Here is a 72089-nt window from a genome sequence, read left to right on the forward strand (position 1 = left end):
GCGAAAGGATGTGCCTCTGTAGTTTGGATGGAGCAGAAAAGCATTTCAAGCATGTGACACACTGATAATTCTTGCTTTGTGGCGTCTTCTCCATAACGCCGAAGGCCTCCTGTGTTCCATGATGCCTGGCTAGCATTGTGTCCACTAACAATATAGTATTATTTCCACTCGTAGGATGTTATCCTTCTAGTTCCTCTGTTGTACAGCCCAGCTGCCAATATGGGAGGACAACATCTGTAGTGAACAAATCATTTAGTCATTTACAAATATTGTAAAATATTATAGTATTTGTAAACTAAATTGCCAACATGGGCTACCTTTATATGCAATAAATTATATCGAACAGAAAACTATTTTAAACATTCGCTAGCCATGTGAGACGAGATTCCCTAAAATCATCCCACTTCGATACAGGTACGACCGGAAGTGACTTTTAGTTGCAGGATAGGAGAACATTTTAGCTAACACAAGCCTTTTCCTAACCTTAACCTAAATCTCATAATCTGACACGTTAATTATCCTAACCTGCTGAGTAAATTATACTAACCTACGGAAAAGTAATTTCCGGTCGTAGCTGTACTCCCTCTAGTAGGAACCTGCTCTTAGGGAATCCCAACATGGGAGGCTGGTTGCTTTTGAAACAGCTAACGTTAGCTTAGCTAGCTACTAAAACATGTATGAAACACAATTCATTGATTCGACTCATTTCTGCCAACTCACCATTTGGCAACCTTTATAAATTGCTAAATCACGTCTAACGAACTAATAATTAAGTAATAAATACCGTTATTATTTTTAATAAACAAAGAATTAGCTTGCTATATGAGCTAACACTTCCACCTTCCTCAAAACAAGCCTTTAACTACCGTCCATGATAAGTGCACGGGCGGAAACGTATTCGCCATTATTTGTTCCCGGTCGTTTTAGCTACTGCAGAATGCAATTCTTTGAACATTTAAATGTGATCAGATTATCTGATTAATCCGATTGTATGCAATAATTGGGGTAGGCTATGGGTTCGATTTGATTTTAGACATTTTTATTTTACAAATGACAAAAGTAACACGCTATTTTATTCGATGAAATTAAAAACTATTTTATATAATACAATATAAACAAAAGAAAAACAACCTAACAGGAAGGCTTTAAACACTCTCGACCACATCGCTCATAAAGGACAGTTTTAACTCAGAAAGACAGACAGTGGCTGTCCCCAAGTTTTTTTTCTGTTGAGGCAGCACAATAAAATATTCAGTAGCCTAATCTGATTTACTCCTGAAAATTCACAGTGACAATGGGTCAGAGCTGCCAACTCTCACGCATTGGCCGTGAGACATACACATTTGACCCTCTTCTCACGCTCTCACTGCACACCTCTTATATTTAAAGTACTTATTTCAAGTAAAAGTACTGGTTTTATTTTTCTAATTAGTCCATTGTATAGTCAGCGCGTACATTTTTCAACTGTGCTCCAAATCGTTTTGAAATTTCGTCCGCAATTTAACTTCACGATCATTGTCCAGTTTTGCTACAGCCAGGGTTGCCAGGTAAAGTTAATATCCAATGACCACTCAAAACCCGCACAAAAGGCATACTAATTAGGCAAAAAAGAAAAACGTAACACAAATTATACAATAAACCCTTTTTCCGTAACGTTATCAAGCCAAATAAGAAGGAATATCGTAGTAACTTGCAATGACGTTAGAAGCTAAATTCGGTATTCCTCAAATTATTATTACTATTATTATTTTATAATTTTTTATATATATATATATATAAAAACAAAAATCAAATACAGATCAACCATTTACATTCTTACATCATACAAAACAGAACGCAGGTATTAACGAGAAAATACTAAAAAAAAAAAAAAAAGATAAATAAATAACAAATCTACTGCAATTGTAATCACTCTGAAAAAATCTTCATGTAATGATTTAGGAAAATGTTATTCTTGTTATTGTTCACCAGGGTTAATGTTTTAATAAGTTGGTTAATTTCAATCAAAAGAATGTGTAATTTTGGTAAAGAATTTTTGAATTTTTGTTTGTGTATAAAGTATTTGGCAACAAGAAAAAAAATAACAATCATTGCAATATTAACATATTATATCTTTCATGTCAAAAACATAGGCAGTGTTCATAATGGTAAATAAGTATTTTGCAATGTTTTCACAAAATTCTGACGCAAATTTATATTCAAAGAACAAGTGAGTCAGATTCTCACCTTAATTTTCACAGAAAACGCAGATATCATCAATAGCCACAAATTTGGATATCATAGAATTACATGGATATATCTTATGTAAAATTTTGAAGTGCACTTCCTTAACTTTGTTTGGTATACAGTATTTGTAAGGCCTTAACCATGCATTTTTCCAGACAATGCCAGGAATAAGCATGTTCCAGAAAAACTTTCCTCTCGGTGTAAGTTGGTTTTGTGAATGAAGAATTTGTCTTATATATTTATTACAACAAGATTTCTCAAGTAAGACCACGCCTTCCAATCTGAGTTCTGGATAAACTTTGTGATCATTCCCAAAATTAAGATGAGTTTTCATAAGTGTAGTTAGACCACTTTGGTCACAGAAATAAACTCTCTGAAAGGTATTGGAAACTCTTTCAATGTTAAAAATGGTTCATATGTGAGAATATTACCCTTGTTGTCGAAAATATCAAAAACAAAGTCAATATTCCTCTCATGCCAGCTGGGGTAGAACAAGGACTTATTCCTTACAGTTATGTCTGAATTATTCCACAAAAGTGCTTTATGTGAGGAAAAATTGTGCAGGAAACATATTTTCCAGGCCATTAAAGCTTCTTGGTAAAACCTAGCCAATTTAGCAGGTAATCTTTCAGGAATATAATTACATTTCAGCAAAAATTGAAGACCTCCCAATTTATTAAACACATTATTTGGAATGAAGTACCATATTGAACAAATATTTTTTCAACAAGTGTATCTTAAAAGTGTTATTTATGTCCACAAAATCCAACACTTTTAGGCCGCCTTCAGCTCTTTTGTTAGAAAGGACAGATTTTTTTTTAGTTTGTGAGACTTATTTTTCCAGATGAAGTCAAGAAAGGTCTTATTAATCTCTTTACAAGTAGCTGGATTTACATATAACGATAATGAGGGATACACAAAACGAGACAGTCCCTCTGCCTTGGTTTTCCTCAAATTAATAATTACTGTGAGCTAGGACATGACAAAATAAAGGAATTTCAATATGTCACAAGAGCAAAGACAATTTGCCCTAATTACACTCGCCAGGTAATTTTCCATCAATGGATGTTTATTTAACTCGTTTGACTACTAGGATTGAGCAATAAGGCACAAGGGTGTATGGTAATTGGCCAATAAACCACAGCTAAGGACTGTTCTTATTCTTGACGTAATGCAGAGTGCCTGGATATAGCCGTTAGCAGTGGTATATTGGCCATATACCACAAACTCCAGAGTGCTATTATTGCTATTATGCTATTATTGCTATTATAAGCTGGTTACCAACATATACTGAACGCAAAATGTAAAGTGTTGGTCCTGTGTATGGACAGGGCTTGGGTATCACTAAATTGATCACAACATTTTTGAAGCTGTATCATTTGCTAGTGCTCTGCTGTGTAGTACTGTCATACAGTATCAGACTAAGATCATAAAATGGTGTCAGAAGTGCCTCAACCTCTTCAAATACCCTGAAAGATCCCAGAAATTGTCCATGTGCAGAAAAAGCTTATTTCTCTCAAATTGTGTGTACAAATGTATTTACATCCCTGTTAGTGAGCATTTTTCTCCTCTGCCAAGATAATCCATATCCACCTGACAGGTGTGGCATATCAAGAAGCTGATTAAACAGTATGATCATTACACAGGTGCACCTTGTGCTGAGGACAATGAAAGGCCACTCTAAAATGTGCAGTTTTGTCACACAACACAATGCCACAGATATCTCAAGTTTTGAAGGAGCGTGCAATTTCTCGACCTTGAGCCGCCTCCAATGTCATTTTAGAGAACTTGGCAGTACGTCCAACCGGCCTCACCACCGCAGACCATGTGTAACCACACCAGCCCAAGAACTTCAGATTGGGCTTCTTCACCTGCGGGATCGTCTGAGACCAGACAGCTGATGAAATTGAGGAGTATTTCTGTTTGTAGTAAAGCCCTTTTGTGGGGAAATACTCATTCTGATTGGTTGGGCCTGGCTCCCGAGTGGGTGGGCCTATGCCCTCCCAGACCCACCTATGGCTGCGCCCCTGCCCAGTCATGTGAAATCCATATATTAGGGCCTAATGAATTAATTTAAATTGACTGATTTCCTTATATGAACTGTAACTCAGTAAAATCGTTGAAATTGTTGCATGTTGTGTTTATATTTTTGTTCAGTATAATCACCACAGTAAAAAAATGTTTTTTTTGTTATACTCATGGTATATGGTCTGATATACCAAGGCTTTCAGCCAATCAGCATTCAGGGTTTAAACCAGATTTATAATAGTAAATACATCCATTTTGCGCATGTGCATAACAATAGATAAATCCGACAAGAGAGTTTGAGTGATGAAAGTTGGACAGAGGATCTCGAAATCTCTGAGCGAGAAACACATGGACGAACTTAAAAAAAAAGAATTTTAGGCTATTTTCTTGCAATTGTGTCATATGTTAAGACTACAACCCGTTATAAATGGCCCATATGCGTGATTGACTTGTCATTTCAACAGGTACAGACTAAAAACTGGGTTTATGATTGTAATTCAATTTTGCCATGTTTTTTTTTAGATAAAGGCAGGTAGTTTATAGCCCCTTATAGGCCTACATCTCATTTCAGATAGTCTACAGTAGCCTAGTCTACAGTAGCCTAGACAAGATGTAAGCAAGATGTAAACTGAACGATTTAGCAGCTTGCTTAGTTGAAATTAACAGACGAATGTATTCAACATGAATAGCGAGGCGATTGTGAGATAAGTGCTTGTGTTTCCCAATAGCCTGCTGGAATAGGCAACTAAGGATGGGGTCATAATTTCAATCACTGAATTAAAGATCAATCATATGCATATTAACTGAACATGCTTGTCAAAAGCCAGTGTTAATTTAAACACAACTTCGTCTCGGGGATAACAACACCCATGCCAATATATCCTCCAAACACCGGCTTCTCGGGCATTATCACTAAAATATACAAATATAAAGCCTAATCTGACTACTTTAACCTTCAATCTAATGCGCTCTAATAACTGATCTGCAATTGCGATAGAACTTTGATAACTTCTACTTCAACTAACTAAACACTTCCATTAATAATTACATAATAACACAAGGCTACAACAACAATAAACTAGACTATTTATTAAATTGCTTTGCAAGCTCCAGGTAGGCTACACAAGTGGCACATTGATTTGCAATGACTCCGGTAATACCGTCATTTCGACATATTTATTTATTTATTTATGAAATGGTAGCCTACAATAGCATATACATTAATAGTCTACTTGATGTCCAACAGAGGCAACTGTATCATTCTTCACATGTATTGAGTACGTTTACCCATAAAAAGAACCACGCAGTCAACATTAGAATGTAGTTTAAACCCACCCCCGAGTGGTGCAGCGGTCTAAGGCACTGCATCGCAATGCTAAAGGTGTCACTACAGATCCTGGTTCGATTTCAGGCAGTATTCTAACCGGCTGTGATTGGGAGTCAATTGGCCCAGCCTCGTTCGTCTTTGGCAGGGGTAGGCCGTCATTGTAAATAAGAATTTGTTCTTAACTGACATGCCTAGTAAAATAAATAAACCCATCAGCGATTTTATGTAGTGCGCCCAAAGTCGTTTTCCTGTGCTTTGTCTCCATTCTTTCTTGATGTGCAGCGTGTTAATGTGTTTTATGGAGAAATAGTAGGAAATAGGTATTTCCATAAAACAATCTATATAGCCTACCTACAACTGCTACAAAGTTGCCATGACGTGCGCGTGTGCTACACGCTCTCCTCTGCTCACGTGACTCAGCCAATAACTGTAGCGCTTTCTCAACACACACCTCACCTGCCCTCCCCACCTCTGACACTCACTCAGGTAACAGCCGAACTCACTGCCTTACAGACAACAGCACGTCACAGTGAAATATATATAATTAAGAGATATTCCATGGTGGCTGCGGTGTAAATTAGAAATAGCCCAAAACCCCATAACCAATACATTTTCACCTGCGATATCGTTTTCAAAGTAGCCAAATATTTGTGAAAATACGGACATGGCAACCCTGGCCATAGCACTGTGAACCACGGCACATTGAAGCATATGATTGGTCTAATTATGAACGGGATCAAGGGGATTGGATGCATGTTTTAATGAAACGCCCCTCAAGAGTGGCGCTGAATGGACAGAGAACAATCTAAACTTCATTTATAAACTGTAAAAGAGCGGCACGGGAAGGCAGTTTTATGTGTAATATTTGCAACAAAACAGAGCTGCCAACTCTCACGCATTGGCCGTGAGACACACCATTTGACCCTCTTCTCATGCTCTCATGGCACACCTCTTATATTCAATTTCAAGTTCAATTTGAGGGGCTTTATTGTCATGGGAAACATATGTTTACAATGCCAAAGCAAGTGGAATGGATAACTATCTCATCCTGGAATATACAAGGTCTGAGGTCATCTGCCTTTGGCCTAAAGACCAGTAACCCAGACTTCATCAAAGAAATTGGAAATTCAGACATTGTCATCCTACAAGAAACATGGTATAAAGGAGACGGAACCACTGGTTGCCTTCTAGCTTACAGAAAACTGGTAGTCCCATCCACCAAACTACCAGGTGTGAAACAGGGAAGAGACTCAGGGGGGTATACTAATTTGGTATAGAGCAGACCTGACCCACTATTAAATGAGTCAAAACAGTAACATTTTACATCTGGCTAGAAATTAATAAGGAAATTATCTCAACAGAGAAAAATGTCCTCTGGTATGCTACCTATATCCCCCAATAGAATCCCCATATTTTAACGATGACAGGTTCTCCATACTAGAGGGGGAGATCAACAATTTCCAGGCCCAAGGACATGTACTAGTCTGTGGCGACCTACAGTACATGCCAGAACTGGACAATAACCTGACACCCTCAGCACACAAGGGGACAAACACCTATCTGGAGGCGACAACATTCCCTCCCCCATATGCCCCCTAAACACAACTACGACAACATAACCAACAAATACAGGTCACAACTCCTGCAGCTCTGTCGGACACTGGATATGTACATAGTCAATGGTAGGCTTCGAGGGGACTCCTATGGTAGGTACACATATAGCTCATCTCTTGGCAGTAGTACAGTTGTGGCCAAAGGTTTTGAGAATGACACAAATATTAATTTTCCCAAAGTCTGTTGCCTCAGTTTGTATGATGGCAATTTGCATGTACTCCAGAATGTTATGAAGAGTGATCAGATGAATTGCAATTAATTGCAAGTCCCTCTTTGCCATGCAAATGAACTGAATCCCCCCTCCCAAACTTTCCACTGCATTTCAGCCCTGCCACAAAAGGACCAGCTGACATCATGTCAGTGATTCTCTCGTTAACACAGGTGTGAGTGTTTACCAGGACAAGGCTGGAGATCACTCTGTCATGCTGATTGAGTTCGAATAACAGACTGGAAGCTTCAAAAGGAGGGTGGTGCTTGGAATCATTGTTCTTCCTCTGTCAACCATGGTTACCTGCAAGGAAACACGTGCCGTCATCATTGCTTTGCACAAAAAGTGCTTCACAGGAAAGGATATTGCTGCCAGTAAGATTGCACCTAAATCAACCATTTATCGGATCATCAAGAACTTCAAGGAGAGCGGTTCAACTGTTGTGAAGAAGGCTTCAGGGCACCCAAGAAAGTCCAGCAAGCGCCAGGACCGTCTCCTAAAGTTGATGCAGCTGTGGGATCGGGGCACCACCAGTACAGAGCTTGGAATGGCAGCAGGCAGGGGTGAGTGCATCTGCACGCACAGTGAGGCAAAGACTTTTGGAGGATGGCCTGGTGTCAAGAAGGGCAGCAAAGAAGCCACTTCTCTCCAGGAAAAACATCAGGGACAGACTGATATTCTGCAAAAGGTACAGGGATTGGACTGCTGAGGACTGGGGTAAAGTCATTTTCTCTGATGAATCTCCTTTCCCGATTGTTTGGGGCATCCGGAAAAAAAGCTTGTCAGTCCTGTGTCATGCCAACAGTAAAGCATCCTGAGATCATTCATGTGTGGGGTTGCTTCTCAGCCAAGGGAGTGGGCTCACAATTTTGCCTGAGAACACAGCCATGAATAAAGAATGGTACCAACACATTCTCAGAGAGCATCTTCTCCCAACCATCCAGGAACAGTTTGGTGATGAACAATGCCTTTTCCAGCATGATGGAGCACCTTGCCATAACGCAAAAGTGATAACTAAGTGGCTTGGGGAACAAAACATCGATATTTTGGGTCCATGGCCAGGAAACTCCCCAGACCTTAATCCCATTGAGAACTTGTGGTCAACCCTCAAGAGGCGGGTGGACAAACAAAAACCCACAAATTCTGACAAACTCCAAGCATTGACTATGCAAGAATGGGCTGCCATCAGTCAGGATGTGGCCCAGAAGTTAATTGACAGCATGCCAGGGTGTATTGCAGAGGTCTTGAAAAAGAAGGGTCAACACTGCAAATATTGACTCTTTGCATCAACTTCATGTAATTGTCAATAAAAGCCTTTTACACTTATGAAATGCTTGTAGTTATACTTCAGTTTTCCATAGTAACATCTGACAAAAATATCTAAAGACACTGAGGCAGCAGACTGAGGCAGCAAAATGTATATTTGTGTTATTCTCAAAACTTTTGGCCATGACTGTTCTGTAGACTACTTTATCACTGACCTCAACCCAGAGTCTCATAAAGCGTTCACAGTCAGTCCACTGACACCCCTAAATGATCACAGCAAAATAACACTCTACTTGAAAAGATCTTTGCTCAATCATGAGGCATCGAAGCCAAAGGAGCTGAATAATATTAAGAAATGCTATAGATGGAAGGAGAGTAATGTGGATATCTACCAAAAAACAATTAGGCAACAACAAATTCAATCCCTTCTAGACAACTTCCTGGACAAAATGTTTCACAGTAATAGTGAAGGTGTAAACATTGCATTAGAAAACCTAAACAGTATATTTGATCGCTCAGCTTCTCTATCAAAAAAATAATAAATTAAAGCAGACAACAAAAACATAGAGACCCAGAAAACCTGAGCCTACGGCTTCACTGTGGCGAATCACTAAAACAATACAGAAATACACTATGGAAAAAGAAGGAACAGCACGTCAGAAATCAGCTCAATGTATTTGAAGAATCCATAGAATCTAACCACTTCTGGGACTCTAAACAAACAACAACACAAAGAGTTATCTATTCACAACAGATATGTATGGATAAACCACTTCTCCAATCTTTTAGGCTCACAAAGAACAATCAGCAAAAACATATACATGATCAAATACAAATCTAAGAATCAACTATTAAAGACAACCAGAACCCACTGAACCAAGGACTGATCACCTGAATCCACAAAGGTGGAGACAAATTTGACCCCAATAACTCCCGGGGGATATGTGTCAACAGCTAACTTGGGAAAAAATTCTGCATTATCATTAACAGTAGACTTGTACATTTCCTCAGCAAAAACAATGTACTGAGCAAATGCCAAATTGGCTTTTTACCAAATTACCATACAACAGACCACATATTCACCCTGCACACCCTAATTGACAAACAAACAAACCAAAACAAAGGCAAAGTCTTTTCATGCTATGTTGATTTAAAAAAAGCTTTCGAACTCAATTTGGCATGAGGGTCAGCTACACAAATAGTTGGAAAGTGGTGTTGGGGGAAAAACATACAACATTATAAATTCTATGTACACAAACAACAAGTGTGCGTTTAAAACACAAATTTCTTTCCACAGTGTCGGGGGTGAGACAGGGATGCAGCTTAAGCCCCACCCTCTTCAACATACTGTATATACAGTGGGGCAAAAAAGTATTTAGTCAGCCACGAATTATGCAAGTTCTCCCACTTAAAAAGATGAGAGAGGCCTGTAATTTTCATCATAGGTACACTTCAACTATGACAGACAAAATGAGAAAAAACATCCAGAAAATCACATTGTAGGATTTTGTATGAATTTATTTGCAAATGATGGTGGAAAATAAGTATTTAGTCACATAAACCCCCCCCAAATCCAGTTTGTTAGGCAACAAAATCGGAAAAATGCAACTGTTTCTGTCATTTGCCTGTCTCCCGATCTAACTTCATTACTGCCTGAATTAAGTTTCAAACCAGCTAAAAAATAGGTGTAAAAAAGTATTAGCATACTTTTAATGTCAAATCCCCCAAAATCTCAAAGTAACGAAAACGTCGAATTTTGAGTGTTCATTTAATGTTCAAAGCACCCTGAATAAATCTATATGTCCACCCTGGTCATAGGCCTAAGCCACGTCAAAATATGTAGAATTGCAGGAAATAAGCTTTCAAACAGTAACATCGTCATGCCCTGGGGGGGGGGGGCAGCTAACCGTCTGTGCCTGATGTGGTCCAGTCTAAGGTCCTGGAATGGGCTCACTCCTCCAGGCTTACCTGTCATCCTGGTACTCGTCGTTCTCTGGCTTTCCTCCGTCAACGCTTCTGGTGGGCTACCATGTTTCCTGATGTCTCGGCCTTCGTCGCCGCATGCATGCTATGTGCGCAAAGCAAGACTCTGCGGCAAGCTCCATCTGGCCTCCTACAGCCACTTCCTGTCCCTCATCGCCCCTGGTCCCATATTTCTCTGGATTTCGTCACTGGGCTTCCTCTGTCAGATGGCAGCACCATCATTCTGACGGTGGTAGACAGATTCTCCAAGGCCGCCCATTTTATCCCTCTTCCTAAGTTACCTTGAGCGAAGGAGACGGCCCAGTTTATGGTGCAGCATGTCTTCCGTATCCATGGACTCCCGGTTGACGTTGTCTCAAACCGGGGTCCTCAGTTCTCGTCCCAATTCTAGAAGGCCTTCTGCACTCTTATTGGGTCGTCAGCCAGCCTGTCCTCTGGGTTTCATCCCCAATCTAATGGCCAGTCGAAGCGAGCCAATCAAGATATGGAGACGGCACTCTGGTGTCTGGTTGCCAGTAACCCCATCACCTGGAGTCAGCAACTGGTCTGGGTGGAATAGGCCAGGAACACTCTTCCTTGCTTGGCTACTGGACTATCCCCTGTTGAATGCCTACACCTTTTGGATTGCTAATAAACATATTGGACCCTAACCATCTGCCTTCTGTGTCTGCATCTGGGTCTCGCCATGTGCCCTTATAAAAATCTTCCTGGGGGAGGAACCTCTGTCCCTCATCTAGGGACTGTGCCATGGGGCAATGGAATTCACATAGCAAATCTCACTCCAAGCTTTCTTCAAAAGTTGGCAGTTGTTTCTTGGGTGAAGCATGCACCATTTTCCTAGCCTGGTCCATGATCTGTTTGTGCTTTTGCCTACTCCATTGTCAGTGTCAAGCTAAATGTTTGTCAAGAGAGCAGAAACAGACTGGCACCCAGGCTACCATTTTCCCAATAGATATTCAAAACAGTAGCAATAAAGTCTAACCACTCAGTTCCTCTGAGAAAACATTTATCCCCACAGTTAAATAGGTCAAAAGGACTGTAAATCATGGTGGAACACCTGCAATGAGCTGGAAGTAAAATCAGTCAGAATGATTGCATAGACAAGAGAAAGCAAAGATTATGTGAGGAGTCAAAAACCCTTCAGAGTCCTCAGGGCGTTTAACAGTAGAGGGGTGGTGAGATAATGTGTGTTTTAATAGATTGTATTTGTGCCATTCTGTATTTGGAATAGCCTCAACCCAATGGCTAATGAGGGATCCAATTACCTCTCTAATTGTCATTCTGGGGAAATTAATTTAGCAGGAATTGCCATTTAAACATCAAGTCACCTTATCCTTTTATGAGGGATCATGTTACACATTTCGCTGATGCTTTCAGCCTGACATACAGTATCTTGAGTATATTCAAACAGTAGGATATTTGACAATTGTCCTATCCAACTTAAACCTTTTTTTTTATATTGCCACAATGATGAACAACATTGTGATGGCAAGTGCCTACTTCCCTTAAATCTGATAAATGTTTCTACAAATTCAAAGTGAGATTTTTGTTCTTCACAGTAAAAAAATGTTTTTATCTCCCTGTTCCACTCCCTCTGCAGCCTGCCCCTGGGACATGACAAGCCCTGGACCCATCGCTCTTCCCGTTAAGCCCGCATCACTGTGGAATGATGCAAATGATGACAAATTCTTTCATCCCTCGTCATGCATGTGCAGCTAATCGGCGTAACACACAGGGATGGACAGATCTTGGCACTTGGCTGAGGGGCAAGCTGCCTGATTGAATCACTCAGGAGTGGCTCCCTCGGACGTGCCCGTATCATGCTGCTGTCAGGCTGCTGAACCATCTCCTCAAGCAGGGCTCGATTGACTCTGATGCTAAACCCTACGCTCCTCTGGTACAGTGTGATGAAAACACATTATTCCCATTTGTCACAGAATAAGCTTGTCGATTACGTTCATATTTCATTCTTGTCTGTGACTGACAGTCTATGCCATGTCAGGGATTGTGCACTTTATGTTTCTGTGACTTGAACACAGTTCAGTTTGGAGTGAGGCCACTTATAATAACCAATGTTGGCTTGGTTGAAGATGCTAATTGACATGGCCTGCTGATGTGAGCTTATTATATTGTGTGTGTGTGTGTGTGTGTGTGTGTGTGTGTGTGTGTGTGTGTGTGTGTGTGTGTGTGTGTGTGTGTGTGTGTGTGGGCGTAGGTATGTGAGAGTGAGTGTTCTCTACATTTAATGTCACATTTGAGCTCATTGAAGAAAACCCACATTTTAGATGTTCCTCTTGCCTAAAAGAATAACCAGGGATGTAGAACATATTAGGTGTTTATTGCCGGTTAATTAACGGACCGTGCTCTCCGGGGTCCTTGGGACATCCATACCCATCGAATTTGAATTTTAAAATGGTTAAGGTAATGGTTAAGGTTAGGGTTAGGTAAGGGTTATGGTACAGGTTAAGGTTAGGGTAGGGGTTAAGGTAAGGGGTTTCGGGTAAGGACGTCCCAAGTATAGCGCAGACCGGTAATTAACTCATAGATGATGGCACATTATCATCACTAGGTGGCAGTAGTAAGTCACAGTGCAGTGGCAGTGCTCCACAGATAAATTACAAAGGTATGGCCTCATTCAGTATACAGGGGAGAGGCAATACAATTTTGCACAAAAAAGTAACCATCACTTTAGATGCTATTACTCTTACTTATCGTACAATTTTGTAATTAATAATACAATCACGAAGGTCGTGATTCAAAATGAATCAAAATTACAATTCAACCAAGACTGTAGACAGCTTCAGAACTTCTGTACAAGAACAAAAGCCAATGCAGGCTGTAGGGACACTTGTTTTTGGCACTTCCAAGCCTAGATATATCAACTTGTGCTTGTCCCTCCAATGAATTCATATCCACGACCGGTCTCATTTCTCCCGACATCGGCTTGGCCCGTGATGGATGTGACATTAACGGGAGACGAAGCTAGGGAGATGCGACGCCCCAGTCCAATAGTGGCATTTGTCACTGGCCTCCTCCCTGGCTATGCAGATTGGGCCTGCGACAGCGTTGTGGCCACTGACTAAGATTAATGACGACGGTGGCCCCGTCTTTGTTTCTCTGTGTGGCTGTCCTGCGCCAAACACAGTCCCCAAACATGACCCGTCTCACATTAACCCTCACAAATCTGTTCACAATATGCACAATATGCACAAGTAAATATTGGACACTGAGGCATCACATGGCTTGTATTGTGGTTTCGTTCAATGCCGAGGGATAAAAATACAAAAAATGTAGGCTGTAATTCTATAACATTTAATGGAAGAAAAATAAATATGTAGTGGTGTGCAAGCGATGCTATATAGCTGCTCTAAAGGCTACCTATATTGATGATGTGAGGTGTGCAATGAGTAAAGCAAATGAAAAAATATGTTTTAAAAACGTGTGTATTATTTTTTCCCCGCACAAACCTTTTTTAAACCACGTTCACTACACCAAGCTGTGTTCATTTCTCTTTCTTTCTCTCTCTCTCTCTCTCTCTCTCTCTCTCTCTCTCTCTCTCTCTCTCTCTCTCTCTCTCTCTCTCTCTCTCTCTCTCTCTCTCTCTCTCTCTCTCTCTCTCTCTCTCTCTCTCTCTCTCTCTCTCTCTCTCTCTCTCTCTCTCTCTCTCTCTCTCTCTCTCTCTCTCTCTCTCTCTCTCTCTCTCTCTCTCTCTCTCTCTCTCTCTCTCTCTCTCTCTCTCTCTCTCTCTCTCTCTCTCTCTCTCTCTCTCTCTCTCTCTCTCTCTCTCTCTCTCTCTCTCTCTCTCTCTCTCTCTCTCTCTCTCTCTCTCTCTCTCTCTCTCTCTCTCTCTCTCTCTCTCTCTCTCTCTCTCTCTCTCTCTCTCTCTCTCTCTCTCTCTCTCTCTCTCTCTCTCTCTCTCTCTCTCTCTCTCTCTCTCTCTCTCTCTCTCTCTCTCTCTGTGTGGAAAGCTTAGAATTTTAGGATCACCCTGTTTCTATCCCAGCAGTTTGCAATGAAGAAATGAAATAACCTTAAGCTTTATGCACTGCTGCACAGAAAATGGTTTCTCTCTGACAGATGAGGTGGCTGTGGCTGGGGCTCAGATGGATGTGGAGGGGGGGGGGGGGGGGGGATTGGGCTGCTTGTATCAGGCTGCTGGGATGCAGCACATTCCCCCAGTCATCCATCATCCGGCTGACACATCCACTTATATCTGCACCGCACACACATACAGATGTAATACTCTGTTTGATCATGGATCTCCCTATTGTTATACAATGCACGCTCAGTGGAAGGGAGTATGTGTTTGAAAATGTCCCCATTCTAATGTGTGTTGATGTGTGTGTGTGATTGTGTGTTTGTGTGTGTGTGTGTGTGTGTGTGTGCGTGCATGCAACCTCTCGCCATTACAATAAAAGGGGAGGTTAGAAAAGGCTTGCGTAGTCATGGTAGCATAATCTATTCTTATTTACAATAAAAGTGACCCCAAAATGACACAAGACATTATTTACCATTTATTTCTATTAGGCATAAAATAATCTGAAACACAACCAAAACAAGCAGCAAATGCATCCAACAAGTGAGTCACAAGCTTGATGTAATCATTGCGTGCTAGGAATTCGGGACCAAATACTAAACTTTTGATACACAATACTTGAATAGACCAATAAGTGTCCCTATACGTTTGGTCCCATAAAATGGTGGGACTATTTACAAAAATTGCTGGAATTTCTAAACAGTTCACCCGATATGAATGAAAATACCCTCAAATTAAAACTTACAGTTTACACTTTAACCTCATAGTCATTGTATCATTTCAAATCCAAAGTGGTGGAGTACAGAGCCAAAACAACAACAAATATGTGTCACTGTCCCAATACTTTTGAAGCTCACTGAAAATCCCAGTGACACTTATTATCCCAAGTTACAACAACACTGACTGGTTTAGTGTCAGAGCACAGAGCTCATTACCATCTATGCATATTGGCAAGTCTCTCATGCATTGAGCCAGTACATCCCAGATGTTGTGGAGTCATCTGTCCTCCATGCCTCCCCATGCCCCCATGCTGTTCCTCCCTGCAGTGAGGGGAAATCAACCTCCGCACTGCTGTCACTCCCCTGCCATGTCCAGCCTGCTCTTGACCCTCCTAGGGGGGTGTAGGTCTGGCCAGGACCTGCTGGAGCATGACAGGGGAAGCTGGCCAGGGGATGGGGGTCTCTTTGGGGGCTCGGATAGAATGTTTGACCCCACTGTAATAGGTGGATAGATCAATAACCCTAAACCAAACCCCAGATTTGATTTGGCTGTGGCTGACTGTCTCCAAGATGACAGTGTCTCCAGTGTGTTTGGATGAGGGTAAACAGTGGAGCCTAGCTGCCGTGGTGGTAGTGGCCCAGGGGAAGGGGCCTAATGTGGCCGGGGTGGTGATGCAGAGAGCTGCCTCCGGATCCCTGGGGGATATGAATGTTGATTAAACATGTGCTCAGCCTTGGATATTGAGTAATTGGACGTGGAGCAAATGTCAAGCGTTTGTTAATTTTGGCGTTATGCAGCTCTGGGTTTATGGGCTGTGATCAGGGAGTGAAGGGAATGGAGAGAGCGAGGGCTAAGGGCTTGATGAGGCGTGACCTCACGGCATGGTGTTGAGGAGGAGTTGTTGCACGCCACGCAGATACAGACACACCCCAGATCTTAGAGCAAGTCAAGGGGTCTGGCGGAGTAGTTACAGATATATACTCACCAATCAGTTTATTAGTATCGGGTTGGACCCCCCTTTGCCTACAGAACAGCCTGAATTCTTCGGATCATTGTACAAGTTGTCGGAAACTTTCCACAGGGATGTTGGTCCATGACGGCATCACGAAGTTGCTGCAGATTGGACGGCGGTACATTCATGCTGCGGTTGGGCCGGGCCACAAACAGGCAAATAACGGCGCGTTACAACTGTGGTGTACAGAACAACATCTCGGAATGCAGAACTCGTCGATCCTTGTCACGGATGGACTATTGCAGCAGACAAGCACACCGGGTTCCACTCTTATCAGCTAAAAACAAATCACCAACACTGGACAATTGAGGAGTGGAAAAACATTGCCTAGAACCTGAAAGCAAGTTCAGCTTACTTGAGTGGCCTGCACAGACCTCAACCCCAGACCACTCAGGCCACTCAAGTAAGCTGAACTTTCTTTCAGGTTCTAGGCAATGTTTTTCCACTCCTCAATTGTCCAGTGTTGGTGATCGAGTGCCCAACTAGACAATATCGCGGGTAAAAATCCGAGGAGGACGGACATTTCTGAGATACTGGATCTGGCGTGCCTGGCACCGAAGATCATACCATGCTCAAAGTCATTTAGGTCACTCGTTATGCCAATTCTAACGTTCAAATGAATAGTAACTGAATGCCTCAATGCCTGTTTGCCTCCTTTATATAGCAAGCCAAGGCCATGTGACTCACAGTCTGTAGGAGTGAACTGTTTTTTGTGAATGGGGTGGTGTACCTAATAAACTGGGTGTGTGAATATACCCAATTGTGTCAACCTGAACTGTGGTACCTCAGATTTTATTTTCACATTCTCTTTTACAGCATGGTTCCAGCAACTACGGTGGTTGCATAACCAGATCGGCGCATTACAGCTCGGCTCGGCTCAGCTCAGCTCAGCTCAGCAGTGTGAAAAGGTTATTACAGTATGCATGTATATAATACAAGGAGAACAAGCCACATATAAGGTCCTCACTTCAAAATATACTGCCAACACCACAGCCCCTGCCCTTCACTCTGCACCTTGAGAGAGAAGTTCTCCAGGTTTCTCCATCTTGTCTCAATGCAGCGTGCTCTAAATGTGAACCCTGGTCCTCCTTTATTCTCCATAGTCCAATCTAATGAGCATCCTCTCAGTCCCTGGATGCAGCGGGCTGTGGCTCCCCTCTCTTTCTCTCTCTCTCTCTCTCTCTCTCTCTCTCTCTCTCTCCCTCTCCCTCTCCCTCTCACTCTCTCTCTCTCCCCCCCCCCTCTCTCTCTCTCTTTTGTGCTGTCTGGACAGGTGTCTAACTGAATGATGAATGTCCCTGTTTCTCCCCATATAATTGGCTACTGGCTGTTTGGCCCGAGCCTGGCTCGATGTCTGCCGGGGCGGCCACCTCCATCTGTCAATCACCAACCTGCTGCAGCCTGGCTGGACCTCTGATAGTTATGCTAATAACCACCCCAACAAGCAGATTGGTTGGAACCTGCGCCGGACCAAGCAACCAAGCTAATCCATTACAGCTCTGACAGTAATAATCTTCCCCCAAACACAGGGTCCTGTGTGCTTAACGTTATTTGACCGTTCCTGTCACGTCAGCGCTGTTGGGCGAACCAGGGCAGATGATGGATGACCCGGACCAGAGCCCCCTCCCATTCATCACCTGCTGTCTGACGTTGATTTTGGGGCTCATCCCGTTTCGGTGATTTTATGTTACGCTGTGATTTTTAGATGATGTTTCATTAAGAAGTGTCCACCCACTATCAAATTTACTGGGAGGGTTGTGTGTTTGTTTGTGAGTACAGGTGTGTGCGTATGCGTGTATATGTACGTAAATATCAGATCAGTGAAGGCTGGTGGGAGGAGCTATAGGAGGACAGGCTCATTGTAATGATTGGAATAGAATTAATGGAACGGTATCAAACACATCAAACATATGGAAACCACATGTTTGTCTCCTTTCCATTTATTCCATTCCAGCCATTACAATGAGCCCATCCTCCTACAGCTCCTCCCACCAGCCTCCACTGCTGCGTATGTACATGTGCTTGCATATGTGTGCGTATTTCACCTGCATTTCATCTTACCTCACTTGTAAAACAGTATCATATAACAACAGGACTTAGGTGTGATAAATTATCAATGGTTTGGATCGAGTGTCCTCGCATTCCCGACAAGCAGTTACAGCGTGTGTATCGGCGGACATGTTTATTTTAGAGAGTAATTGCACCAGGCTCACTGTGATAGATGTGATCAGAATGAAACAGACTCGCCTGACAAGGGCAAATCAACCGCTCCTGCACTGTGGAGCACACCGATTAACTTTATTTTCTTTTATAAATTGGGTGGTTCGAGCCCTGAATGCTGATTGGCTGATTGGTATGACAAAACATGTATTTTTACTGCTCTAAAAAGCCAAGTCAACAAACAGATTACCGACCATTTCGAATCCCATTATGCAATCTGGTTTCAGAGCTGATCATGGGTGCACCTCAGCCACGCTCAAGGTCCTAAACGATATCTTAACCGCCATCGATAAGAGACATTACTGTGCAGCCGTATTCATCGATCTGGCCAAGGCTTTCAACTCTGTCAATCACCACATTCTTATTGGCAAACTCAACAGCCTTGGTTTCTCAAATGATTGCCTCTCCTGGTTCACCAACTACTTCTCTGATAGAGTTCAGTGTGTCAAACCGGAGGGCATGTTGTCCGGACCTCTTGCAGTCTCTATAGGGGTGCCACAGGGTTCAATTCTCGGGCCGACTTTCTTCTCTGTATACATCAATGAAGTCACTCTTGCTGCTGGTGATTCTCTGATCCACCTCTATGCAGATGACACCATTCTGTATATTTCTGGCCCTTCTTTGGACACTGTGTTAACTAACCTCCAGATGAGCTTCAATGCCATACAACTCTCCTTCCGTGGCCTCCAACTGCTCTTAAATGCAAGTAAAACTAAATGCTTGCTCCTCAACCGATCACTGCCCATCATTACTCTGGATGGTTCTGACTTAGAATATGTGGACAACTACAAATACCTAGGCGTCTGGCTAGACTGTAAACTCTCCTTCCAGACTCACATTTAGCATCTCCAATCCAAAATTAAATCTAGAATCGGCTTCCTTTTTCGCAACAAAGCATCCTTCACTCATGCTGCCAAACATACCCTCGTAAAACTGACCAGCTATAAAATAGCCTCCAACACTCTACTCAACAAATTGGATGCAGTCTATCACAGTGTCATCCGTTTTGTCACCAAAGCCCCATATATCACCCACCACTGCGACCTGTACGCTCTCGTTGGCTGGCCATCGCTTCATATTCGTCGCCAAACCCACTGGCTCCAGGTCATCTACAAGTCACTGCTAGGTAAAGCCCCGCCTTATCTCAGCTCACTGGTCACCTTAGCAGCACCCACCCGTAGCACGCACTCCAGGAGGTACAGTGCCTTGCGAAAGTATTTGGCCCCCTTGAACTTTGCAACCTTTTGCCACATTTCAGGCTTCAAACATAAAGATATAAAACTGTATTTTTTTTGTGAAGAATCAACAAGTGGGACACAATAATGAAGTCGAACGACATTTATTGGATAAACTTTTTTAACAAATCAAAAACTCAAAAATTGGGCGTGCAAAATTATTCAGCCCCCTTAAGTTAATACTTTGTAGCGCCACCTTTTGCTGCGATTACAGCTGTAAGTTGCTTGGGGTATGTCTCTATCAGTTTTGCACATCGAGAGACTGAAATTTTTTCCCATTCCTCCTTGCAAAACAGCTCGAGCTCAGTGAGGTTGGGTGGAGAGCATTTGTGAACAGCAGTTTTCAGTTCTTTCCACAGAATCTCGATTGGATTCAGGTCTGGACTTTGACTTGGCCATTCTAACACCTGGATATGTTTATTTTTGAACCATTCCATTGTAGATTTTGCTTTATGTTTTGGATCATTGTCTTGTTGGAAGACAAATCTCCGTCCCAGTCTCAGGTCTTTTGCAGACTCCATCAGGATTTCTTCCAGAATGGTCCTGTATTTGGCTCCATCCATCTTCCCATCAATTTTAACCATCTTCCCTGTCCCTGCTGAAGAAAAGCAGGCCCAAACCATGATGATGCCACCACCATGTTTGACAGTGGGGATGGTGTGTTCAGGGTGATGAGCTGTGTTGCTTTTACGCCAAACATAACGTTTTGCATTGTTGCCAAAAAGTTCAATTTTGGTTTCATCTGACCAGAGCACCTTCTTCCACATGTTTGGTGTGTCTCCCAGGTGGCTTGTGGCAAACTTTAAACAACACTTTTTATGGATATCTTTAAGAAATGTCTTTCTTCTTGCCACCCATAAAGGCCAGATTTGTGCAATATACGACTGATTGTTGTCCTATGGACAGAGTCTCCCACCTCAGCTGTAGATCTCTGCAGTTCATCCAGAGTGATCATGGGCCTCTTGGCTGCATCTCTGATCAGTCTTCTCCTTGTATGAGCTGAAAGTTTAGAGGGACGGCCAGGTCTTGGTAGATTTGCAGTGGTCTGATACTCCTTCCATTTCAATATTATCGCTTGCACAGTGCTCCTTGGGATGTTTAAAGCTTGGGAAATCTTTTTGTATCCAAATCCGGCTTTAAACTTCTTCACAACAGTATCTCGGACCTGCCTGGTGTGTTCCTTGTTCTTCATGATGCTCTCTGCGCTTTTAACGGACCTCTGAGACTATCACAGTGCAGGTGCATTTATACGGAGACTTGATTACACACAGGTGGATTGTATTTATCATCATTTAGGTCAACATTGGATCATTCAGAGATCCTCACTGAACTTCTGGAGAGAGTTTGCTGCACTGAAAGTAAAGGGCCTGAATAATTTTGCACGCCCAATTTTTCAGTTTTTGATTTGTTAAAAAAGTTTGAAATATCCAATAAATGTCGTTCCACTTCATGATTGTGTCCCACTTGTTGTTGATTCTTCACAAAAAATACAGTTTTATATCTTTATGTTTGAAGCCTGAAATGTGGCAAAAGGTCGCAAAGTTCAAGGGGGCCGAATACTTTCGCAAGGCACTGTATATCTCACTGGTCACCCCCAAAGCCAATTCCTCCTTTGGCCGCATTTCCTTCCAGTTCTCTGCTGCCAATGACTGGAACGAACTGCAAAAATCACTGAAGCTGGAGACCCATATCTCCCTCACTAGCTTTAAGCACAAGCTGTCAGAGCAGCTCACAGATCACTGCACCTGTACATAGCCCATCTGTAAACAGCCCATCCAACTACCTCATCCCCATTCTGTATTTATTTATCTTGCTCCTTTGCACCCCAGTATCTCTACTTGCACATTCATCTTCTGCACATCTACCATTCCATTGTCCATGGCCTATTTATTGCCTTACCTCCTTTATCTTACCTCATTTGCACTCACTGTATATAGATTTTAATTTTTGATTATTGACTGTATGTTTGTTTATTCCATGTGTAACTCTGTGTTGTTGTTTGTGTCGAACTGCTGTGCTTTATCTTGGCCAGGTCACAGTTGCAAATGAGAACTTGTTCTCAACTAGCCTACCTGGTTAAATAAAGGTGAAATAAGTTTTTTTTAATTGCTTAATTCTCACTCAGCAGCTGTGGACTCTGGTCCTTGGATATAATTCCACTCCGCAAGCCTACCTGTATGAGGAACATTTTATTATTATTTTAGATCATAAAGAATCTGTAACGGTTTTCTTGTGGTGAAGGAGAGGCGGACCAAAATGCAGCATGGTGGTTATTCATGTTCTTTAATAAAGGAACTATACATGAATAAACTAACAAAACAATAAATGTGCGAAAACCTAAACAGTCCTATCTGGTGCAAACACAGAGACAGGAACAATCACCCATGAAACACTCAAAGAATATGGCTGCCTAAATATGGTTCCCAATCAGAGACAACGATAAACACCTGCCTCTGATTGAGAACCACTCCAGACAGCCATAGACTATGCTAGATACCCCCACTAAGCCACAAACCCAATACCTAACAAACCCCAAGACAAAACACACCACATAAAAAAACATGTCACATCCTGGCCTGACCAAATAAATAAATAAAACCCAAAATACTAAGAGCAGGGCGTGACAGAATCTTTGTTGAACGGCTCTGAAAATCCAAGATAAGAAAAAGAAGAACAAAAACGAAGAACAAGAGCAGGTAGGTAGACTTTCCATGATCTGAAAAGGAATTGGATAATACAATGAATATTCAGTAGTTTAAAAGTCTTGACTTTTAAATTACATCAAATGTTTTTAACATTAACAATCGACATGAAAAGAGCATTGGGGAATTAAGTTTAAACTAAACCGAATCAGAAACATGTCTTTGGAACAAATGCCTGTTTTGTTATGGGGTCCTGTCTGTAAAAACGGCAAAACCACCGTTCTGCATTTCTGTGTTGTCGGCTTCTGCGAAGATTTATGGGATGTGAGTGGTCTGGGCACGTTTGTTCTCTGGGATGACCCTGTCAGATCCCATCGCAGGCGGAGGGCAGAGGCATTTGTCACATGGACACGGCCGTGAGAGATTCTCACCACAGGATTTTATCCTATCCAAAGAGGAGGGAACCGTGATAGGGCCTAATGTTTTTTGAGCACGGCGCACACCCCTGACTCCTCTCAGAGAGACTCTGTCTTGGAGGTGACTAACCCAGGGGTCAGCTCAAACAAACAGCTGCACAGCACTACTCAGCACAGAAACTGTGGACACCTGTAATTCAAGCTTGAGCGAAAATGGAAGAATTTGCAATAGAATTTACCGCGTTAAATGTAGAACTCAAACAGCCCACTCACCAGCATGAGCTTGAGCCAAAATGGAAGAAAATACTGTATAATTTACAACACATATACACAGATTCCTAATGTCAATATCAGGCTGTGGCGATGAACTCCTCTTTGGATTAAGTTCCTGTTTATAAATACACTGTGGCTCAGTCCTCCTCTGGAGCCTTGTCCTCTCTCTCAACCCCGACCGTTCCCCCGTAGAGGCCCCACTTTACCTCTGTCTGCCCACTCCATCCGTCAGGCCCGACCCAGACTTTGTTGTCGTAATGGAGAACCAGATGAGCTCGGCGAAGTTGCTTGGCGCTCACACTCACTCCTCTCTCTCAAATCATGCTGTTTGTATGTGGCTGCTATGAAAGTGAACTGTGTTTACGGTGATCAGGGGTGTATTAATTCTGCCGATTCTGTTGAAATACGTTTCTTAAAGGCAAACAGGAGGAAATGGGGATAAACTTACTTGAATTTGTCCAATAGAAACTCTCATTTGCAATTGTTGGACTAATATTTACATCCTAGATCAGCTAGATGCAAGCAAGAGTGTGCAAGGCGGTATTGAATCTGTCACTGTCTGCCACCTTGATTACTCCAATTTTATCTCTCGACCTGAGCACTAGGCTAGGTTATAGCAACCTCATGACGGTTTTTCAGCGAAGTAAACATTGACTGTAGCTGTGTTCCGTGTTGTGTTCTGCATTTAAAAGACTGCGGGGAAACATGTGAGCTTAAAAAGGTACGTTAAGGTGAAACAATGGAGACGCGATTAACAATATTTAAAAAATTAACGCCGATAAACATGTCGCGTTAACGTGTTATCAACACGCTAACTTTAACAGCCCTACTTCTAACGCATGTGCTGGGAACATCTGGATATTTTGTCGTCAGGTATTTTATCATCTGATCAGACACATAACTTTTGTAACACTTGTTCGGCAAGGAGATGATAGCTAGAACATAAATGAAATAAATAATTTTCAACTCATGTGAACAGGTCAGTAGAAATCTATGGTGAACTAACATCTGAATGTCTAAATGTGCTTTTTAAAACAACAGTCCTTCCCTGTAGTATTCATTTGTCTTTTCGTCATCGTGCCTTAGACAATATGCCTAAACAAATCTAACTTCTATTGCTCTCTGCCTCTCAGTGATTGCCTGATGACTTGACCGCTTGTGACAATTGTAGCCAAACAGAGGGGCCGGCTAATCAAAGTCATGTGCGCTTTCTGAGGTCCTGTTTTGACCTCTGACCTTTAATTTCTCATTAATTTGCACTGACATACAATATCTCATTTGTCAATGCTTTTCCCTATTCAGACTGTTCCACATGTGCGATTAATTAGGTTACATGTTGGTTGCTCATTTAAACCTATTTTCAACCTTTTTGAGACTCAGTTATTAGACTACTAATGTATTTTATGTTCTGTTACATTAACACATGATTTAAGTGTTGTTACTACTCAGGATAAACATGAGTTAATAAAGTGCGGAGTATGAATTGACTTTTTATTAACAATAGAGATGTAAATGTTCATGAGCTTGTGACTCAATGAACATGCAATGAATGATGTGCGAACACCAGAAGTAATTTCTGACTGAAAACGATAGTAAACATTTATGGATAGGTGTTGTCATTTTACGGGCTGATCATGAGCCACTGAGGACAATAAAATAGGTGGTAAATGTGTCTGAATGAAGACGGGCTCAGATGTGGCAGTTGTAGTGTGAGAGGATGTCACATACACTGGACAACAGTGGAAACAAAGTTGTCAGGTGAATAACCTGGGACGACATCTGTCACTTTGATTCTCAGAGCAGCATCCAGTGTTGCTAGTTCACAGTCCAGCGTGCCCATCTGAATTCTCCTCTCTCTCACCCTAATCCGAGTGAAAACTCTCATGTCCAGAGATCCCAGACGCAGAAGGACAGGGCTTGAGGGAGAGGCTGGACAGGATGAGAGAAATTCTCTAATATAATCTTAAAATGGAGAGGAAGGGTGTCTGATGCCTTGGCGTAACCCGCTGATGTCAAGAGACATATAAATTACATAGAAACATAACCACATATGATGCCAGAGACATTACACTGTCGTTAGGTAGTAAATCAATGTGTCATCAGAATATTTTACATGAATAATGTACCAATATTACTGTATGCAACACAGTTGTCCTTTTTCTGGATCCAATGGAAAAGTAAACAGCACATACTGAATAGCAAAGTTAACATGATATTCAAGTAACCATGGTGATTAATAGTCAGTATTCTTGTGTGCCTTAACCCCAAATAAAATGGCTGTTGAAAGACTACAGTAGTGTTAAAAATTCAAAATACAACCTATACGTCTTTCTTCCTGAAGGGAAGGCGTTTCATTGAAGACATGAGGTCACCATTTGATATAGAATGACGTAATAGTATCTCCCTGCATAGTGCCATGAGGCATGTCAAGGTTGATACCGAAGAGATGTTTAGAAGACCTGACACATCAAACATCACCATCCATCCTCTTATAAGAATCCCATCCGAACTGCACTATTTATGCCCTGCTGGCCCCTCTCTCAACTTTGACCCCTGACCTCTGGCATGCATTTGCTGTAAATAAAACTGACGAGAGGACTGCTGCCGCCAAGCTGCACCACCTGATTTTCCTTATCCCCCCAAAATCTCAAATTTAAAACACCAATCGCTCCCAGACAGAGAATTGAACCATGGGCTAAACATCTATCCATGTTGCAGGGAGTCTCAAAGAAACTTTTTTGCCGATTCCGAGAGGGGAGATATACACATATGAGATTGTGTTTGACAAGGCAGCTTCAGGGGTTTTGTCATGGCATGTCTGTAGATATTACTCAGATGAGCTTACCTGGGATCAGATGGTGGATGAAATCAAGGGGGTGTGGAGTAATTCTATGCTCGTATTAAGAGGAGACCCATTACTGCAGCCCAGTAGTCAATGAAATGATTAGGGGAGAATGTTGTCATTACCGTTCAAAATCAACACGGCAATCAATAAATCATCAATAAATACTGCCATCTACTGAAATATCTTACCATTCAAATATACCTATTTTTAGTATATAGTCATGTGACAATCTGGGTAGATGACAGTGTTACCAACTTAAAAACAAAACCTTCAACTTTTTGGTCACAAAAACATGTTTATTTTTATATAGCCCCTAACCCGAACGTAACCTATAAGCACTGCTTTCTATACCCTACATGTGGCTGCAGTTAACTTGTTGACCCCCTGTTGATAAAGTCACATTTCCCACCAGAGGCTAGATTCTCAGAGCATCTTCCAGGCTGTATGACTACCGGTATAGGGCCTGAGCCTGGAGACCTCCCTAGCCTGTTCTGGGCGATGTCAGCCTGTATCTGGGACATGGGTGCCTGGCCTGCTGCCGTGACAGGATGAAGACATGATTGAGAAGATGAGCTGGGTGAGTAGGCTGCGATTTTGTGACCAGAGGGTGAAATAAAAACCACCCGCATCACCCTCTGACGATCCCTCCATTCCTTAATTGAAGAGAGAGAGAGAGAGAGGGGTGAGGTGAGGAGTGTGTGTGTGTATATGTGTGTGTGTGTGTGTGTTGGACAAAAAGGGTGATAAAGGGAAAGAGAGATCTTCAGATTAGAAAATACATTTGGTGATATTGAATAAATGTTTTAGAGAGTTAGAGCAATTTCAGAGGGCACATTCAGACTCGCTTGCCTAATATCTTTACCTGGCCATAAGATCATGGCTATAGTGTGTAGTTGGTTGTGTTTTATTGCAACGGTTTGGTAGAACATAATTGAACAGAGCATGCACCCAGTTTGCAATGTTCATTGTTGATGCAAACTTGTTGGAGAAAATACAGTGCATGCATAGAGAAACAAGCCTTCATTTTATGAGTTACTGTTTTCCTGACTAACCATGCATCTTTCTCGTGTGTTAGTTCATGTAGGCCTATCTATATGGAATAAGTTAACTGGACTATTGTAATGAATTCATTACTCACTTATTACGGTTGTAGAGGCGCAGATTCCGTTTAGTTTAACAGAAGTGTTGGGAGTATTCCGCGCGCCAGTGAATGGAAGTGTTCTGAAAATAAGAGTTCTCTCCCACGTGATGTTACTTTCTGCGGGAGGGATGACCCATATTTCATGTGAATAGGCGCTTGTTTCCGGCAGCCTTCAAAACGCATTTGTCTTAACTACAGTCGGGAAAAGGCTGCATGCGTTTCAGTATGCTCTTTGTTTTTTGTGTGTTAAGTTGCCTACATCTGGAAAATACAATGGGTATCCAGACCTATGCAGTTAATTTATCACAATGATTTGTTAGCTTGTATGCAGTGTAAACTATATTTCAACGTGTTTATGTTGTGACTTTGAAATCATTATCTCCAATTGAAATAATTCGTGTCTTGGAAAATTCAACCGTCCAAACCTTTTGTTTGTTTGCGGAAGCAGATTTCGTTGATTTTTATTTAAATAACACGAGGATAACGGAAGAAATGCTTGAACGTTTCTTGTCAAATGTATACTTTTCTTAGACCAATATCAAGTTAATTTACAGCTATCAAATTACGTATTACATAGGCTAAGGAATAAAGACATCTCAGTATCACGGATTAAACCACTAAGGCCATTGGTCTGAAATGCATCGTGAAAGCTGTATTTCTGTATTTTGAAAGGTATATATCTTGAAAACTTCATTACTGGCATGCAAACAGTTTGGGCACATATCAACCATGGACTAATGAAACAAACAAAATAAATGAATGAATGAATTTGCCTTTAAGATGCTAATTGACATAGCGTATCAATTAAACACAATACATATTATCCATGAGGTTAGAATTAGGCTTACACCTTGTTATTTTGCCTAGACCATCAGTTTTGATGTTTGACACTAACTTTTGAAAATAATTTCCAATAACCGACCCATGCGGTGCACAAATCACGATGCAGATTCTTGCATCTATTTTATTTCGAGAAAACAATTTCCCCGAGTTGTATTTAATTTGTGAACAATTCGCGAGGAAAAAATATTCTCAGTAGTGAAAATTTAGCGTCGCAAAAATATATATATAGCTTATTCAATATTCGTATTGAGTTGACAGAGAGAGAAGATGAAAAAGCGTGATTTTAACAGGTGAAATGCTCTTAAATGAAAGCTTAAATTGAATCTCACAAATCCAATGGTATCTTTTGATGAGTTATGTCAAATGTTCACGGACGGTGGTATAATAGGTATAATTGCTATTTGGTGTTAGCTAAAAACAGGACACGTCAATAATAGTAACTGTTTCAAAAGGCATAACATTGATTAGGCCTATAATAAGTATCAAAATAACAAACAATTAAATGCGGCTTAAATAACATATCAATAATATTAATAATAATAGGCCTAGTAATAATCATCATTTATAGATAATATATATAACGTATAGCCTAATGTTTATGTCATAGCCTATCAACGGACAATTTTCCCAACTATGATGAATAAAAATAAATAGGTCTAACTCGTATGCCTAACTCATAATTGCGCATTTACCATTGGCCCATGAGTCTCTCATCTCGCCATAATGTAAGTCTTCTCATCAATACAGCACACAATATCATTACTGGTTGACATTGATAAATGATCCAAGTAGCCCACATTTTTTTCTCAGTCCAATTCACACCCCGCAATACAGACAGCAAACTACACAAACGAATATATCCTTGAAAAATACAGCAATATCAACAATATCAACAAAAACGTATACCAACGAATTTATCTCAATCGACGTTGTTTAGGCTAAGTTACAAGACCCATATTGAAATATTTTTTTCATACGAAACTATTTGAAAATGACATTTTCCTTTAGGCTTCCGCTTCATTTATTGCATAAGCCTATTGTGTCTTGAGAAAAACGAATTAGTGTGGCTTTAGTATTCAGCGTATCTCCCTGTATTTCGAATAACGGTAGTCCTAGGTCATCCATCATTTCTGTCAGCCTCAATCGAGTAAGAAAACAGCGACAGCAACTTCGTCCCATATCGACCAAAACTGTAACTTGACCTCATGTGTGAATACGAATTGTGTGTTATTACGAAAATCATTTTAATTTACAAAGATATGCGGTATTTCATAAATGTTTACCATAGATACAAAGCAGGAGGTAGCTAATGTGCAAATAACCACCAAACACCAGCAAAAAAAAGAATGCATTCAGCTCTTAATGTTATCCAAATGAATTGGGTCACAATATCATACGTTGTACAAAATATGATTAACTCAAGGCATACCTCTTCTTTTTCTCCCCAAAAGGTTATTCATTTCCCAGGTGAAAGGGAATATGTGCTGAAAAAAAGATTCCTCCAAAAGATTTGAGGTCAAGTTTTAAAATGAGTTTTTATTTTGGTTTTTAGTGTAGAAACCCATCCCTTCTTCCTGTGTGCTATAAAACTATTTGAATGCGATCTAAATGGTCAGTCCAGGATCCACCTTACCAGTATGGAGTCAGTTCATCAGCTCTTTCAGTCTTATAAAAATCGGGCTTGGTATTTTACTGGGAGCTGGATGGAGCTGCAAACTCTGAGTCAATCTCTCTCTCTCTCTCTCTCTCTTCCACAGCACATGAAGGTGGGATCAGTGATAAACTCTCACGCTATAAACTAGTGATCACAAAAGCACAAACATGGACAGAACAGTCAAATGAAAAAGCACAAGTCTATACACCACAACAGCTATTAAAAGTCTTAGTCGCCATCATCTTTTTAGATATTCCACAGTGGTTGTTTTCAAATGGTGTGCTCATAGGATGTAGTGTGTGTGTGTGTGTGAGAATATGTGTGTGTGTGTGTGTGTGTGTGTGAACATGTGTAAGTGAGCGTATGTATGTGTGTGTGTGTGGGCTGTGTGTATGTACAATTGTGACAATAGATCTTGAGCAAATACTTGAAAGTTCTTGTCCCAATGGTCCACCATTGTAGAAAAATAAATAAATAATTTAAAAAAGAAAACTAATTTGTCAAAATGTTGTTGAGGTCATTTTAGCTTCTGTTGTTCATTCAGAAGTATTTTGTTGTTGTTGTCTGTAAATGTTGTTGTTTATTCCTAGATCCTGGTCTTCCTCCAGCCATGGGGTTAGTTAGTAAAGGTCAATGTGGGCAGGGTCTGTACAGGTGTGGGTTGTCCCAGGGTAGGTGTGGTCCTCTATGCTCCAGTGCGATTGTGAGGTGGGCGTGGTCAGATGATGGGTGTGACTTGGGCGGAGTCACGCTTTCATTGGACCACGCGGCAGGATGGAATTTTCCCTGAGCCAACCACGGAGGCCTGTCACACAAAGAAGAAGCCTGGGTCAGTCTCTTACAGAAAAACAAATATGGAACCTAAACCTTAGAAATTAAAGACAAAGCCACACATGACAGAGGCAAATTTAGGCCTTACAACATATACATACACTGGGACAGTGCTGGTTATTTGGTGTAATTCTTAAGGGTTCCCTAATAGACTGTTATGGCTCTGACTCCCATCATGCATAGGATAACCACATATTACTGCAACACAACCCCACATGGATCCTTGGGTAAATTTACTGCCATCACAATCAGCATACGGTCTCACTACAGATTAAATTAGGTGAGGAGAACAGCCTCCTGTATTACGCCATTACAGTAATCGGTCAATGATCATTCAATGAGAAATGATTGGATGAAACAGTCAAAAAAAATATATTGCCAACATTTATTCAGCTTGAGTGCATAAGATGTCTATGTGGGCTGTATTTAAAATGTAGGCGATGTGCCGTCGCTGCAATCACCATCATGCTCTTTGGACTTCATTAGCAAAATCTGTGGATTATCGGGAAGGGAAAGGGGCTGTGTTGGCGGAATTGGCGCCCAGTGAAAAGTGAGGCAAACGCGGGGTTCCCTATTTACATATAAAGAGCTCAATTAATCAAGGTAAGTGTCATTATAGCGTGGCTCATTGAGCAGTGGAGTGTGGGTGTTAAATAAAATACGGTGAGCTCCAGTGCCTCCGGCAGGCGATACATCTTGATTTGTGAACTGTCAGCAGGGCTAGAGAGCTGATAGGGCTGGAGGGGGACAGAGGGAGTCGAGAACCCCACACTCTTAATCATATTGGGCCCCGAGAAGGAGATGAGAGGAGGACGGAGAGAGGAGAAAAATGGAGAAAGAGAGAGAGATGGAGTGATGGAGAAGGATCGAGGAACGATTGAGGAAAGGGGTGAGAAGGAGGAGAGAGAGAGCAATAATTTTTTTTTTTAAATAGATGGGGTGTTGTGGAGGAATAGGGGTACGATTGAGGCGAGGGGTGAAGAGGAGAGGAGTAGTGAGGAGGGAGTGGGAGAAAGAGAGAGATTGAGAAAGAGAGAGAGTGATGGAGAGGAATAAAGAAACAGCAGAGGCAGGCAGGCTTGTGGGTGACAAAGGTAGCAGGGGAGAGAGATTAAGGCAGTGCTTACTTCACCATCTTCTTCAGGCTTGCCTTGGTTGGAGAGGGTTTACATGTAGTGCCACTGTCCATCCATGCCCATATTCATTCCCATGCCACCCATTGGTCCTGCAGAATGAGTGACAGAGAGAGGAACCAATTACATGATGCAATATACACAGGTTCATATAAAACTCTGCAATATTTAACCCATGACTAGACAAACAGAACCAAAACTGATTCCAGGCTACATTGGTAGAAAGGAACAAATAACCAGTGGTGTAAAGTATTTAAGTAATACTTTAAAGTATTTTTACTTAATTATTTTTTTGGTGTATCTGTACTTTACCATTTATATTTTTGACAACTTTTACTTTTATTTCACTACATTCCAAAAGAAAATAATGTACTTTTTACTCTATACATTTTCCCTGACACCCAAAAGTACGTGACATTTTGAATGCTTAGCAGGACAGGACGATTATCAAATTCACGCACTTATCAAGAGAACATCCCTGGTCATCCCTACTGCCTCTGATCTGTCGGACTGACTAAACACAAATACTCTGTTTGTAAATTATATCTTAGTGTTGGAGTGTGCCCCTGGCTATTCGTAACTAAAAAAAAAGACACGAAAATGGTGCCATCTGGTTGGTTTAATATAGGGAATTTGAAATTATTTATACTTTTACTGTCACTCCTTAGGTATATTTTAAGAATATTTTTGCAATTATATTTACTTTTGATACTTAAGCATATTTTAAACCACATACTTTTAGACTTTTACTCAAGTAGTATTTTACTGGGTGACTCACTGGGTGGTTCATTTTCCATTAAGGTATCTTTACTTTTACTCAAGTATGACAATACAGTACTTTTCCCACCACTGCATATGACATGGTGAGAATAAAGGTTGCTTACCGCCAGGTCGAATTCCCATGTGCTGCTGTCCGTCGAGTACAAAGCCTCCCATTGGTTGACCGTCAGGGCTGTATGCTGTCCCCTGGCCCACTGTGGATGTAAAAAAAAAAACAGAAATGGGTCAAAATAGAGATATAATACTAGATTAGTATGTTTAGAGGCCATAAAACAGAAGAGATACACCATAACAATAAAAGTGGCCTTCAAAAAAATCATTATCTACATAAAAAATAATCATATAGTACAATTAAATATATGACAGAGCAACATTATCATCTCATCGTATTATTATCAATTAACAAATGTAAGTTATGGTTAACCTGTTCTGTTAGACTGGTCAATCATAGGCTGTACTATTCTCCTCCTGGCGTTGATGAACCTGGAGAGATAGGGAAGATAGAAATGGAGAGAAAATTCCAATCACTGTCCGGACGAACATGGACTATACAGTTCACAAAGCTTCTCCTTGCTTTAGATCTCCTTTGCATTTATCTCCCGGGTCTACTTAAGATAATCTTACACAATCAAAGCATTCAGAAATCAAACAGAGTGTGACAATTTCCTTACCCTAGTTTTACTAGCGTACTAATCTCTCGTGATCTAGGGTGTTAGGAGAAAGCCACATACAGCATCTTACCAAGACTATTGATTTGGGTTTAGCCACTTTAGCCTTGGGCTGTGATAAGGCTAAACGTTTTGCCAATTTTGGGCAGAGACGTACCACTACCCAAAAGAACGGACAGCTTGGAAAAACTAAGCATTTGCCTGCTTTGATAAGTGTATTGAAGTTGATCCATGAGAAAAATCCATAGACTTCTTAACTCCTTGGGATTAGAGGTGCACGTCTATGTAATTAGGTCCGTTGAGAATCTGATACGCTTAAAAAAAAAGACCCTACCATGGGATTCTGGGACGGGGGAGGATTAATCGCGAGAAGCCAATGTCATCTCAATGAATCCAAAACTGTGTAAGCCCCAAATAAAATGATTCCTTTTAGATGACACACCAGAACTGTATCCTCAAAACCAAATCCCCCCGTCTCTGTTCCTCTTTCCCAAAATATGCTAAGCCATCTACAAAGGGGCAAGGGTGCTGGGCCTTAAATATACTTTAATCCATCATGTTATACATGTAAAATGAGGCTGGGGGATCGTGTGGGGAGGAGGGACACACACACACACACACACCTCCCCTTTAAAGTTTCAGTGTGTCCACCAGACAGTGAATATAGATAGAGCATGTAAAACAGTTCCATTTCAGTTCCATTTCCAAAGAGCTGAGCTTAGAACGTCTCTGCTTCTCCTAAAACATGGCTGTAGTGTAGTTGCAAATGAGAGCATATTCACCAGTGCTGGGAGGAGGCAAGAAGGAAAGACAAAAAGGAAGAAGGAAAGGACAGACATAAAGAAGGAAAGGAAGAAAGAAGGAGAGAAGGAAGCACAGGGGTTAGGGTTAGAGTGGGGACATAGGGGTTAGCTACTCACCAGTTGTTCACTTGCAGGATGGTGAGGCCTGTGTCCTGTGCTAGCTGCTTCTTCTGTTCCTCTGAAGGATAGGGGTGCTGTGGTAAACAGAGGACAGAAAGGAAGAGTCTGTGCTTCAGTCAAAAAAAGAACACCCAGCTTGCATTCATTTCGAATGATCACGTCTAGAATGAAACCCTGAAACACCCTTTAAAGGGAAAGTCGCTCAGGAAATGTAGTCAAGCCCTGTGACCGACTCCCATCCACAGTGATCCTTGGCACATATACACACACACACACACACACACACGTCTCTCTCTCTCTAGTTAGCATAAGCACAAGTGAACAACCAAGACTGACCACTGCTTGGCCCCAGCCCCAAACACTTTGGGCTTAAAGCGTGTGGCATTGTTTGACATTATTTGACATTATTTGACAAATGATCAGATGCGATACAAAGGGACACAATTGCCGCCTTTGTTAGGGCCTGAATAGGGGCCCCGGCCCCTGTCTCCCTGTCCCTGCCTCTCCGCTGGCGGTGTGACAGAGGGAGGAGGGTGGCAGATGGCAGACAGAGGTGACCCATGTACAGGGTACAGGGTCGGAGGCGCGTCCCCATTTTGGCGCTGTCAGGGCCGCAGCCACCTCCTGTGGTCATCGGGTGAAGGATGAGCTTCCAAGCACTTCATTTTTAAACAAGGCTTTCAGGCACACACATGTATACACACACTCAGTCACACAAGCGCGCACACACATGCAAGCATATACCACACACACACACAGAAACCGACATGGTAGTGACAAAGGCCACTGTTACCAAGTGATCGTCATGGTCACCTCCCAGCTTGGTGGCTGACAGTCTAGTGACGGATGGCTCAGTGCTCCTCCCTCAACCCAGCAGAACCCCTCTGTCTAAAAAAATAAAGAAAACACTTTGCTAATGTCCCACAGACTGTTGTCACGTTGGGGCCTCTCTCCAATGTACAACCGAAACTTACTCAGGTCACTCTGGGGCAACCTGTCATTGAGCTGTGGACTTAATCCTTTTTATCTCCAAGCAAAGGAAAGGGTCTCATGGTTGAACAAGAGGACCCTTTTACAGCTGCATTTCAAAACGCAATGTATGTTTGTCGTAACTAATTACATACATTGTCTAGAACAGAGCGTCACAAAGATCTGTCTTCATCGGCATGCATATGGGGGTCTTCAAACAGCGTGGCTCGCATGGAAACCAACAGTTACTGTATGACCATGCTAATGGGCCAATAAGGAATCCTAGAAGTAATGTAAACCTTACACAGCTGCTTTCTCTATAGCTTTGTAGAGGAGGATCGTTAGAGTTCTTTCCTCAGAATAGGGACCACAAAAGCTGGAGGCTAAGACCATCCAGAGAATCCCCCCCCCCCCTCTGTCCCTTCTCCGATGCCAGCCTCAACGGTAAAGTCGGGACAAAACATAATCCGGCTCCTTTCACAATTCACACCCTCCGCGGCCCCGATGAATGCTTGATCGCCTGGGTGTTGCAACTGGACCATTCAGAGGACATTGAGGGGCCCTCACACAGTGTTCACGAGGCACATCCTGCCACGACAAACACTTGTGCTTAACCAATTAGGCTGAAAAGGGGGAACAGAGAGGGGATAATTAAATTAGCCCTTCTTTGCCTCTTCTTTTTTTAACTGGGGAATCTAAAGGTGGGTTTTTAGAGGAAAGGATTGCTGCCTGTACAGGAGCTGTGTGGCCGCTTTTCACCCGGCAACCAAATAAGAGGCTATGAAAACATCTAAGAGCGGGAAGAGGAGAAAAGTAGAAAAACTGAGGAGTAAGAGGCAGTGGCGGCGTCTTTTGGGCCCGTATATAAAAGGTGAAACTCTCCTCATTGAGGATTGGTTGGAAGTCGCTGGAATGTGAGCTAGTCCTTTCACTTTGGGAAAGTAGCCTATTCTGTTTTTGTAAAATGTAGTTCAGACGCTGAGTAAAGTGGCATCATTCCTAACAAGTGTGGTATGATGGAGAGGCCACGTTTAGACAACATACGCTACTTGTCTTTTGCACAGCTCTCTGTGCCTTTGTCTCAATGACTGTTCTCACTAAGAAAACATCCGAGAGAAAACGGCTCGGCGAAGGACTACAAAGCCACAGGCCGACGCCCTTGTGTTGTTGCGCATTGAGTGTTGGATGCAAGACCTTCAGTTCTCAACCGTTATTACTATTGCCCCTAGGGGTACTTGGCCTACTCTCAGGGAGTACTAGACAAGAGCCATAAGATATGTACAAAACATAGGCTTCGTGGTTAAATTGATAATAGTCATGACCAGTTGCACCTGACGGTGTGATTGGTGTACAATAACCAAAAAAAGGTTGAGAACCACAAGCATGAAGGGAGAATGTCTGGCGCTGGTGTTAGGCTCGGCCTGCCGTCTTACCGTAAGGTGCTGGAAGAGCCACGCTCGCATGATATTGGTGGCCACTTTGGGGAAGATGCCTCTCTTCTTCTGCCGCTTCTTGTCCTGGTCGTCCTCGTCCCCTGTGCCCGGTGATGCAAGGCTGTTGTCGAGGCCGTCTCCTGCGATAAGAGCAAGAAGAAAGAGAAGAGAGGTGGCGGGATACGTTAGGAGAGAGAAGGCTTTCATTTCGGCACGTCACCGCCATTCGCCACGAACACACATTAAAAGTGCAGCAGAGGTCTAGGGCATGGCAACAGCATAGCAACACAATATTCCACATTTGCATCTCCTCATCCACACTCTGCTACAGTGTCTGGATATTGAAGAGAGGTTCATACAGTATACTGTATTGAGAGACCGCGATAAAAAAGCCAGGCTATTAACTCAATCTGAGCTACAAGTTTGACATGAAGTAATGACTGCGGGATCCGGGCTGTACACTTGACATGAATAATGACTGTTAGTGCTGTGGCCGGACACAATGCGCAGGCAGCAGCGTATTTATTTATATACACCGCTGTTTGATATAGACTAATGATTTGGTTATAAAAAAAGAAAAACACGAACAATAACAAAAACATCAGTTGTAACCTCATGGTTAAAGCTATGAGAGGACAATAACATATCAAACATTTGGCTAGGGATGTGTTGGTGGGTGGATGGGGGGGGGGTTGTGGTCATTTCCCCTCAAGGCCCCCATGTGTTCAGTGCCCCCCCCCCCCCCCCCCCCCCCCCCCCCCAGTCTGTCTGTGTTGGATTGTCGGACTCACACACACCACCTCTCTCCTCCTGGCATTATTAGCAGGGCATCGTCGTTCGATTTCTGCGGGAACCTTCACACGGATCAAGGCTTCCTTTTAAACTGAGATTTCCGAGGCTTCCGCCCCTGCCCTTGCTCCCCATCACAGCACTCTCTGTGCACTCTCTCCATGTCTCTCCTCCCTTTCCGACATTAATTGTGCATCAGCAGAGATGATTTACTTTTAACAGTGGTGGTTATTTTTCTTGCCCTCTGGGCAGAGATGCCTTGAAAGCCTGCCTGGAGGGCATGTGAATAATGTATCTGAGAGACCCCTCCCCCAGGGCGGGACAGGAACCCTACTTTTCTTAGGATTCACCCTGGCATGTCTTTTTGTTTTTGGGGATGCATCAATCAAAGGGGCTTCTATATATGCGCCCATATTCATGCATAAATATTTAAGCTAATGAATATTGACATTAAAAAGGATGAGTTGGACTGAGTGGGTTGGGACGGGGGTGAGGGGAGAGAGAGGAGGGGGGGTGGGAGTTTTGACGGATGGTGTAATCTGTGGACCGGACAGGGCATAGGTGATGCTTCACTTTGTTCTCCATACGCCACCTTCTCTGTCTGTAGATGTTATAACAAGTTGTTATAACAGTTTTATTCTCTAAGGAAATGATGAGGTTTGTTGTGGGTGCAGAGTACTTGAAGGATGGTGTTGAAGACATCTGTCATTTCAGAGAGGACAATTAGTATCCTGTCTCACAGGCTGGGAGAAACACCACTCAAGACATGCCTTCAATGGTGAAATAATCAATACAAACTATGCCAATCAATCATTAAATGCTCGGGCTTAGCTGGAAATCAAAATGACCAAAACCAATATTGGTCATTTGAAGTCATTTTGTCCTTGAAGCAAATAACTGAAAAAAAGAAAGACAGAACTCACTAGCACGGCCTAATTATATCTAAGGAACATCAAGCCCCCTCCTCCTCTCCCCCATCCTTCTCTTTTTTCCTGCTCCAGAGAGGGAAGGCCTAAGGGCAGATCCTCCGCTACGCTAATCGCTTCTGACTGTTCCCTGGCAACTCAGCCAATCTAACCAGTGTGATGGTGCACTACTTGCAAAGTTGTATCCATGGAACTCTCCTCCCGTGACCTAGCCCCCTTCGCCTGCCTGCTTGCCCAGCTCCCTCCCTGCATGCCCCAGTGTCTACACGCGTAACATAGAGGAGGGGGGGGGGGGGGGGACCTGCTGCCGCAAGGAAAGCTGGAGTATTGCCTCAGGCGCTTTAGGAAAAACAGTACCCTAAGATATGAAGAAGAGTAGCATCCTTGTCTGGCTTCCGCTTCCACCCCCTCACCACTTCCCTACCTCTTTTTCTTTTTATCTCTTCCTCTCGCTCATCAACAACAGCAGAAACCCGTTTTCCTACAGTCAGGTATAAACTGGGACAACTAGAGGCAAGAGAATCCACATGATGACATGTCCATACAAGACAAAGTGCAGGGTGGGCTACTAGCTAGCAGAACTGATTGCTGTATCCCGGTCCTGCATCGGTGATGCGAGCCCAGTGCAGCTTGCTTAATGAGCTCACCGGGACCTGATCCATCACCAGTGACACTTCTCAGCCCTCCTGTTATTACCCATGATGCACGCTGCTAAATGGGAGCTGCTGTCTGGCAGCTTGCCAAAACACGGCGAATCCATAGCGTGAAGATCTTGATAATTGCTGAATCTTCTCCCCAGATCACGAGTATGTCTAGAACTGTGCCTTCCGTAGGCCTATATCCTATTGATGGCGAGTGGTGATTGATAAGGGTTAGATATAGTTCTCCTGTCTCACTCCCTTGTTATTTGTGAGAACATTTTGTGACAGGTTCTATAGGGACATTAGCCTGCAATGTCATTGCTGTTCTTCAGTGGAATCCGGAGGAGACTAAAAGATGCACTGACTGCATCCTGTTTCTTCCTTCTCTGCATTCCCCTCTTGTACAGGCGCTTTGCAGCAGCTAGCGCCCCTTGGGTTCCTTTCCTTTCCTTTTTGCCTTTGTCATGGACATTCAAAACCCCTCCCCCCCCAAAAAAACATTCCTAGGATATCTCAGCCTTTTTAGCTCTGCCCCTGTGCCCCATCTGAGAGAGTCACCCTGGGGGAGGTGTTATCAAAGAGAAAGCCCTCTGCATATCACACAGCTTACAAGGAAACAACCAAAGACTGTATAAGCCATGGGTTAGCGGTTAGCCACATGGCTAACATAGCCACAAAGCCATAACCATACCACCACCAACTAACCACATACCTGTGGTTGATACTACACGACAATCACACAGCAACCAACCATAAGGCTCCCCGATTAGTTAAGATTGTAGGTTAACCCTTTAAAAGGCTTTTATCATTGGCCCAGAAAACATGACAAATGTCCATTAGGACAATAGGAGCTCCCTCATAGTAGCAGGTGCTTTGAAGAGCATCGGTAATCTCCTACCCAGGTCTGCACTACTGACGTAAGGGCCCCACTTTGGCCCCCAGTTCCCTTCCTATGTTAAAAGTGTTTGCTTTCCTCATCCCCTTGAATGAGAAAAGGGGATGAAAACAAGGGATGGAAACGAGGGATGGAAAAAAGGGCAAAGGGGCCCTAGGAGGAGCACGAGGAGCAGCAGGTAGGCACGGCAGCATCAGATCCTGCTACCAGGGGCTTTTTCTCCTCTTTGTTCATCCATACATAAAAAGTGGCTCTCTCGGCAGGGGGGGATTGTGCTTCCCCCGTCCTCTATGCATTCTCTACCCAGGTCAAAAGGGCAGGGAGGCATGGACCTTGGGTGTTCCCCTGCTGTTGTTTAAAAAAAAGCCCTCCCGAGGAACCAAGGAAAAAGCCGTTCGCACCCATCCTCATCCCCTCGCTTTGCTGACATACAAGTCAGATACACAGTGTTACTGTCTTAAAGCATCCAATTACATTACAAATCACGCAGGCAGGGATATTAAGTGCAATTTGTTTGACATGTTTTCAGATAGTTAGGATAAGTGAAGAAACTCTGGTAAAATCAGAGGAGGAAGAGAATTAATCTGTGTTTCTGACTGTCCTTTCATCCTCCGAATTGCTGTTGTCTTGCAAAGCATCCTCCCATTGTTTAGCTCAATGCCCTGGCTATTGATGCCTGATGGGCAGAGGGTGGTAAGTTGCTTTAAAGTCTATTCTATTTTTACTGTGGCCATAGGAGATACAAAGAAAAACAAGTCATAAAACCCTTATAGCCTCCACTGAGCAAATCACAGGCCAAATTAACAGCCGGCACACGGACAGCAACCCAAGTAGGCTACACTACAGCAATGCCCGGCAGAATCATGCAAAACCAGTAATTGGCAGTAATGACACTCATCAGACAAGCCATCATATAACAGAGACCAGATTAAACTATATAACTATTTCCATAACCTGACCTGGATAAGTGATAAACCACAAAGTCACTATCAAAACTCAATCAAATAGCTGTTGATTCAACAACAATCTCTTATCAACTTTATCTGAATGATAAGTATAGAGCAACAACAACCGCTTATCATTAGGATCTCTGGAAAGACTAAGTTTACCCTATAGCCTACAAAGAAAATACCATTGCCTTTGTATGGGGTCAGCACTGAGGTCAACCTTTGATATGGAGTTGAGTCTAAAGAGAAGCTGTGGGTCTCTTACCGAGTTCACTGCTGTTGTCCCCACTCTGGGAGACGTGGCCCCCGCTGGAGGGCCCCGGGGTGCCCACAGAAGGCGTGGAGTGGGCGTCTTCCAGGTCTCTCCAGGACGCCGGGTTCTGGGGTCCACAGAGGTTCATCGGGTCATAAACATATCCCACATCCCGGCCACACACCAGGAGAGGAGGGAGAGAGAGAGATCACATTAGAGAGCAGTGGAACAGTATGCCATTACTCAATATCAATGTAAATCCCGGACACACGCATGCACCGCTTCTCTCTCTCCTCATTATTAGCCGATATACCACAGCACACAATATGGAACAATCTGACCCTGACCTCAATAAGAAAATAGAACAAGATCCAAACAATCGATAATCCCAAACTCTAAGTTACCATTTTCCCTGAAACTGAGATGGCCCCCCCAAAAAAGAACAAACAAAAACGAATAGAGCTTATATTCAGCTAAACCTGCTAATACTGTAGAGCAAAACCGATCAGCATCAGAGCTCCAGCAACACTCCTCCCTATCCTGATTCAGAAGCCCAGTATCTGTCCGAACCCCTATTTATTGGGCCATATAAGGGCAGGGACCATGGTACTTAGACAGACTTAAGCTGAGGGCCAAACAGCAGAGCAACCTCTTCAGCCTCCTGGCTGTCAGCTGTTTGCCGGATGGTACTCAGATGAAGAGCTCAGCCAACGACAAGAATAATCACGGCAACAATGGCAGCGCAGTGTGAATGAGGCCTCTCGACGAGCTCGACGAGCAGGCCCCCTTTTCCATCCCAACACACAGTAATTAGAAAGCTGTTTGTGTGGCATCCCCATTCAAAGTGCCATGTGTTTCCACGTTTATCAAGCAAAACGACGGGGGTTCTTTACCCACACGCACTCCAGCTGTTAAGATGGCATTAATTACTGATACAGTGTGGTCCATCGTTCTTTAAAATGTATCATAAAAACTGAGACCCATAAAGGCAGAGAAGTTGATGAGGTAAGTATAAGACATTACGATATCCGGATTGCTTTCTCAACTCACATGATCTTCAAATCATATAAAAAAATGGCAGTATCAACTAGCTGGTTAACCTGATTCAAATATAACATTTTCAAGCCAGTCGTACCTTAACTCAAATGAGTATTATCACTCGGCACATGTGCGATATAAACATGGATATAAAAAGGTGCTGTCTCTTGGCTATAGGCTGGGTTGTGCACTCAAATAGGGAGATGAGCTCACATTTGCATAAGAGCAGGGGATGGCAAAAGAGAGGCAGAACTTGATGTCACTTAGAGAAGCATACTCAGACCAATATATTTTCTTGCCCTCACACATTTTATCACTGTGAGGGTTAGCCTTCACTATAGAAATAGAATGAGTAGAGGAAACATAGTTCTAAGCTCCACAATAATTGTTTTTTATTAACTTCTCACACGTACACTAGTTGCTGTTAGTCTCACAAGTCAGAGACTGGAAACGGAGGCTAAAGTTGCCTTTGTCAACACCTAGCTAACATAAAACAAACAGCTGGTGTTTCTTCTCAAACTTGAACTAGGCCCAACATACGGTGTGGTTGGCGTTCACATACAACACTCTGTGTGTATTGCAAGTGCCCTCACACCCAGAGAACTACAGCTCATACATAATGCAGTGGGTGAAGTGGTCCTGTATGGCTCGGGTAGCAGAGTATAGCGCTTGCGACACCAGGATTCTAGGTTTGATTCCCGGGGCCTACCATACATCAAATGTATGCACACATGACTGCAAGTCCTTTTGGAATGAAAACATATATTATATTACGAAGGGAAACTGGATCCCAGGATGACCAGCAGGAAAATGTCCTGTCTTGTCAGATGAATGAACCTTGACAGTGTTTGTTTGTGTCTACAACCGCCGAATCAACAAAGTGCAACATCATCCAAAAATGGAAGTGACTGTGGACAGTGGATAGCATTTATTTTGGCTTACTTCCGAAAAATCGACTGTACATGACAGTAATCTAATATGAGGAATCTCCCCAACAAAGTTCCTGCCATTGCTTCAATGCTAAGGTTAAGGAACCGTGCCATCTGAGATGACATGTGTGACAGGGGGAGTGGGTATTGGGAAGAGGAAGAGCCAGAGTAGGGGGCACCCTATGGGCACATGAATTGACAAAGACCCCCCTCTTTACTGACAATAATAATCTGATTGGATTCGCATTCAAGTGTAAAATCAAAACACTAGAAGGGGAAGGAGAGGAGAAAGATCCATTACCATTACCTCAAAGTAAAAACATCAAAAATGCAATTTAGGAAAGAATAGAAAATTGACTTAGGAAATTTCTAATAAGCACATTCTCATCTAATACACAACATATGCCATTGGCAGACGCTTTTATCCAAAGCGGCTTACAGTCATGCGTGCAAACAATTGTAATTCTCTCTCGCTCACTCTCTGATAAACAGATAAAGTAGATGATTTATACAATAGAGCAGAAGAAGGTTAAGAACGAAATAAATCGTTCCCTCTCGTATTCCTCCTCTTTTTAAGAAGACACGAAAGCTCTATGAAACTTCCCTACACACCACCAGGACAACATATGAGAACGCACACACATGAATTAAGGGAATGACTGTCTCAGTTTTGCACACACCAATGTGCATTAGATAACGTTTTGCTAATAGGTTATTAATACAAAAATCTTTAATACTAGTAAATTACATTTGACCGTCCGTTTTAAAAGCTGTTGATTACATGTGTTATCTATTAAACTGACTCACAATTACGCACATCTCTTGAAATTATATATTTTGGTACGTCACAAACACCATGTTATTGGGACCACTTGTCAAAAGTAGCACCAATATGTTGGCTAATTTCAAAGCCGAACCACTCACGTGATCTGCTAGATTTGTGGAGGATCCTGTCAGGTCATCGAAGTCAGATTTGCAGCCATCTCGGTCGTCTATGACCAAGTCTATGGGCATTTTGCCTTTCAAACAACTGATGTACCGATGGCAGAAGTTGTCGCAGAGCTCGTGCACCTATTCAATGAAAATTCGTGTTAGCAGCACTCTTAACACAGGACATTCGTGCAGCAGCCAGGTAAACTTTATGCTTAGTGTGTCCGAGTAAAATATATTCAGTTATGAGTACTGTGCGATTATATCGGTGATTGCAGGACGTTTTGACAAAAATATAGAAAAACACAAAAATATAGGTCTACAATACAAACATAATTTACCTTCTCTAATTCCAAAAGATGAAATCGTAATACTTGTATAGCTTGGATCATCTGGAAAAGGAAAATATACGAGTTAGGCTTAATTCATGCTGGCATGTTGATCTCAAATGGATAGTAACTAGCCTATCGTCAATGTCTGATGAAAAGCTCAACAGAAAGAATAAAACGCCCATATTTTCCTATTAACGAGCATATTATAAAACGTCACTAGCTATTCTGAATATATTTTCTTGGTCCTAGAGTCATGAAATGTTCAGAGTACATTGAGGGGAGTTACTGCTTTCAATGAATGTAAAAAAAAAAGAAAATTGGCGAAAACGGAGATGAGGTTTTCATTAGACAGCGACTGCATGAATGCTCAGTGCAGGCATATACAGTAAAGCAAATGATATGTAACAGTATTCTACATGAATTAAAACAATGTATTTTCTTATTCAAATGGATTCAACAGCACAGCAATTGTTCCTAGAGTCCCTGCTTTGGGGATGCCCAAGGCAAGGACCTCCGCGGCTTCCAACTGCAGAGAAACAGAATAGGCTTTGGATAGAAGACTCGTCTGCATTTCCTGTTGCTCCTTCAAATGAACGTTTCGAATATCCGTGTTGTGTTCAAATGAAGTGAACTCAAACAAGCCCATATTACACTATTTATCCAGCTGCGCAATTGATGCGTAAACAGTTGATTTGCAGGTTAACTTGCTTACCAAGTTGTCCAACTCTGGATTCGACGAAAATAACGGTTTCTCTGCACGTATCTATAAAAAAATAAATATATAATATGAGTCTATTGTCTGCATACAGCAATCAGTCCATCAATCGATCAATTAATCAGTCAATCAATCCATCCACCTATCAATCAAACATTAAATAAATGCAGGAAAACATGTTTAACATTTACAGTAACCTTCACAACAATATTATCTGTATCCCTATTTTTGCTGACAAAACGTGGCTTAAACCACAAGTAGCCTACCTGTTTTGCAAAGACAGCGATGTCTTCGTTAAAGGAATCTGACGAGCAGACATCGCCGCCCGCTACTCCAGGCTCCCTCGGTGTGCAGGTCGCCAACTCACACTTTTCAAACACCAGTGCTAGCAGAGGGAATAACGGGTGACTGCAACATGATGGAAATAAAACGTAAATATGTGTTCCCACTTTCCAGGAATATTAGATAAAAACATGTTTTAAGTGGGCTGCATTGCACTTGATCCGTGTTTTATATTTCCGGATGTCCTACAATAGCTGACAAAAGGGAAGTGTCTCCACTCAGAGTAAGGGCCGAATCTTGAGATGCAATATGCTCGTAAAATAGGCCTAGATTTTTTGTTGTTGCGCAAAAATGAATTAAATTTGATTTACTCAATCATGTCAAGTTAGAATTTGGTTCTAACTTCGGACTAAATGCTTTTAAATACTTAACTTGTAACTGTTATTTGTAGGCTATATCAAACATTAGAAAACCCAGTGTAAAACCATGGGAAAAGTCTGATGCACACCCATAGATTTGATCTTTGTCTCTTTTTAGTCCGTCGTTGACAGCGCTGCCCATGCTGCTGGGCATGATGTTGTGGGGTGCGTGGGCTCCATAGTGCTGGGTTGGATGAGGAGGCGGACCGTGGTTCAGGTGGTGGACTTGCGGAAGGGGCCGGGGAGCATGCGGGTCTCCATACATAGACGCCGGGAGTCCAACCCCGTCCATCCCACCACCATAATGGGCCAGCTCATCGTACTGGATGGAGAAATACAGTTAAGTGTGAGAAACTCGAGGACTGTCTGTTGGCATGCTTCTATCACGGATATAAGAGAGGCTACAGGCATTCCCCTCCAAACACAAGCCTTTATGCATGATGATGACAGTAAACATTCATCTAATCAAATTGCCCATGCATGGAAAACAGAACAATGCATCGAATACAGGGTCCAGACTTCTTATGGGTATTCCAAAAGGAAATTGGATTCAGTTTGATCAACTCAGAAATTACACATTGCAAGTGCACTAAGACCTACCCTTTGCGCCATCGACATGCGCTTGTCTTGGAGATACAGAGTGGTAAGAAACAGCTACTGTCTCAGTCCGCAGAGAAGGCGGCGTATGAAGTTGATGCCTTTTACGTCCGATTGAATATTGTAATCCGCAGTGGCAATAAAAAGGAAACCCGCAGCAAGGTGAAGATGTGTATTTTTCAAGAATAATTAATGCAATAGTCTAAATGGCGAAATCACCATGGCGGATAATACTAAGGACCTTCGGTTAAAAGTTTTTCTAATAAGCGCATCGACAACCCTCGTGTGTTGGTCCTACTGTCAATCACCGAGACTGCTTGTCAAGGTAATCTATAGCCCATACAGTTGATAGAACTGATTCGTTCCAGAAGGCCGTATATTGCTTCCAACGCACCGTTTTCCCTGAAAACGAAATGTAGCCTAAGAAGAAAGAACTTCCCAGGACAAACAGGCTATATCGATGCGTCGATCCTCGTGGCCATTGCCTCCTGCTCTGAAATGTGAAGGTGTCAGCGAATGTTTGCAGGTTGGCTGTGAGCGCGCTTATAGGATAGACTGGCTCCACTGATCAGCGGTAGAAGGCGATGACGGAACCTGGAAAGAGGGAGGGTTTAACCAGTCCCATACTGCCAAATAAAGGGGGACTGGAGTAAAGCCCATGACACGCCAACGAATGTTGTTTGCATTGGATAAGGCAGAGGGTGACGCAAAATAACTGTCACATCTTGTCACCAAGGCGGTGAGGATATCCATTGCAATTAGCGCAAGAAAGGAATTTGGTAGATGACAATTCAACACTTTAACTATTCCCTTTGAACGTAACCGTCAAGAAAACTGTACTTATTTGTTTTAATGATCTAACTTTTACAAATGTCTGATTATTTTTAGAGCAGTCTTGAGAAAATATAATTATATTCCACTTTCTGTACTAATGATCAGGGTATAGGCTTACATTATAGCATGCATAGTATAGGCTGTGGATAGGATATAAAACAGGAGTTGAATTTCGGCGCAAATAGCCTCACTCAGCCGTAACATTGGTCACCCAGTCATATTTGGATATACACTCCAAGAAAAAAGGTTCTAGATAGAACCAACAAGGGTTCTAATGCTTGCTTCATATATGGCACCCCTAATGGTTCTATTTATAACCCTTATGTAGGGTTCCATATAGAACCCTTGGGTTCCATATAAGGTTAAATGTGGAACCAATATCGGTTCTTTATAGAACGAGGTGCCATGTATGAAGCAAGCACATAACATTTTTTGGCTCTATCTAGAACCTTTTTTTCTATGAGTGTAGTATATATATAGGTTGAATCGGATATATTTTGGGCACCTATTTTGCTCTTTATGACAGATAATGAGAAGTATGCTTTCCGGTCCAGTGCCAGGATTGGATAACAATGCATCCGTAAACAGAGTTTAGGCTACAGACACTATACATGTATATTGTGGTCGCGCATGAAGAGGTTGTGTTTCAGATTGTAAGAATGCTGTTGGCGTGTTAGCTCGAATTCTCTCTTCCTTTCGAAGTTCCATTCCTCCTTTTTTTTCCGGACAAGTCATGCCTACTGGACCAACATGTGTATAAAGGAATGTTGTGGACAGATAAAGATAGATAGCCTTATAATTTTGTGGTGACAAATACTGCACGTGAAATACATTATGAAACATGCAGATTTGGTGGTAAGGTGTAGTTAGTCCAAGTTTAAATTATTTGTACATGAACACATATCTCCGTGCATTGGCAGTTATGAAATGCATTTACACGTCATATAAACTTTTATTCACATAACATGAAGCCAGTATTTTTAATATGGCTAATAATAGGCATATATTATGATTACATTTGGAAGAACAGGAACATTTTACAATACATGTTACAATTGGAAATGAGTTTCTAATATTTATAAATGAAATGTTCATTTTGTGTTACAAAATGATTTACTTGAGAAAAAAAGAACCCTAAACAGTATACAGTGCCTTTGGAAAGTATCCAGACCTCTTGACTTTTTCACATTTTGTTACGTTACAGCCTTATTCTAAAATTATTTTCATCAATCTACACAGAATACCCCATAATTACAAAGCAAAAATAGTTGTATAATTTTTTTCAAATGTATTACAAATAAAAAAAAACTGAAATATCAGTATCTGAAATGCACTGTCACATTTTAAGTATGCTTAGGGTCATTGTCCTGTTGGAAGGTGAATCTTCATCCCAGTTTGAAGTCCTGAGTGCTCTGGAGCAGGTTTTCATCAAAGATCTCTCTGTACTTTGCTCCATTCATCTTTGCCTCGATCCTGAATAGTCTCCCAGTACCTGCTGCTGAAAAACATCCCCACAGCATGATGCTACCACCACAATGCTTCATCGTAGGGATGTTGCCAGGTTTCCTCCAGACGTGGCACTTGTCATTCAGGCCAAAGATTTCAGTCTTGGTTTCATCAGACCAGAGAATCTTGTTTCTCTTTAGGTGTCATGTGCCTTTTACTGAGGAGTGGCATGCTGCAGAGATGTTTTCCTTCTGTAAGTTTTCTACAGAGGAACTCTAGAGGTCTGTCAGAGTGACCATCGGGTTCTTGGGCACCTCCCTGACCAAGGCCCTTCCATTCCGATTGCTCAGTTTGGCCAGGCGGCCAACTCTAGGAAGAGCCTTGGGGGTTTCAAACTTCTTCCATTTAAGAATGATGGAGGCCATTGTGTTCTTGGGCACCTTCAATGCTGCAGACATTTTTTGGTAGCCTTCCCCTGATCTGTGCCTCGACACAATCTTGTCTCGGCGCTCTATGGACAATTCCTTTCTACCTCAAGGCTTGGTTTTTGCTCTGACATGCACTGTCAATTGTGGGACCTTATAGAGACAGGTGTGTGCCTGTACAAATCATGTCCAATCAATTGCATTTACCACAGGTGGACTCCAATCAAGTTGTAGAAACATCTCAATGGTGATAAATGGAAACAGGATGCACCTGAGCTCAATTTCGAGTCTCATAGCAAAGGGTCTGACAAGGTATGTAAATAAGGTATTTGTTTATTTTTAATACATTTAAAAAAAAAATGCTTTGTCATTATGGGGTATTGTGTGTAGATTGCAGAGATTTGTATTTTTTAAATCCATTTTAGAATAAGGCTGTAACGTGACAAAATGTGGAAAAAGTCAAGGGGTCTGAATACTTTCCGAAGGCACTGTATGCAAAGTTAAATAACAAAATACAAATATTCGCTTTATTATTAGATTGTAGTAAAGAACTGTCCTAGATTTTATTCCACTGAAATGAAATACATGACATGTCAGAAAAGTGCATTGGAGTAGTACAAACTCGATATTAGTGATATAATATGGCCTAAACCATCTTGTTCTAGCTTATGGAGGCAGAAATGTGTTTTATTCCAATGTTTACAATAGAAAATGACCAAATGTCTTGTTTGTTTGTTTAAAATGATTCAAATGTGGAATACAAAAATCAAAAGTTGGCTCTTGGTAAATCTGTTCCCTCTTATAGGACTCCTGCAGGCTAGTGCTGCGTTCATAACCAAGTGGGAAGTGGAAATCTACCACCATAGAACAGGACTCTACATGGATAAAACCTGTTTTGGCACTGACATTGCCATTGAGGGCTACACCATTTTAAAGTAGTCAACTGGGTGGGACTTCCTATGGATGAAGAAAGGGTCACATGATTCCATCCGGGTCATCTGGAGGGATCAGCCAATGAATTATACTTGTGAGCAAACATTCCATAACTGTAGATGGCAGTAAATTACCACCCTTGGCTTTAAACCTGTTCAAATAACACATTCTAGATAGAAGTACAGTACCAGTCAAAAGTTGACACACCTACTCATTCCAGGGTTTTTCTTTATTATTACTATTTTCTACATTGTAGAATAATAGTGAAAACATCAAAACTATTAAATAACACATATGGAATCATGTAGTAACAAAAAAAGTGTTAAACAAATCAAAATGTATCTTATATTTGAGATTCTTCAAAGTAGCCACCCTTTGCCTTGATGACAGTACACTCTTGGCATTCTCTCAACCAGCCAACTGGAATGCTTTTCCAACAGTCTTTTTACAGGGTCAGTGATAGTTGTACTGCACTCCTGGAGCAAATTAGGGTTAGGTGCCTTGCTCAAGGGCACATCAACATACTTTTCACCTTGTCTGCGCATGTCACAGCCGTCAAAAGAAGTGGCCCAAAGTGCAGCGTGGTGAGTGTACATTTCTCTTTTTATTTAAAATGTTGCCAACAAAAACAAGAAAAACAACCGTGAAGCTTACAGGGCTAAGTACCACTAACAAAGTTAACTACCCACACTGAAGGAGGAAAAACAAAAGGGCTACCTAAGTATGATTCCCAACCAGAGACAACGATAGACAGCTGTCCCTGATTGAGAACCATACCCGGCCAAAACATAGAAATAAAGAAACATAGAAAACAAAATATAGAATGCCCACCCAAATCACACCCTGACCAAACCAAAATAGAGACATAAAAAGGCTCTCTCAGGTCAGGTCTGTTAGAGGTAGTTTCCTGTCATGTCAGAAATCCATGCCAAAAGGGGTTTATCTACAGGTAGTAAATCCCCATTTCTCACTTGGTTGTGAACGCAGCATAAGCGGTTTTGTAAGTAGCTAGCCTACTAAAATAATAAGGTTCTGGTCAACAAGAACATTACCTCCCTTCACTGAATGACTCTCCACTTCACTGTATCGGACTCTCCACTTAGAAAATGTAAGCCTGAGTGCTCACAGATTTCGGAAGATCTGTAGGCTAGTCCTATAGCTACCAACTGAAGGCCTACTGGAGCTGATAAGGCTACTCCAATTTCTCTGTAGCATTGAAGAAGCATTAGGAGTCACCTGCCCAAACTTCTGAAGTTAACACATGAAATCAATTGGATCTGAAATGGTTTATGAAATTACTGAATTACATTGCCATCTAGCGTTTAGAGGAAACAAGCCTCCCGGTGTTTGTGAACAATATTTTGTTTTAAATTAGTTAAAATAGTTTTGCCTATAATATATAGGCATTTGGTTATGTGTAATAAATATTATTCATAACCTTATAGAAAACGAACAAAAATACACTAGCAAAAAAAATAATCTTTATATAATTATATTGACAAGCAAATGAAAAACAGCCATTCACTTTTATCTACCTCATTACCAACCGAGTGAGGAAGAAATGAAATAGCCTTAATCATGTGGTCATTTCTTCTTGCAAAACACACTTTTATTATTTATTCTCTTTAAAAATATCATTATGCACTACCCTTTGATATTCTATTCTGGTGAATTATTGAAGGCATATAGGCTATTGGAATTATAAATACACTAACTATAGAGAAATAGGCAAAACATGCATCATGCCTGAGGCTAAATTCTCCCATTGCACATTATTTCCTACTACTCTCCTCCATTTCCTCTGCTCCCCATTTCTCCTCCTTTGTGTTTACCTCCCCACCTCCCCCTCCCACTCTCTCGCCCAGCCAGTGATCTGAATGCAGGCTGATTCAGGGTGTCATGCCTGTCTTAAATGTAATAAATTACCATCTTCCTCATGTCTGAGCATCCTCCAACCTTCCACCATCCAGAAAGCAGGACCCAGGCCAACCACCATCCCTGACCTCCTCGCCCCCCCCCCCACTCCCTATCCTCAGCCCTGGTCTGGCTGCCTCTGTCACCCGTCATCCAGTGCCTCAGTGAGAATCATTAGCGTTGTCAGGACTGGGCCGGGAAAGGAGGCCAGCAGAGACTGGGATGGTGTGTGTGTGTGTGTGTTTGTGTGCGTGCATTTTTAGCTTGCATGCATTTGTATGTGTGTGTGTGTGTGTGTGTGTGTGTGTGTGTGTGTGCACATGCATGCAAATCTGTGTGTATGTGTGTGAGGCAGTGTAGTGGAATGGTACATAGTGTCGTGTCTAGGGAGAGAGGGAGAGATGGAGAGAGGGTGGGTGATGAATGGTAAACAGTATACATGTGGCAGGTCTCAGTGTCTGGGTGAGTGGAGCTGTGCATGGGGCTGTGGATAGGAGAGATGTTGCTGTGTGTACCTGGATGTGTTAACGACCTCTGTGTTGAAGCTCACGCTGTACATTTAAAGATGTCGATCACTGGAAGACAATTATGAATATTGAAAATAATAAAATACTTTTGTTTGTTTATTTATGGTTTCTTTAATATGAATTCATACATTGATACACAATTGTTAGTAACAATACTGCAGATTGTTGTATGTTTACCAAACAGATGGTGAACTGTCAGTATGCAGACTGCATGGCTTCTCCTATAAGTAGTACTACAACCCACAAATAAGCCCAGTGCTCTAAGGGGTTAACACATCCTTTGCTTGCCACAGCATCTGATTATCAATAAGCTCGCTGTGAGACTGAAAATACTGAATGATCTATTGCTTTCTTCATTCTGTTAAAACACCATTCTACACCATCCTATCCTTCACGTAGTGTCTCTGCATGTATGGGAGACACATAAGTGAGTGTTGAGCTCAGAGTGAAGGCAGAGTTCCCACTAACCATAAATCCAGACCATGCCTATTATAAATCCCAGGCCTAATGCAACCCATACGTGCCATTAATCATTCGTATAATCAATCCCATGCACGCCATTAGTCATTAAAGCAAAGCCACGACACACTCTGTCCTCACCTCTTACTTCATCTCCACCGCTATAGAAGATGGAAGACCCCTAAGGAGCGTATGTATGTGTGTGTGTGAGAGAGAGCGAGCCGAGAGGGAGCTTGAGTGTGTATATGTTTCCGTGGTTAGGTATTCGCAAGAGTGTGTGTGTGTGGTGTGGTGTATGCGCTTGCGCGATCACGTGTGTATATTACCCACAAACAGCTTATGAGAGCCTTAGATAAACAGGATGAATGAGAGGAGGCCAGTTTGTGATGCCTCGGAGGCCTATAGAGGTCATTTACTGCATCGTTCAGAGATGCTCATTTCTTTGTCTTAACAGTGTGGGTCACTGATCACTGTGTGATGCCCACATCGATCTCCAGAGGAGAAAGATACACAATAAGATCCTCAATGTTAGCTTGTAATGATTAGCCTGTCATTGTTCTGAGTGGTGAGCCAGGGTGGCGGAGTCCCCTCTAAGGCATGTATGTTTGTGTGTGATTTATAATTGCAACGTGTCTGTGTGCAAGTGTGTGTTACCGCTCACACACACACAAACGAGACATCCAAGACGCATTGTGTGTGTGTGTGTGTGTGTGTGTGTACTCTCCCTTCCTAGTCTGGGTGTCAGTATTAATGAGCCCGGATTTCATTTCCGATGAGCGATTATTTGACTGTTCATTTGGCTAAGATTTATGACAGGCCCTATATCTGTAGCCTGCAGCGCGGGTCTAGTCTTTAATAATAGGAAATGAACACATTAATCACCCTGTAGCAGTCACCCAGCACAGAAAGAGCCAAGCACAGGGAAAAAAAAGTCACCTTATATTCATTCAGAGATCGTAGAAAGCTTATCTCGCACAGCGAGCCGGGAAAAATGACCTGTCTAATTGGATATGATTTAATATCCTGCAATTTTGAAACAAGTGCAGTCTACAAGTGCAACTATGAGGGCCACATCAAATTTCTTGTAGTAGCCGTGAGATCAAAGTTAGCTTGCGTGCTTATCTGCACTCACAGTTGTGTGCTTGGTCAGTTATCAGCACCTCACCACTACCGTGGTAAAAACAGTGGTAAGTAACCACAACAAATCCACAAGATTTACCCAGGGAGGCAGAGTGAAAGAAGCCAAGAAGGTAGAGTTCATTCAAAACAGAAACCCTATGAGTCACACTGCCACCTATCTGTAGACCACACCCCGCAGAGGGCGAGAGTCATGAGATCAGACGCCCGGTCGCTGCCTTTAACAAAAGATCCCAGTAAGTACACAGTAACGATCAACTTTCAAAGGCAGGCAAGCCAGTAGAAGACTATCAGGAAAAAAAAAACAAAAAAAAAACAGGCTCAGCTCAATATTGGTGGGAATAATGGTGAGTTCAATCAGAGTGAGATTGCATTCACCTAGCACAGGTGAGGTGTAACCCTCAAAAGGTGTAGAAAGGATACCGCGACCAATAGCTTTCGCAGATGAGCTAAGCCTTGCTCGGAGTGAACAGTGTGTTCGAAGTATAACAAAAGCCAAATCACTTCTGATAAGGTCACCTCCATGATGCAAATGACAATACTACTAAACCCATCACAGTACATTTTATTCACACTTTTTGAATAAAACTCTTTCTTATTCCACAAAAAAGGCAAGTATTACAGGAAGTTTGACTTTATGGAATTCCTATGCACTGCATTAGAATACGGGTTAGGAATGTGTTGTGTAGGTACACCTCAAATAAAGTGTCACTGAAAAAGGAGCACCAGATATTCCCATGATGTCCCAATAACAAATCCTACCTCCGTATAGTCATTTCCAGTTTTTCCTTGAACCTTTTTCTAAATGGCTAAATATTAGCCAACAATGTTTATCCCAATTGCTACAAAACCTTAGCACCATAAATCCACATCTATGATTCTTTGTATGCCTATGCTTTCTACTGTCAATAAGGATCTGATTGGTCATTAGCCGTTCAACGCGCTGGAGTGTGTTGTTTTCCCCCTCGCCTAGGGAATTGTGGGCTAGAAGCCAGCCGGCTCATTACGGGTCCTTTGGAGCATTTTAATTGTTCATCCTAAACAAAGACTGTTGGTCTCTGCGGCCACTTCTGTTGTGTGCCATGCCTCACACGTTGTGCATGTGTGTGTCCCTCTGCACCACCGCACCCCTCTTCAATATGTACCTGGCGTGGATGTGGGTGTGGAGGGACTGATAGCATTATCCAGTCACTTAGAGGAAGTCTGTGTGGTGTATACAGTCTATTGGTAAAGGACTGTGCAAAACAATGTACCTAACTGTACTCTCATTCATCAGTTTGGATCTATATTGGTTAAGTTATTAACAACAACACATGTGGATTTGATTTGATTTGATTTTGGAGTGTGCAGTTTCCACCTACCTTACTAGGCATAGCTTTAGAGAGGATACATTATCCTGTAATTATTCAATCATTTCATTTCATAACGTAGCATGGATTCACAACTTTAAATAGATAATTAAAGCACGTTATTATCGTCAATAAACTGTGTAATTAAACTATCAGAACCTCAACAGTTCACTTTTCACACAATCAAAATACTATCACTGTAGGTCAAAAGACTTAACAAAATATTTGATTTGAGAATGTTTAATCTTCACGCTTTAGTTGAGACCACTCAACACCGTGTATTTAAGAGATAGACGTGAAAAGTAATCTCAGTTGCCTGTATGAGGTGTATAGATGGACGTTGTTAGAGGGCCCCCTGCTGGCTATGTTGAGGCAGCACCACCTGCTGTCTAGTAGGTAGACGGCACCACCCACTGGCCATATGACAGTACTACTTCACAATAAGATCCAAGGGCGTTACAATTACATTAAAGCCATTTAGCAGAGGCTCTTATCCAGAGCAATTCACAGCATTCATGATGGTCCCGCTTGGGAATTGAACCCACAACCCTGGCATTGCAAGCTCCATGCTATACCTGTAAATCAGCCGTAGAGTATAACAATACATAACTTTTTAACAACTTAAGCAGAATAAATAATTAAAATTGGCAAGTTGCTTCTCTTCCTCACAGTTCAGACGCCAAACTTATGGCAAGTCGAACTGAATATAAATGAAAAGTGGGCTGGCACAGTCAAGAGCTTCCTTGAAAGTCTATTGATTCACCTGTGCATTAATCCAAGTGACATAATAAAAAAAAATCCACATCAAAATCTGTCAGGTTAAACTAGAGATATGTGTTTTTGCGTGGGCTGCGTCTCAATCCCCTCATCAGCCTATGGTGGCCGAGCTACAGCAGTGTTTGTCAAACTATGAGACAACCCAAAATGGATCTTCTCACGAAAACATCTGTAGCGTCCTAACAGTTTGGCCGTTATGACCACTTTATGGAAAGATGAGACTCTCACAAACCTTTCCGTTTTACAACCCCCACAAGCCCCAAGGGACTCGTCTGAAGTCGGTAACACTGATGTGCCAACTTCTGTCTGTAGCATCTGAACCGTTTGGGCTACACACTATTATGACCCCACTGTGGAAAGGGGAGACACATACAAATCAATGACAGTATGGAGGTAGTTTTGTGCCATCAAAAATAAGGGGTTAAATGTGTCAAAAAACAACTAAAATACAGTGCATCATAAATATAATACAGACACTTTTTGACCTTTTTTTTTTTGCCATTTATGAATGGTTACTCTATGAGTTTCTATGGGCTATGGTAGCAAAGGCCAAATTCAATATTTTATGAAATATTTGTTTTATATAAAATTCAAAGTCTAATAGCTAAATCATCCATGGTATGACCATCTTAAAACAATTCCATATGTTAGCATAGTAGAACCTTTTGCTGTTTTAAAGCTAATTTCCTGAAATTCCACACATTTTGCCATGACTTTTGCCATGTTAAAATTATCTCTGAGTGAGAGTGGTTAACAAAATCAATGGGGGCCCCCTGAAGGTCAAGGCCCCTGGGCACGTGCCCTTCATGCTCGGTTGGTAATTTGACAATGGTTACAAGTTAAGATGGCTTACTAGACTAATTTACCAATCTAAAAATGTTTAGTGAGTGACAATTGAGTGACTGTCATTGACTGACATGACAAAAGGAAAACTGCTGAAACAAAACCATATTTCGAAACTGCACCTTGTGTGTGTTCTCAACAGCAATTTGATAACCTGACTGACCCACACGTCACCGGCACCACTCCAAAAGAGTGACAGATGCTGCCAAACGACTTTCAAAAGTCAGTTGAGGCACTCCTATTGGGCATGTTCGAGTGGATCACGTTTGTCAAGTCGGTAACCATTATGGGGTTAAAAATTCTACGAATTTCGCCTACATATCGACTGCATGGATTTGACAGAAATCATGTGATCAAAGGTCATAAAGTTTTGACTGCAGTCAGCTGCAAGTTTCGGCAGATGCTCTTCAACTCCCTCCTGCATCCGTCGCCTGCATTGTGGGAGGCTTTATTGTCAACCAATCATTAGGGTGCTTTTATTTGACCCACGCGTTTGACGAATGTGACCAAAGACAGGAACCGACTTCATGTAAGCCATTTTATTTTATTTTTTTTCACCTTTATTTAACCAGGTAGGCCAGTTGAGAACAAGTTCTCATTTAAAAACTGCGACCTGGCCAAGATAAAGCAAAGCAGATTGCCAAAAACAACACGGAGTTACACATGGGAAAAACAAACGTACAGTCAGTAACACAATAGAAAAATCTATATACAGTGTTTGCAAAAGTAGCATGATTAAGGAGGTAAGGCAATAAATAGGCCATAGTGGGGAAATAATTACAATTTAGCATTAACACTGGAGACTATATACAGTGCACTCGGAAAGTATTCAGACCCCTGGATTTTTTCCCACATTTTGTTACGTTACAGCCTTATTCTAGAATGGATTAAATAAAACATCAATCTACACACAAATCCCCATAATGACAAAGCAAAAACAGGTTTTTAGAAATGTTTGCAAATTTATATAAAAAACAGACAGAAATACCTTATTTACATAAGTATTCAAACCATTTGTTATGAGACTCAAACCTAAGCCCAGCTGCATCCTGTTTCCATTGATCATCCTTGAGATGTTTCTACAACTTGACTGGAGTCCACCTGTGTCCCAGAGTTAACAGTGCATGTCAAAGCAAAAATCAAGCCATAAGGTCGAAGGAATTGCCCGTCGAGTTCCGAGACAGGATTGTGTCGAGGCACAGACGTGGGGAAGGGTGCTAAAAAGTGTCTGCAGCATTGAAGGTCCCCAAGAATCCAGTGGCCTTCATCATTCTTAAATGGAAGAAGTTTGGAGCCACCAAGACTCTTTCTAGAGCTGGCCGCCTGGGCCAAACTGAGCAATTGGGGGAGAAGGGCCTTGGTCAGGGAGTGACCAAGAACCCAATGGTCACTCTGACGGAGCTCCAGAGTTTCTCTGTGGAGATGGGAGAACCTTCCAGAAGGACAACCATCTCTGCAGCACTCCACCAATCAGGCCTTTATGGTAGTGGCCAGGCTGCTTGGACTGCTTGGAGTTGGCCAAAAGGCACCGAAAGACTCTCAGATCATGAGAAACAAGATTCTCTGATCTGATGAAACCAAGACTAAACTCTTTGGCCTGAATGCCAAGCATCATGTCTGGAGGAAACCTGACACCATCCCTATGGTGAATCATGGTGGTGGCAGAATCATGCTGTGGGGATTTCTTTCAGTGGCAGGGACTTGGAGACTAGTCAGTATCAAGGGAAAGATGAACGGAGCAAAGTACAGATAGATCCTTGATGAAAACATGCACCAGAGCGCTCAGGACCTCAGACTGGGGTGAAGGTTCAACTTCCAACAGGACAACAACCCTAAACACACAGCCAAGACAACGCAGGAGTGGCTTCAGGGCAAGTCTCAATGTCCTTGAGTGGCCCAGTCAGAGCCCGGACTTGAACCTGATCTAACATCTCTGGAGATACCTGAAATAGCTGTGTGGCGACACTCTCCATCCAACCTAACAGAGCTTGAGAGGATCTGCAGAGAAGAATGGGAGAAACTACCCAAATACAGGTGTGCCAAGCTTGTAGCATCATACCCAAGAAGACTCAAGGCTGTAATCACTGCCAAAAGGTGCTTCAACAAAGTACTGAGTAAAGGGTCCGAAAACCCGTTTTTTTGCTTTGTCATTATGAGGTATTGTGTGTAAATTGATGAGGGAAAAAAAACAATTTAATCTATTTTAGAGTAAGGCTGTAATGTAACAAAATGTGGAAGATTTAAGGGGTCTGAATACTTCACGAAAGCACTGTACAAATGAATGTGATATTTGAGACTCTCAGTAATTGATTGTACAATGAACACATTAGATTTTAGTTTGTGAGTGTGTGATATGGGTGTTGGAGCCATGTTTATTTTGACATTATAAAGATTTTTTTTTTTTATAAACAATGGCAACACTGCCATGTTGATCTGAACCTTGCTGTTGGAAAACCACATTAGTGTCAGACCTTCGGCTGTCGTAGATTCACCTCCCCTGACATAACTCCTCGACTTTCGTCTACAGTCGGTTACATTCACCTTACCACTCAAACACACCCAATGGTTCCAGACTGCACAGTATCAACTGGCAGACTTACCATTAGGCAGAAGAGGCAATTGTCTCAGGCCTCACATCATCAAGGGGCCTCATGAGATGGATATAAAAAAGTATATACATAAACTGAGTGCAAAAACTATTAAGAAAACCTGCTCCTTCCATGACATAGGCTGACCAGGTGAAAGCTTATGACACCTTTATTGATGTCACTTGTTAAATCTATTTCAATCAGTGAAGATGAAGGGGAGGAGACATGTTAAAGAAGGATTTTTAAGCCTTGAGACAAGGATTGCGTATGTGTGCCATTCAGAGGGTGATTGGGCAAGACAAAAGATGTAAGTGCCTTTGAACGGGGCATGGTAGTAGATGCCATGCGTACAAGTTTGTGTCAAGAACTGCAATGCTGCTGGGTTTTTCACGCTCAACAGTTTCCCGTGTGTAATCAAGAATGGTCCACCACCCATAGGATTTCCGGCCAACTTGACAACTGTGGGAAGCATTGTCGTGAACATGGGCCAGCATCCCTGTGGAAAGCTTTCGACACCTTGTAGAGTCCATGCCCCAACGAATTTAGGCTGTTCTGAGGGCAAAAAGGTGGGGTGCAACTCAAAATTAGTAAGATTTTAATGTTTTGTATACTTATTGCATATGTAGCCCATGTATCTGATGCTGTCTGGCCAAAAGTAGTATGGCATGTCAGCATGGGCTCTGCCTGGGGCCTCCAAAACACTAAGTCCGCCCCTTACACTAGCCGCCCTCTTCCAAAGAGAAAGTTACATGTTTTTTGGATCAGTCTCTGGTGGCACAGCTGGCGCTGCAGTACAGCCCACTTAACCACTGCGCCACCCGGGAGGCCCTCAGTGTACATTATTCAGGGGAGGGATACACTGGAGGCCATTCCGGGGGTGTCTCAGTCGGCTGTAGACATTGTGTGCGTTCCACTGCTAATGCCGTGTTCAAGTACTAGTCGGAATTAGGAACTGGTTGAACGTGGCATGTGTATAGTTACAACCAGTAGTAGCAAGCCTGATAGAGTAAGATATGATTGGATAATATAAAATGAACATAGGCTAGTAAGTAGCCTATATTTAAATAAATAACTAGGCCCTGTAAACATTGTGACATCTTTTTGGATGGGGACGCATCACTTCTAGACATTTTCCTAAATTTCTCGCCGCACAAATGCAGACTCATCATTTGGTCATCTACAAACATTGGTTGATAAATTAACTATGCTATCGTACTCCCATCAAACATTGTGTGTTATATTTTGTTTTCTCTGTGCTTGGTATGGCCAACATGTTCACTCACAACTGCTGTTGATCTGGCTTTTGTGAGGGTTGAAAATATGCTTGGCCTATCATGAGGGTGTTTGTGTGTGTTAGAAGTAACATTTTGCAACATATGGTGTGACTAGCAGAAAGGCTATGGCTAACCTTGGGTGTAGGCAGTTATCATGAGTTTTGGGGGACACATACAGAGCATAGTGTTGCGAAAACAAACTGTCTTTTGTTAGACATTAACAAGAACCAGATGTGTGATAACGGTATCTAGGGTATGAGCGCATAGATATTCTACACAGCAACAGTTACACCTATCAACTGGAGCGCCTGGGGCTGGGACCAGCCTGTGCGCCAACGATAGGTTAAGTGAGTTTAAACCACGCTCAGTCTCTACTCTGACAGGCCAGCTCAGAAGCAGGAACTACTTCTGTCAGAGTATTTAAGAAGAAACTATTAGGGTGTTGGCTAGTTCTCTGTTCTGCCCTGCGTGGTATTACAGCGAACCCATATATACGAAAATTGCATTTACCATTTATTGCTTAGCTAATAAAAGTACATAGTATACAAATCGGTGACTCAGTGTCATAACTTGTTCCGATACCAGATGCTAGACTGTTTCTTTGATGAAGATGGTAATGAAAATCCTGATAAGAAGAGTTATGATTCTGATGTAGGCCTACAGCAGCCAGTGTAAATGCATGTATTGGTTTCTATTAGGTTGTATTTGGATAACAAGATATAGTTCTAATAAAAATAGATGTGTGCTTTTCAATATTCTAATAAAAATAGGTGTGATTGGATGTATAAGATTTAGTCATAGGGTGGATATATTAATTGTTTTTGATGAATAATGACTAAATTATGTATACATTTAGCTTAAAACTATAACTAAACAGAATACTACTATGTTACTGTATGGATGTATGAATCTTATTATAATCATAATACTGAATATAATGTGTGTAATTATAAATAATTAGAACAAGGACTGTCTGGCGTATGCCTTATGACTAACGCGACATGGTGTGATGAAAGAAACATACAGGAACTCAAATCCTTCTGTTCACCTGATTTAGAATTCCTCACAATCAAATGTAGACCGCATTATCTACCAAGAGAATTCTCTTTGATTATAATCACAGCCGTATATATCCCCCCCCAAGCAGACACATCGATGGCTCTGAACAAACTTTATTTAACTCTTTGCAAACTGGAAACCATTCATCCGGAGGCTGCATTCATTGTAGCTGGGGATTTTAACAAGGCTAATCTGAAAACAAGACTCCCTAAATTTTATCAGCATATCGATTGCGCAACCAGGGGTGGAAAGACCTTGGATCATTGTTACTCTAACTTCCGCGACGCATATAAGGCCCTGCCCCGCCCCCCTTTCGGAAAAGCTGACCACGACTCCATTTTGTTGATCCCTGCCTACAGACAGAAACTAAAGCAAGAGGCTCCCACGCTGAGGTCTGTCCAACGCTGGTCCGACCAAGCTGACTCCACACTCCAAGACTGCTTCCACCACGCGGACTGGGACATGTTTCGTATTGCGTCAGACAACAACATTGACGAATACGCTGATTCGGTGTGTGAGTTCATTAGAACGTGCGTTGAAGATGTCGTTCCCATAGCAACGATTAAAACATTCCCTAACCAGAAACCGTGGATTGATGGCAGCATTCGCGTGAAACTGAAAGCGCGAACCACTGCTTTTAATCAGGGCAAGGTGTCTGGTAACATGACCGAATACAAACAGTGCAGCTATTCCCTCCGCAAGGCTATCAAACAAGCTAAGCGTCAGTACAGAGACAAAGTAGAATCTCAATTCAACGGCTCAGACACAAGAGGCATGTGGCAGGGTCTACAGTCAATCACGGACTACAGGAAGAAATCCAGCCCAGTCACGGACCAGGATGTCCTGCTCCCAGGCAGACTAAATAACTTTTTTGCCCGCTTTGAGGACAATACAGTGCCACTGACACGGCCTGCAACGAAAACATGCGGTCTCTCCTTCACTGCAGCCGAGGTGAGTAAGACATTTAAACGTGTTAACCCTCGCAAGGCTGCAGGCCCAGACGGCATCCCCAGCCGCGCCCTCAGAGCATGCGCAGACCAGCTGGCCGGTGTGTTTACGGACATATTCAATCAATCCCTATACCAGTCTGCTGTTCCCACATGCTTCAAGAGGGCCACCATTGTTCCTGTTCCCAAGAAAGCTAAGGTAACTGAGCTAAACGACTACCGCCCCGTAGCACTCACTTCCGTCATCATGAAGTGCTTTGAGAGACTAGTCAAGGACCATATCACCTCCACCCTACCTGACACCCTAGACCCACTCCAATTTGCTTACCGCCCAAATAGGTCCACAGACGATGCAATCTCAACCACACTGCACACCGCCCTAACCCATCTGGACAAGAGGAATACCTATGTGAGAATGCTGTTCATTGACTACAGCTCGGCATTCAACACCATAGTACCCTCCAAGCTCGTCATCAAGCTCGAGACCCTGGGTCTCGACCCCGCCCTGTGCAACTGGGTACTGGACTTCCTGACGGGCCGCCCCCAGGTGGTGAGGGTAGGCAACAACATCTCCTCCCCGCTGATCCTCAACACTGGGGCCCCACAAGGGTGCGTTCTGAGCCCTCTCCTGTACTCCCTGTTCACCCACGACTGCGTGGCCACGCACGCCTCCAACTCAATCATCAAGTTTGCGGATGACACGACAGTGGTAGGCTTGATTACCAACAACGACGAGACGGCCTACAGGGAGGAGGTGAGGGCCCTCGGAGTGTGGTGTCAGGAAAATAACCTCACACTCAACGTCAACAAAACTAAGGAGATGATTGTGGACTTCAGGAAACAGCAGAGGGAACACCCCCCTATCCACATCGATGGAACAGTAGTGGAGAGGGTAGCAAGTTTTAAGTTCCTCGGCATACACATCACAGACAAACTGAATTGGTCCACACACACAGACAGCATTGTGAAGAAGGCGCAGCAGCGCCTCTTCCACCTCAGGAGGCTGAAGAAATTCGGCTTGTCACCAAAAGCACTCACAAACTTCTACAGATGCACAATCGAGAGCATCCTGGCGGGCTGTATCACCGCCTGGTACGGCAACTGCTCCGCCCTCAACCGTAAGGCTCTCCAGAGGGTGGTGAGGTCTGCACAACGCATCACCGGGGGCAAACTACCTGCCCTCCAGGACACCTACACCACCCGATGTCACAGGAAGGCCATAAAGATCATCAAGGACATCAACCACCCGAGCCACTGCCTGTTCACCCCGCTATCATCCAGAAGGCGAGGTCAGTACAGGTGCATCAAAGCTGGGACCGAGAGACTGAAAAACAGCTTCTATCTCAAGGCCATCAGACTGTTAAACAGCCACCACTAACATTGAGTGGCTGCTGCCAACACACTGACACTGACTCAACTCCAGCCACTTTAATAATGGGAATTGATGGGAAATGATGTAAATATATCACTAGCCACTTTAAACAATGCTACCTTATATAATGTTACTTACCCTACATTATTCATCTCATATGCATACGTATATACTGTACTCTATATCATCGACTGTATCCTTATGTAATACATGTATCACTAGCCACTTTAACTATGCCACTTTGTTTACATACTCATCTCATATGTATATACTGTACTCGATACCATCTACTGTATCTTGCCTATGCTGCTCTGTACCATCACTCATTCATATATCCTTATGTACATATTCTTTATCCCCTTACACTGTGTACAAGACAGTAGTTTTGGAATTGTTAGTTAGATTACTTGTTGGTTATTACTGCATTGTCGGAACTAGAAGCACAAGCATTTCGCTACACTCGCATTAACATCTGCTAACCATGTGTATGTGACAAATAAAATTTGATTTGATTTGATTTGATTTGATTACTTGTTAGAAACGAATGGAGTTATCATGAGAACAACTGGAATACTGTGTTCCTTACAGGACATCCTGTCTCTACCCAGGGAGGGGATAGACCTTGGGCTAGTAGTAGATTGTCTACCACCTGTTAAATAATGTGGGAAGGCTTGTGAACTATACTGCCATTGTATCTGAGAGGAGGAGGTTAACATTTAATCTGTTTTTTGACATAGTTTTTTTCCCTGTGTGCATTGTTTGTCCTTCCTTATGTGAGGGTTTGAAGTTCCTGGGTGGCTGGTAGCCAACCCAGTACCAGTTAGGTGTAGCACGGTGGACAAGAGGGTTTTTATTCTTTATACAATAAATGTGTGTTTCTTTTAATCTTTGTATTCTGAGTATGACACCCTTGTGGGTGTCAAAAGGGGAGTCGAAAAGCATATATCATTTGTTGATTTTTTTTCTGTTTTTCTGTAAAAAAAAACAACAACCAAAAAACCTAATAATTTCACGAAATGCTATTAACATTTTACTATGTTGTAACCGCTGAAATAAAGGATAATGAGTGACATCCTAGGGGGTGTCAAAAGGGGGACTAAAAAAGCGTTTATCTATTTAATTAACGAGCTGTTGTTCTCTTTTGAAATGAGGGTTTTAAGTTCCTAGGTGGCTGGTAGCCAATCTAGTACATAGTGGGATCGAATGGAGGACATGAAGGCATTTTAAACTTTGTAGCTTTTATATGATTCATTGCTGAATATTTATTCACACCCTAGTGGGTGTGAAAAGGGGGATTGTGAGGGTTGAAAATATGCTTGGCCTATCATGAGGGTGTTTGTGTGTGTTAGAAGTAACATTTTGCAACATATGGTGTGACTAGCAGAAAGGCTATGGCTAACCTTGGGTGTAGGCAGTTATCATGAGTTATGGGGGACACATACAGAGCATAGTGTTGCGAAAACATACGGTCTTTTGTTAGACATTAACAAGAACCAGATGTGTGATAACGGTATCTAGGGTATGAGCGCATAGATATTCTACACAGCAACAGTTACACCTATCAACTGGAGCGCCTGGGGCTGGGACCAGCCTGTGTGCCAACGATAGGTTGAGTGAGTTAAAGCAGTCTCTACTCTGACAGGCCAGCTCAGAAGCAGGAACTACTTCTGTCAGAGTATTTAAGAAGAAACTATTAGGGTGTTGGCTAGTTCTCTGTTCTGCCCTGCGTGGTATTACAGCAAACCCGTATATACACGTAAATTGCATTTACCATTTATTGCTTAGCTAATAAAAGTACATAGTATATAAATTGGTGACTCAGTGTCATAACTTGTTCCGATACCAGATCCGAATTGACGCAACCCTAACACTTCCTAGGTGAACGCGTGTCAGTCATGTTCACGGCTTTAGCCAGTCATGTTCACGTCTAGCCACAGCTGTGCGCCTCTTGTTATTTGGGTCTCCCGTTTAAGGTGTTTTGTTGTTTACCAGAAACACAAATGTTTATACAAATTATGCCTTTGTTTTCTTAGAGTTAAGAATTGGCAATTGCCCCTTCGCTTATCCCCACTATTCTGGGGCAACCAATCGCAGTGCTCCAATGGATAGCAACCGTTGTCTAGTCCGACATCTCGAACAAGCTCATGTTTTAAACGCATTGGAAGCCATTGAGAGTTGTCATCCAAAAACAAATGGTTTAAATGGCTAAATATTGTAACTGTGCACAAGGTGTACTTGATACAATGTTTCCTGAAATGCAGAGCCTGATGGAGTATTTTCTAATCTAAAATTAGATTTTCTTTTACATTGTTTGCTAGCTCAGCTGGTCAGCTAGCTCCCAGTCTCAGTCTCATTGACCACACAACATTGCTAACGCAAGCTAGACAATTAATAACTTTATTTTTAAGGCATGTTAGCCATGTTATGAATACAACTTATCTGCTGTCGACATCAGGATACTATTTGAGAGCACTAGTTAGCTCCACAAGGTTTGTAGCTTTGGCTGCATGCTGACAGTGCATTCAATCAGAGCCATCCAGTGTCTAGTCACACTACAACCTTCATTTTACCAGGTTCCTGTGAAGCAATTGTCATGAAAGTCCACCACAACATACCCGAGTCTCCTGATTAACAAGGGGTAGTCTGTGTTTAATTTCATTGCGTATTAAAAACACAGTTTTGTGAGGGTATTTCACCAGTGGGGAAATGGGCTTCCCGGTAAAATGCATTATTATATCACTGTTCATTAAGAATGGACCTGTTTAAAGCTGCCAGGTGAGGTGAGGGTAGGTCCTTCGGGATGCCCGTGCTTCTCATTCTTGGAGAGCTACAGTGCCTTTCAAAAAAAGTACCCTTGGCATTTTTCTTATTTTGTTGCATTACAACCTGTAATTTAAATTGATTTTTATTTGGATTTCACTTAATGGACATACACAAAATAGTCCAAATTGTTGAAGTGAAATGAAAAAAATAACTTGTTTCAAAAAAAAAAGAAGAAGTGGTGCGTGCATATGTATTCACCCCTTTGCTATGAAGCCCCTGCAACCGATTACCTTCAGAAGTCACACAATTAGTTAAATAAAGTCCACCTGTGTGCAATCTATGTGTTACATGATCTTTCACATGATCTCAGTATATATGCACACACCTGTTCTGAAAGACCACAGAGTCTGCAACACCACTAAGCAAGGGGCACCACCAAGCAAGTGGCACCAAGAAAAACAAGGAGCTCTCCAAACAGGTCAGGGACAAAGTTGTGGAGAAGTACAGATCAGGGTTGGGTTATAAAAAATAGTTATGCACGCTGAAGATTTCAGTTTTTTTGTCTTATTTCTTGTTTGTTTAACAATAAAAACTTTTTGCATTTTCAAAGTGGTAGGCATGTTGTGTAAATCAAATTATACAAACCCCCCAAAAATCCATTTTAATTCCAGGTTGTAAGGCATCAAAATAAGAAAAATGCCAAGGGGGGTGAATACTTTCGCAAGCCAATGTACTTGTCTAGGTAACATGCTGTTACTAGGATAGCTGCACAAACTACTCAGATGTTTGAGTTCACTGGCGTTTTGCCCTGTGTTTGAGTTCTCTCTTAGTGCTCGAGTCGAGGTAATTTAGCTATTGGCCAAGTAAGTGTATTGTTATGTGTATGGTGGGAAAGGAGGCCAGCAGAGAATGGGGTTGTACTGGTGTGTGCGTGACCTCAGTTATTTTGTGACCCTACATTAAGATGATTAGGTATCGGTCTGTACTATGGCATTGGTCCGTAATTGTTTCCTATTTTCTCTCAGTCATTTCTCGTCGGCATAACTCTTGGAGGGGGGGACCATCAGCCATATTGAGACTGATCTATTTGTGTATCTCCCAGAATGGCCAGAAGATGGCATGCTTACCTGGTCTCCTCTCCCACTGGAAGAAATTGTTATGTCATGGACATACCAAGAGATGGTGCCTGCAAGCACTTTCTCAGAGAAGTTTGTCAGCCAATAAACACACACCACTCAATTTCAGCCAATAAACAACACCCACCACTCAATGTCAGCCAATAAACATGACTTCAATTCTACAGGACAAAACAAAAGCACCGTACTGCAGATAAAGTATAATCAGCACAGTCATGTAATTGAATCAGAACTGGACTTATGAGAATGTAATTCGCGAATCATGACACATTAATCAAAGGTAAGTTTATACATCTTGGATCATAAACCCAAATGGTATAGCTTTGTGTTTACATTTGTTATTGATACCAATCATGAGAAACAGCAGTAGAATATACAATGGTACTGTTTGTTAATAATAAAAAATGGTTTGCATCAACAGAGATGTAATAACTGACAAATAGCAATAGCTGCTAATAATGTAATACTTCTTGCATGTATAATGTAATAAATGCTGATGGATGTGGAATTGGAGACAAGTGGGAGTTGAGTTGCTGTGTGAGAGAGATAATGATGGTCAAAAGATAAAGGGGGGAAAAAAGTATAAATGAAACATAATAAAAGTACATTTGAATGACACTAAGTGGCACTGTTTTTACAACTAATGCCGGTTTGCCTGAGGCTGATGCCATGCAGGTGTTTGTACACATGCATATTGCATACGGTTTTGACTTATTATTTATAGGGGTGCCAGGTAGGTTGTGCCTACCAGAGAAAAAATTGGTTTCTCCTTTTGGTTTGGGAGGGAATGAGTCCCATCTGGTCCGTCAAGTCTACACCAATACAAAGGACTTATGTAAAAGTCAGGATGGAAATACCTTTTCATAAACCTTTAAAACATTGGAAAGAACTTCAAAAACAACTGTATTCTTTTGCGTGGGTTGTATTACCAACATCAATGATTACACACACATATAATATACCACAATTCGTTTTTTTTCCTCCAGAAAAGTCCTGTACCTAGTCCCTAAAAAGAGTCCAGCCCGGTAAAGATGTTCAGGGAACTCAAGTGACCTTAGCCACGCAATGTTTGTCTGTTCCTACAAGTGTAGCGTAAACCCAGTATCAAATCATACAATCAATATAACAATTACTTAACCACACAACTATAAAGCGTATCAACTTTTTACTAAGTCCTCAACTACAACTAACTACATAAATCCTCACAGTGTACATCACATCAAAACAAATGAAACACTGTATACAAAAAGGTTGTAGACAGTCGGTCAGTCAGACAATCCAATCCGCCAACGGATCTCCAGCAGAGAAAGCCCACGAAGAACAGAGAGGTGTAGTCCACGGACGCAAAGAGTGGATCCGATCATGGGTAAACTCTATTAGGCTACAAAACAGATGTTTAAAGGCAACAAAACAAACGGAATAGGGGAACTGAGGGTTGAACACATCCTCATTCACGTCTCCATCACAACCCCACTTTTGCGCAGCTAATGCTGGCTATTTATTTGGGAATTAAAGGGAAAGCGCCCTACTGGAAGGAGAAGCACTGAGACCGTTCAGGAAAATTCAGGGCCGTCACAATATACACACACTCTCATTCAAATAAACACATACAAGAACACACACATACATGTAATAGTGCCAGACATGCACACAAACATATAAAGTAGGCATTGCTGTTATGATTTCAGTTGTCCTTGATGTCCTTTGTTTTACATTTATTATTTAGTTGTTTTTTTTTTGCATTTTTGTTTGCTGTTTTCTTCTGTCTTTTCCTTTTTTCTCTTTAGTTCATTCTCTTGGTTGTTGGTGCATTTGGGGTTGGGAATGAATGGTTGAAGGACAATTGGGGAACTGTGGGGGATCTTGGAGGGTTCGGGTTTCACAAGATTGTGATCATGAAAAAGGAAAGTGACATATATTTTATATCACTATCATGCACACGTACCCTCACACATAAGGATGGCTCTGTTGCGGAAAGACTGATACATGTTTGATAGTGTCTTGATGCTGTATTGTTTGTCCTTCATGTTCTAATACTTTAATGTTACCCCTTGTGTTTTTTGTAATAAATAATTATAAAAAAATAAAAAATAAAATAAATGCTGATGATGTAATAAATCACAAATAATGTAATAAATAAACTGAACACATAACATAATAATTATTTTGCGCACAATGTAATAATTATTGTTCAAACACACCAAGACAGTCGTGAAGAGGGCACGACAACACTTTTTCCCCTTCAGGAGACTGAAAAGATTTGTCATGGGTCCCCAGATCCTCAAAAGGTTCTACAGCTACACCATCTGGAGCATCCTGACTGGTTGCATCACCGCCTGGTATGGCAACTGCTCGGCATCCAACCGTAAGGCACTACAGAGGGTAGTGCGTATGGCGCAGTACGTCACTCGGGCCAAGCTTCCTGCCATCCAGGACCTATATACTAGGCGGTGTCAGAAAAAGGTCCAAAAAATGGTCAAAGACTCCAGTCACCCAAGTCATAGACTGTTCTCTCTGCTACTGCACGACAAGCGGTACCGGAGCGCTCCTTAACAGCTCTTACCCCCAAGCCATAAGTTTGGTGAACAACTGCTGAGCAATTAATTAAATAAATATTTATATTGACCCCCACTTTGTTTTTACACTGCTGCTACTAGCTGTTTATGATCTATTTATAGCCACTTTACCCCACCTACAAACTACCTTGACTAACCTGTACCCCCACACATTGACTCAGTTCCGGTACCCCCTGTATATTGCCTCGTTATTGTTATTTTATTGTGTAACTTTTTATAGAATTTTTTTACTTTACTTTATTTAGTAAATATTTTTCTTAACTCTATTTCTTGATCTGCATTGTTGGTTATGGGCTTGTAAGTAAGTTTTTCATGCTAAGGTTGTATCATGCACTTGTTGTATCCGGTGGATGTGAAAAATTTGATAACATTACAAAATGGGTAAAATTGTATTCATGAATAGTGTAAAAACTTCAACCGATAATGTAATAACTTTAAAAACTAAATTCAAGTGTCATGCTTCAGTTATAGCTGACTACACACCAAACCACAGTCCTGAATCCTAGCTCAAAACCTGACATTAGCAGTAATATCAATACTTTTTATTGACCCCCCCCCCCCAATACATACCAACAACCCCTGGCAGGGCCAGCTTGGATCAAGGTAAAGTCATCTTGAACAGAGGCAGGGCCAGCTTGACCAGACCCATAGGTCTAAACTATGGCTATTAAACCTATGGGTCCCAACTTTCCAACTAAAATGATTTGCCCTACGCATACCGCTTGTTCAAATGTGCTGACACTGATCATAGCCCTGACGGCTAAACTAGGCCAATGCTGTCATGTCATGGTAACGGTTCCATAACATGAGCTGCAGTAACAACTCATGGTGATCTATGGCCATGTCTAGACTTGACAGTTCATGCAGCTTTTGTGTTCTGATCATGGAGTTCTGATTTTGGAATTCCGAACTGGTCATGCTTCTACAACTACATTTAAATGCGTCTACCGTGTCCACATTGTGTCTGGATTCCCCTTTCCTGCACTATATTCAAATGCCAGTATGCATTCTGCAAATTGTGGAACAGGTAAAAACTGATAATACAACAACAACTTGATGGCAATAAGTTAGCCATCAAGTTAGAAAATGCTGTAGCTAACTAGCCAGCAAACCTCTATCGTTGCTAGCTAGCTTGCTGGCTAGTTACAAAGGGATTTCAAGTAGGTTAGCATAACTCTAGCATAAAATAGTTTTTTTCTAAATAAACTTGCTGGCTAGCATTTATGAAGCCGGCCAACACCTTCCTCACACACCAGAAATATCTTTCCTCCAACGTTTAATGAAAAAAAAGGTGCCTTTCGCTCCCAAACACAAGTTTTCTGGAGACTTGTGGGCGGAGTGCCAATGATGTCGCACTGTATATGCTTTCAGTAGCCTGACTGTGTCCAGACGAAGGAGAAATACGCACACAATGCATCACTGACCCCCTCTTGAAGTTGTCAGCCAGATATGAACACAATCTGACCACAATGAGACTTGTATGTCTAATACCAGAAGTCACATATAAGTAAGTGTCAAGTGTAGACACCGCTTCATGCTATACTGTAAGTAAAAGCAGCACGTCTGTTAAACGAGGCTCGCTTGAAGCGTTTTCACACTATTTTCCTCGTC

The 72089-nt window shown here is 42.1% G+C and overlaps 2 protein-coding genes across 2 annotated transcripts in view; both read right to left on the reverse strand.

Moving 5' to 3' along the window:
- Nucleotides 1-982, reverse strand: part of LOC110529790 (zinc finger protein 184) — a 4914-nt gene extending 3932 nt beyond the window's left edge. The window contains exons 1-2 of the mRNA XM_021612322.2: nucleotides 721-982; nucleotides 1-234 (exon numbers count right to left, since the gene is read on the reverse strand). The exon at nucleotides 1-234 is cut by the window's left edge and continues 3932 nt beyond it. Of these exons, the coding sequence (XP_021467997.2) occupies nucleotides 1-136 (136 nt within the window). The 5' untranslated portion in view covers nucleotides 137-234; nucleotides 721-982. The remainder of the gene's footprint in view (nucleotides 235-720) is intronic.
- Nucleotides 983-29551: 28569 nt separating this feature from the next.
- Nucleotides 29552-46725, reverse strand: LOC110529791 (homeobox protein Meis2). The gene is made up of 13 exons (XM_021612323.2): nucleotides 46123-46725; nucleotides 45612-45844; nucleotides 45088-45229; nucleotides 44819-44869; nucleotides 44116-44166; nucleotides 43769-43915; nucleotides 40890-41004; nucleotides 36427-36566; nucleotides 34022-34098; nucleotides 32858-32916; nucleotides 32538-32627; nucleotides 31648-31745; nucleotides 29552-30494 (listed from the first exon to the last, which is right to left on the reverse strand). The coding sequence occupies exons 1-12, from the start codon at nucleotides 46138-46140 to the stop codon at nucleotides 31687-31689; spliced, it is 1182 nt and encodes a 393-aa protein (XP_021467998.1). The 5' UTR covers nucleotides 46141-46725; the 3' UTR covers nucleotides 29552-30494; nucleotides 31648-31686.
- Between the last annotated feature and the right edge of the window lie 25364 nt (nucleotides 46726-72089).

Source organism: Oncorhynchus mykiss, chromosome 8 (genome assembly GCF_013265735.2).
Source record: "Oncorhynchus mykiss isolate Arlee chromosome 8, USDA_OmykA_1.1, whole genome shotgun sequence".
Classification (NCBI taxonomy): Eukaryota; Metazoa; Chordata; class Actinopteri; order Salmoniformes; family Salmonidae; genus Oncorhynchus; species Oncorhynchus mykiss.

Coding starts and splice junctions, on each gene's coding strand:
- LOC110529791 (XM_021612323.2), bottom strand. Junction 44,167..44,818: donor ATCCAGAGTTGGACAACTTG/GTAAGCAAGTTA, acceptor TTCCTTTTCCAG/ATGATCCAAGCTATACAAGT. Junction 32,628..32,857: donor TGACCAGTCTAACAGAACAG/GTTAACCATAAC, acceptor TTACATCCACAG/TGGGCCAGGGGACAGCATAC.